General features: G+C 35.4%; 3 protein-coding genes across 3 annotated transcripts; 2 read left to right on the forward strand and 1 right to left on the reverse strand.

Annotated features, from left to right (window-relative positions):
* The first annotated feature begins 35,493 nt into the window (after positions 1-35,493).
* Positions 35,494-43,118, forward strand: LOC133329398 (enolase-phosphatase E1-like). Its single transcript, XM_061537871.1, has 5 exons — positions 35,494-35,532; positions 35,597-35,980; positions 37,892-39,780; positions 42,665-42,881; positions 42,951-43,118. Exons 1-5 carry the CDS (start codon positions 35,494-35,496, stop codon positions 43,116-43,118), a joined length of 2,697 nt encoding a protein of 898 aa, XP_061393855.1.
* Positions 43,119-46,919: 3,801 nt separating this feature from the next.
* On the reverse strand, positions 46,920-52,036 carry LOC133329399 (endoplasmin homolog). Its single transcript, XM_061537872.1, has 5 exons — positions 51,997-52,036; positions 51,740-51,841; positions 51,353-51,435; positions 48,018-49,300; positions 46,920-47,826 (listed from the first exon to the last, which is right to left on the reverse strand). The coding sequence occupies exons 1-5, from the start codon at positions 52,034-52,036 to the stop codon at positions 46,920-46,922; spliced, it is 2,415 nt and encodes an 804-aa protein (XP_061393856.1).
* Positions 52,037-57,180: 5,144 nt separating this feature from the next.
* On the forward strand, positions 57,181-62,281 carry LOC133329400 (uncharacterized protein DDB_G0271670). The gene is made up of 3 exons (XM_061537873.1): positions 57,181-57,253; positions 57,337-58,857; positions 62,259-62,281. Exons 1-3 carry the CDS (start codon positions 57,181-57,183, stop codon positions 62,279-62,281), a joined length of 1,617 nt encoding a protein of 538 aa, XP_061393857.1.
* Positions 62,282-72,089: the final 9,808 nt, after the last annotated feature.

The raw sequence follows: 72,089 nt of genomic DNA on the forward strand, positions 1-72,089 counted from the left end.
CTCAATGCGACGGACATGGCTAAATCGACAACGAATAGCCGTTAAGAATAAATGGGGTTTCTGATTAATATTTCATTATTAAATATTAACAATTTTGTTCTAGAAATTGTTAGCACTTTTTTCTGGCACTTTCTAGCATTTTTTTCAACAAAATCTAGCATTTTTCCTCAACAAAGTTTTGGCAACACTGGTGATGCTGCTGTTGTTGCTCGATGTTGTTGTTTTCTGTGTTCCATAGTCAAGTTTTATGGTCGATCGTTTACATGCACACGAGCCAATGCCCCTGGCCAACAACACAACAGAGAGTAAACAGCTCAACAAACGCAAGTTTGTTGTATGTGAATGTTTGTTGCTAGTAGTTGTTGTTGTTGTTTTTTGTTTTCAACCGATATTCTTTGCCATAATTTTGTTTTACAAAAAAACAATGAATTTTAAAGTCAAACAATACAAACAATAATTTATTGAAAAAAAATACGAAAATTGTTACTAACTTGACTAAAATGCCAATAATTGGTTAACTGATCTGTCTGGTTAACTGATCTGTCTGGTTAACTAAAATGTCTGACAAGAATGAAATCAAAAGATGCGATTTTTTATATTTTCAGATGGAGTACATAAAAATCATATACAGCATATATAAACCAGATATCTATGGGGACATTCTATAGAAATGAAAAGAAATAAATCGATATAGGTTTGATAATATTATTACAATGTACACACTTTAGGTGAAATGGGTTCATGTCTTCGAGAGCTTTCGTGCACAACAGACATACGGATATATTTTTTATACCCTTCATCACACTGTGGTAAAGGGTATTATGTCTTTGTGCATATGTTTGTAACAGGCAAAAATAATCGGGATAGACCCATGGTTCCTTTTGAGAATATGCATAGAATCACTTTCTGAGTCGATTTATGCATGTCCGTCCGTCCATGTATTTTTGTGAACAAAGTACAGGTCGCATTTATGATCCGATTTGGATGAAATTTGGCACATGTCACTTATTTGGCCCAAGGACAAACCGGTAGTACAAAATGAAAAAATCGCTGTTGCAAACATAAATTTACTGTGAAAAAATTCATTTCGGGGGGGGGGGGGGGGGGGGGGGGGGGGCGGGCCCCCAGGGCACAGCGTATTGAATTAGGTCTAGAATGATGTCTGTTAAGTTTCCTGAAAATCGGTTCAGATTTAGATATAGCTCCCATATATATTTTCGTCCGATTTAAGTTATATTGTGTACCAATGTCCCTATATATCTTTCGATTTGCACGAAATTTGGCACAGGGTAATGAATAGGGTCTAGAATGATGTCTGCCAATTTTCGTGAAAATCGGTTCAGATTTAGATATAGCTCCCATAGTTTCGTCCGATTTCATGTAGATGGTGCACCAAAGACCCTATATATATTTCGATTTGCACGAAATTGGGCATAACGTACTGAATTGAGCCTAGAATGATGTCTGCCAAGTTTCGTGAAAATCGGTTCAGATTTAGAAATAGCTCCCATATATATTTTCGTCCTATTTAAGGTAAATGGTATACCAAAGTCCCTTAATATCGTTCAGTTTGCACGAAATTTGCCACAGCGTAATGAATTAGGTCTAGAATGATGTCTGTTAAGTTTCGTGAAATCGGTTCAGATTTGGATATAGCTTCTATATCTGACCAAATGAAAAATTTTGTACCGGTTGCAGAATGAAATGTTTATGGATCCAATTTCATTTTACTGGTCCTTTAAAAATGCGAAGTCTGAATATACGCTAAGTGGTGAAGGGTATCGTGTAGTCGGCCCCGTCCAACTTTACTACTTCCCTTACTGATTGTTATTGTTCTTCTGTCCCTGAATGAAAACCCTGTGCCACATTGGTCATCAAAGATTTCAAAAAAGGGCGCATGTCAATTACTAAAATTATTGGCCACATCAAAGATGGGTGGGCTGTCTCAAAAAAGTGTATAATAATCAGAATGTTGCTTAAACGTTTTAATCGACTTCATGTATAGGAAGCGTGTAGTTTTTTTTTTGTTTTTTTATTATTATTTTTTTTTTTTTATTTTTTTTTTTTTTTTTTTTTTTTGTTTGAATGCTTGTCAATCAAACTGACATTATTTTATTCGAAAAAAATACTTGATTTCAATTAGCTATGGATGGTATTTGAATTGTTTTTGTTGGCATGACGCCAGCTGTGTTTGGAATAATTATTTATAAAAATCGAAAAAAAAACAAAATATGCGAAAGCAGAAACGGAAGGAATACATCCACGTCACGCAATTTTCATTGTATAAATAAATGGACCAGAGAAGAAAAGAAATACTACAATGGACTACTGTTGCTTTTTTGTGTGAATGAATTGAATCTCCCCCCCCCCCCTACCCCTTGCTCTCCAGCCAACTGCTGCATGGTCCCAATAAATCAAATACTATTTAAAAATGTTTGTTGGGCGTTAATAACTGCTTTACGGTATTTATGATGGATAGTCGGATGGATGTATGGTTAAATGGATGAATGAATGAATGCTTGGCTGTTTGGATGTCTGGGATCCACCTTTTATCTTTAAATCAGATGGTTACCTATCTGGCTGTGTGTGCCTGTCTCCCATGACTTGGCATAATTCTCACGTGTGAATATGCATAAATTAAAAACAAAATATTCACATAAACACAAAATGGTAGAAAAGAAAGACCATGTAAGAGAATGTCTTAAGCGAACTCACACACAGACAAATCATTTGGCATTTGCAGAGCAAGACAATAATAATAAACAAACACAATTTATGGTTACTTTCATCCATGACCTTGAGGTATAAACTCTTTTTTGTTGTTTTTGGATTTGGGTTTCAGACTGCATAACTTAACGGAATGTTATATATGTATGTGTGTGTGGTTGTGTGTGAATGTTATGAAAATGAAAGGAGGGTGATGTTGTACTCTCTGACGTATAATTAATACAAGGGTATTTCATACAAAAAGGCCAACAACAGAGGAATACAAATTGTTTTTTTATTTTTTATTTGATTGTGAAGAATTTCGAATAAAGAATTTAACAATTGGAATTTTTTATACTTTATTGGGATTGGGTGAAGGTCTTCAACGTTTCAATAGCAAAAATTGCAATTATTTAAAATTTGAATGATGTTCCGCAAAATCAAACTCGAAAAAAATTTAGGACAAATATTTTTTTTTTTTTTTGGTATTTTATGGCTTCCGTTTAATTGAACTTGAAAATAATTTTAGTTTCTTGTTTTTCGAAAAGAAAATATATTTTTCCATTTTCTGCAAGAAAAAATAATTAAAAAATTTCTAACGTTTTCCATAGAAACATTTTTTTATAAACAAAATGGGTTACTGTAGAAAAAATTATTTTCTAAATAAAAAATACCTTTCTTTGATATTTTTGTATGAGAAAAATTAGTTTAGTTTATTTTCTGTATGAATAATAATTGTAATAGATGTTTTTTTTTAGAAAACTAACGGGTTATCTCCTGTTTTAAATTTTATTAATATAAATTGTTTCTAGATAAAGAACTTGTTCCGATTATTTAAGTAAAATTCTTTACAGACGTTTTTTTTTTGTGTTATTTTTATACCTGGCTGGAGTGTATATTAAAATTGGCATTCCATTTGCAACGTCTCGAAATATTCAACGGAGGTCCCATAAAGCATATTTATTCCTGATCAGAAAAAAATATATGTCTAGTTATGCAAAATTTCAGAGCTCGTTTTTTTTTTGTGTTATTTTTATACCTGGCTGGAGTGTATATTATCTTAAAGGTCCCATAAAGCATATTTATTCCTGATCAGAAAAAAATATATGTCTAGTTATGCAAAATTTCAGAGCTCTATCTTAAATATTTCGATCTCTATCGGAATTTGAACTGGCGGACGGACAGACAGACGCCAGTTGAAATCCCGATAGAGATCGAAATATTTAAGATAGAGCTCTGAAATTTTGCACAGACATTGCCAATACTTATAGGATGTTTGGTATTGCAAATTCGATATATGAGTTCACGTTTGATGTAGCACCCACATAACAATACCCATCACGATATTTTTGAGATTTATTCATATGTTTTTTTATCGTTATTTGAAGTTCTCATTGTATAACACATCTCCGTACAAAAAATATTACTATTGACCCACATTTCAGGGTAGCCTCCATATTAAGATAGGGTAGCCTTACTTCAAGGGTACCTTACAATATTCGGTATTTTGGGGATTTTGGACACGTTTTTCAATCGAATTGACGGTAATTTGGTGTTTTTCCCTCATTGGGCGTCAAATCTCACTACCGAAAATCATCAATATCGGTCCCCGTTTTGGCATAGCCTCATATAACGGTAGCCCCACACTCGATATTTTCAGAATTTAAACCATATTTTTCTCGATTGATACCAATTTTTTATTAAAGAAATTTTGCAATGCAGATGAAAAGATGATAATCGCTTGGTGCCAAGTCCGGACTGTAGGGCAGTGGCATTAAAACTTCCCAACCTAGAACCCGAAGTTTGTGGCCTAGCGTTGTCCTGGTGGAACACGACACCTTTCCTGTTGGCCAATTCTGGCCGTGTCTGGTCAATTGCTATCTTCAAGTAGTTCAGTTGTTGACAGTAGAGATCAGAATTTAGCGTTTGGACATATAGAAGCAACTCTTAATAAATAATCCCCGTTCCAGTCCCGCCAAATGCATAGCAGAACCTTCCTGGCCGTTAGTCCTGGTTTGGCCACCGTTTGAGATGATTCACCGCTCTTTGACCACGATCGTTTTCGCACAGCTTTATCGTATGTGATCCATTTCTCATCTCCAGTCACCATCCGTTTAAGAAATGGGTCTATCTCATTCCATTTGGCCAAGGCTTCGCAGATGGAAATTCCATCCATAGGGTATTATGTCTATGTGCAAAAGTTTGTAACAGGCGTAAATAATCGAGATAGACCCATGGTTCCTTTTGAGAATATGCATAGAATCACTTTCTGATTCGATTTATTGTGTCCGTCCGTCCGTCTGTCCATGTTAAATTGTAAACAAAGTACAGGTCGCATTTATGATCCGATTTGGATCAAATTTCGCACAGATCACAGGTCCGATTGGGACAAAATTTTACACAGCGTACTAGATTAAGTCCAGTTTGATGTATGCGAAGTTTTGTGGAAATCGGTTCAGATTTAGATGTTAGTCCCATATATAGTTTTGTCCGACATTAGGTAAATTGTGCACCAAACTCGTAATTTTTGTCTGATTGAGTCAAAATTTTGCACAACCTACTGAATTATGTCCTGTTTGATATTTATGAAGTTTTGTTGAAATCGGTTTAGATTTAGATATAGCTCTCATATATATATATATATGATGTATACGGAGCTTTGTGAAAATCGGTTCAAATGTGGATATATCTCCCCTATACCGAATTTTTGGTAAATGGTCCACCAAACTCCCAAGTTTTGTCCGATTGATACAAAATGTTGCACAACGTATTGTGATAGGTCCATATTAATGTATACGACGTTATGTGAAAATTGGTTCACATTTAGATAGGGCTCCCATATATAGTTTCTTCCGATTTTTGGTAAATGGTGCACCGAGGACCCTACGTCTGTTCCATATACACGAGATAAAATTGTGAACAGCGCTCTGTGATGCAGCATACCAAACGGTATATGCCACGGTTGCTCAATTAGATGCAGATTTATATATAGCTCCACATACATTATTTTGCTCGATTTCATACAATTGGTACACAAAAGAATCCGATTGACATACAATTTTTCATAGATTTCAAAATGGTATGAGTTTTTTACTTGGTTCAAATACACTGTGCGACAAATTTTAATTTTTTTGATAATTACCGGGAAATTCCAACAGATTATGAATGAGGGGCTAAAAAAAGAAGACACGTATATTTTATACTTTTTTGTTTTTTAAAATTTTTGACGTTTAGGCTGATTTTTGAGTTTTAGTCTATTTTAAGATTTATAGTAAAACTTTACGGCGAACATTTCTGTAGAATATTCTGAGCAGCTTTAACCCCGTTTTGAATGAGTTTTCAATCACTCCTGGAAAAGGGGACCGAACAGACCCCTTTAATGAGTCGGTTGAGGGTTAAAGTTGCAGACCAAAATATTCCTCGATATTTTATCAGTAATATTGCCGAAGACACTATATACCTAAAATGCAAGGATTTCAAGAAATCATAATTCGAAAATGATCAAAATTCTTGAAAAGGGGAATATTGCCCCGCCTTTTTCGGTTACCTCCCGACGTAAACTTTCAAAACGCCGATACACGTGTCTTCTTTTTTTAGCCCCTCTTTCATGATCTGTTGGAATTTCGCCGTAATTATTTTTTGTGTTGCACAGTGATATCTATGACCACACATTTTATTTCGTCGCATTCCATTTCAATGGTCCTCTAAAAATTATATGTCTGTTCTATATACAGGATATTGTATATATTAGTATCTCTTGTATGTATCCAAAGTGGTGAAGGGTGTCACATAGTCGGTCCCGTCCGACTTTTGAACCTTCCTTACTGGATTTTTCTGTTAATTGGCGCTGTGGCACCCAAACATCGAACTTAAATGTAAATGGTTTAAAACTTTTTTATAGTCGGGTTTTAGCTCCGATTTTATCGACATTTTCGATAATGGATTTCTTTTTCCCCAACCTAATATATTTTCGTCAGATTTTATATAAACGCTACACAAAACTACCAATATTTGTCCGATTCAGACAATTTTTTTTTTTTTGAAATTTTCTACTTAAAAAATTGTAAAAAAATTAAAACATTTTTTATATTCTATAAAAACTATTCGAATATAGACATTTGATTTAAAAAATTAATATCCGTAATGAAAGAAAAACTTTATCTACTTCAATTGTCCAAGGATAAATTTCCCTCAATCAGGAAGTTATCTACCATTTCTTAATATTGTTTTTAATATCCCCATATGTCATAGGCAATATCACAATCTATGCTATCCCTATCTTAAACCTTGTATCTCTATTCCCATATTAAATAAACGATATTTCTACAAAAAAAGTTTATTATTAAAAAATACTCTCCATTATACTTCCCTATTATTATAATTATTTTCCATTTCCATACAATCAGCAACATAACCTCAACAGTGATTAAAAAATATATAAATCGACATTGCTACATACTTACACACATACATTGTCATACATGACGACAACAATTTTTACTATTTTGCATTTGCAACTGAATTGTGATATGATTTTAAGTGCAATACGACGACAACGACGAAATTTTTACAAGAAAACGCCTTTTTCAAAAGCCGGATGGCAAGAAAAAAACTTCGTCAACCACTCCTAACTTCACAGCTACTAACCAGCTTGATCGCTCGCATTACTAGGTCGTGACTTATATTTGTTGTATTCGTATTTTGTTGTACTTAGGCAATCAGTTAAAAGTTAAAATACCTGTACTCACTCACTCGTATTACGAATTAATATCACGTCGAAATATAATTTCAACGCTGATGGAGTAGTTAATCCAATCCAAATTAAACCAAATGACAACAACAACAGCAATAACTTCACCAACAAAAATGAAATAAATAAAACCATCTTGACATAACATTGTTGTTAGCAAGGGTATTAAATTGATTATTGAAAAGTCAACCAAAAAACCAGTAAGGAAAGCAGTAAAGTCGGACGGGGCCGACTATATGATACCCTTCACAACTTTGGGTATATTCAACAGATGAATCATAACAGACGTCGAATTTTTGAAGGACCATTAACATGAAAATGGATCCATAAACATGTCATTCTGTAACCTACACTAAAGTTTTAATTTGGTCAGATATAGGGTTGCTTCTTACAATGGGACAAAATTATATAAAGCAATGTAAAGGAAATGTATTATAGTAACTACAGTTCATTGTACCAATTGTGTGGAAATCAGACAAACTTTGGGTCTTTAGTGCACAATTTACACACACTCGGAAGAAAAAATATATAGGAGCTATATCTAAATCTGAACCGATTTTCACGAAACTTAACACACATAATTCTAGACCTTATTCATTACGCAATACCAAATTTCGTGCAAATCGAAATATATATAGGGACTTTGGTGCAACATTTACATTAAATCGGACAAAATTATATATGGGAGCTATATCTACATCTGGGCCGATTTTCAGTAAACTTAACACACATCATTCTAGACGTAATTCATTACGATATGCCAAATTTCGTGCAAATCGAAGGATATATAGGGACTTTGGCGCACCATTTACATAAAATCGGACGAAACTATATATGGGAGCTATATCTAAATCTGGACCGAATTTCGTGCAAATCGAAATATATATAGGGATTTTGGTGCACCATTTACATGAAATCGGACGAAACTATATATGGGAGCTATATCTAAATCTGGACCGATTTTCACGAAACTTGGCAGACATCATTCTAGACCTAAATGATTAGGCTGTACCAAATTTCGTGCAAATCGAAAGATATATAGCGACTTTGGTGCACCATTTACATGAAATCGGACGAAACTATATATGGGAGCTATATCTAAATCTGGACCGATTTTCACGAAACTTGGCAGACATCATTCTAGACCTAAATGATTAGGCTGTACCAAATTTCGTGCAAATCGAAAGATATATAGCGACTTTGGTGCACCATTTACATGAAATCGGACGAAACTATATATGGGAGCTATATCTAAATCTGGACCGAGGCTTAATTCAGTACGTTATGCCAAATTTCGTGCAAATCGAAAGATATATAGGGACTTTGGGGCACTATTTACATGAAATCGGACGAAACTATATATGGGAGCTATATCTAAATCTTGACCGATTTTCACGAAACTTGGCAGACATCATTCTAGACCTAATTCATTATGCTGTACCAAATTTCGTGCAAATCGAAAGATATATAGGGACCGTTTACATTAAATCGGTTAAATATATATATGGGAGCTATATCTAAATCTGAACCGACTTTTCCCAATTTCAATAGGGTTCGTCCTTGGGCCAAACAAATGAGCTGTGCCAAATTTCATCCAATTCGGATCATAAATGCGACCTGTACTTTGCTCACAAAAATACATGGACAGACAGACAGACAGACGGACGGACGGACATGCATAAATCGACTTAGAAAGTGATTCTATGTATATTCTCAAAAGGAACCATGGGTCTATCTCGATTATTTTTGCCTGTTACAAACATATGCACAAAGACATAATACCCTGTACCACAGTGTGGTGAAGGGTATAAAAAGGTTTTTATTTTTTTTTTTTTTTGGGTTTTTATGAAGACATTCTATTGGGTAATAATGAAAAACTTAAGTAACACAGGGCAATTTTTTATAGAATATAAAAGCAATGGCTATAAAATGGAAAAACAATAAAAAATATTCTAGATTACTTTTTCACAATTATTTTTTTTTTCAAATGTATTTCTAAAGAAAGTAATAATAATAATTTTTTTAAATAAAAAAATTCAATTTTTTTAATATTTATTTTTTTTTAAATATAAAAAAAATATTTTTTTTCCATAAGATTCCATATTTGAAGCAAATGTTTGTGTACATATTCTGTAATTTAATATTTTCTTTTTTATACTTTTTTCGAAGCCTATGGTTTTGAAAATTAATGACAGATCATTGTCTTCAAGTTCATATTTTTAAGGTTTGTGTTTTTATTTATTTCAATGTCAGTATCTTTTTCTTTTTCATTTTATTTATATATTTTTCTTATTTTTTCTATTTTTCAAGTTACCTCTATTTATGTGGTTTTATATTATTACAAATATTAATAATAATCTATAATATTTTCAATAAAACAGAATTGTTGTTATAGTGCTCTCTTAAACATGTGGCCACTTTTTGTTATTCTCTCTTGTAATCAATTCTATAAGAATTGGATCATGGACACGGTATCTGTATGAGTGTTTGTGTCAATGATTAAGTAATTGAAGGGTAGACTTTGGTATATATGGAAATAGTAACAATAACAAGAACCAAATCGTTTAGTTATATACTTTCGATATTAATTACTGTATGGACATATATGACAATTACAATAAAAACAAAAATCAAGCAGTGGACCATTGATATAAGTAATTTAAGAAGCTGTCATTAGAATATATCGGTACACCTTTTAGTTTAGGCACATATTTACTATATCACATATCTTCGGTTTTGTGAAGATCTTAATTCACGAACTGAAATAACTGACATATAATTTTCGGTTTCTTGAAGTATAAAGAGCTCCCTTGCATACATTTCCGTATATGTCTATAATGTTCAGGCTGTATTTTTCAATCGAATTTTGATTTCTCGCCGTATAAAATAACTTTATACGGTCTTTACAAAAGGTCTTTAAAGAAATTTATGGAATTATGACAATTTGAAATACGAGGCCTGATCAAAAATAATCGTTATTTTCAGAATTAGTGTCATACGTATTCTCAGTCTTTTTGACGGATAAAAAGTTTAGTCCTATCATGTTGTGGTCTTCGATTTTTTGCTAATCGAAAAAAATGATTAAAAATCAGTATTAAGTGTTGTGTATAAAATTAAAATAGATTGTTGATTGTGTCGATTGACGATTCTATTAATTCGATTAATGGAAACGCCCATCGACTGCAATGACGTGATGCAACATGAATTCTTGCCACAAGGTTGTTCGGTCAAATGAAATACTACCTTGAAGTTATCAAATCCCTTTTCTCCTTCCCAAAACTGAAGACACCTATTAAAGGAAAGCGCTTTAGTAGTATTTATCCGCAAGAAAAAATAAACTAAGATTGATCCGGCCAATTTTAAATATGCAGTCGATATCGTTTAAAACCCATATCTTTTATAATGACAGTATCCAAACGTACAGCAAAAAGTTATATTTTTGGGCTTCACCATGGTCGTCGTAACAAACGATTTTGACTGTTAATGTATTAGACGGCCTCGTTGCAGACCCCATTACGTATTGCCTTGTTCAAAGTAAAATATTAGTGTTGAAATGAAGGATATTAGTTTTTTTTTACTGGGATAAACCGGTTCGCGTTTTGGTATAACCCTATTTTAAAGGTTTTAGCACTAATTGCCAGAATTTTGGCACTACGGAAAGAAAATGAAAAAGTAAGGAAAATAGTAAAGTAGTAAAGTCAGACTGGGCCGACTTTATGATACCCTTCACCACTTTGGGTACATATGTATCCGAGAAGATGTCGCCTTTTTGAAGGAATTTTGACATGAAATTGAACGAACTTAAATATGTGATTTTTTCTTAATTTAATACACTATGCCAAAATTCGTGCAAATCGAATGATTTTCAGAGACTTTGGTGCACCATTTTCCTAAAATCGGACGAAACTATGTATGGAAGCTATATCTAAATCTGAACCGATTTTCACGAAACTTAGCACACATCATTCTAGCCTTTATTTAGTACGCTATACCAAAATTCATGCCAATCAAAAGAGTGGCAGGGACTTTGATGCACCATTTACCTAAAATCGGGCGAAACTATATATTTGCAGCTATATCTAAATCTGAACCGATTTTCTCGAAACTTAGCACACGTCATTCTAGACGTAATTCAATATGCTCTGACAAAATTCGTGCAAATCAAATGATTTTCAGGGACTTTGGTGCACCATTTACTAAAATCGGACGAAACTATATATGGGAGCTATATCTAAATCTGAACCGATTTTCACGAAACTTGGCACACATCATTCTAGACCTAATTCAGTAGGCTCTACCAAATTTTGTGCAAATCGAAAGATATATAGGGACTTTGGTACACCACTTGCCTTAAATCGGGCAAAACTATATGGGAGTTATATCTAAATCTGAACCGATTTTCACGAAATTTAGCGCACATCATTCTAGACCTAATTCAGTAGGCTATACCAAATTTCGTGCAAATCGAAAGATATATAGGGGTTTTGGTACCCCATTTACCTGAAATCGGACGAAAATATATATGGGAGCTATATCTAAATCTGAATCGATTTTCACGAAACTTAGCACACATCATTCTAGACCTTATTCAGAGGGATATATATAAAAACAAATTGAAGATCTTAAATGAATTTTCATCGTGAATTTTGAATTCCATATTTTTAATGGGTTAAAATATACTTCGTAGAATATCACCAATAATCTATATTTCCATGTTTTGACATAACCCACATGTAAAGATTCCACTTCCCATATTGGAAACAGTACCGTAAACGGAATCGCTATATGTGGGTTGTTACAAATCGTTCTAAAAATATCGGCAAAAAATGTTCAATTTAGGTTCATGCTTTGACATGTCCTTCATATACCGGTAACGCCCCATTTTCGGTATTTTAAAGTTCTTAATATAGTTCCATAGATTAGGTCCAAACCCACTTACGGTATTTTTAACATTTTAACCGCTTCCTAACATAACATACATATTTTCAGTAAATTATCAATATAGATGGATGTTTTTACATAACCTTAATATTCTGAAAGTTATAGCCAAATATTTCACTCGACGTTGTGTAATTTGGAGGGTACCAAACTTCCTCTCCTAAAATTTGCGATATTTATGCATGTGTAGATACAGCTCCCATATAAAGGACCCGCACGATTTTGGACATTTTTATGGTTCTAGGCTCATTTTCCACCGAAGTGGTTCTCTGGGGATTATTTTATATTGGGGATTATTATATATGTTATCGATATTGGTCTATGGTGCCGCACATAAAAGACACATACCATTGATTAGAGGAATATCTCTTGGTGGTGAATTCCTAATTGTACATAGTAAAATTCTATGTCGGTCTACGTATGTCCGTCTATTGAAATCACGGTAGAGATCGCAACAGATATTGCTTGGTGTAGCCTCCATATAATGGTACCCCCAATATTCGGTATTCGGGAGACTTTGGACACTTCTTTCAACCAAATTGACTGTAATTTGGTATTTTGGGATTTCATTGCATAGCACATTTCCTTACTAAAAATATTAATTTGAACGCAAGTATTAGGAAAGTCCCCATAAAAGTCTCCATATCAAGTAGTCATATATAACGGTAGCCCCAATATGCTGTATTTTGAGAATTATATATATATATATATATATTAGGTCGTAGGTCAATGTATAGTAATTCGTTTTATCAGGGGCAGAAAAATGATATTGTAGGTGTAGTGTTTCGAAATAGCCCCATATAAGGGTTTCGACCTATTTTTATATCATCCACCATAGTATGCAGGGTTTGTAACTCATCGAAATAATAATTTCCTACCCTAACAAATATATATATACATATATTCTTGTTCAGCGTACAATTCTATGACGATCTACGCATGTCCGTCGCGTTTAAGCATACCTCCCATATAAGGGTACCCCCCATTTTAATTATTTTGGTGTCATTGAGTGCGTTGTTCAACCAAACTCGCTGAGATTTGATACATTGTGTTCTTATTTGGTACCAAATTTCACCACTAAAAATTATATATAGGTCCACTTTTTTCTGGTAGGTCCATATAACAATACACGCCCATTTTTCACTCGAATTGACTGTAATTAAGTACTTTGAGTTCTTATTGGGTAGCACATCTCTCTACTAAAAAATTACAAATATAGGTCCATATAGCCCCCATATAAGGGTATCCCCCAGTTTTTGGTATTTTGGGGTTCCTGAGCCAGTTTTTAACCGTATTCTCTGTAATTTGATTTTTTGAAGCCATATATGGCAACAAATCTCCCTCTAAAAAAGTATAAACATTCGCCCCTTTTAAAGGGTAGTCCTTATATAACCCCCTTTTTATATTAAAATAGTTACCTGATTTGTTCCGCGTCTTGGGTTAGCTGTTGTAATCATTCTACCAGCGGAGGATATCGAGATAAAAAACTAGAACCTAACATTCAAGAATGAACTATATCGATTTTCTGTATTTTATACATTTAGCGTGAAGGAATGTATTGTGAGACATTTTAGTTTCGAAATTTCAATTAGGCATAGCACCTCATATAATGATAACTACAAATGTTCGGTAATTACTACACAATGTAATCAATATTGGTCCCACTCTACGTATAGCCTCCAGGGACGTACGCATACAATTTTTTTCCTCAATTGTTTATATTAAAATAGTTAGCTGATTTGTTTCGTATGTTGGGGTTGTCTCCATATAGGCGTATTCTACCTTAGTATGGAGGATATTCGTTACTCGAAATTGTCAGTTTTAAAGTATGGAATTCTAATACGATTTGGTCATCTGTTGTAATCATTCCGCCTTCTAAGAATATCGTTATAAAAACTCGAACCTGACGATAATGAAATATGTCGGCTAGAATTTAGGCATCTCCCTCATATAACGACACCTCCTAAGGAAAGTATTGAGGTACAAAATTAAAATATTGGGTTTGAAATTGAGCTATATCGTCCATTAAGTAGGCATAGCCCCTCATATAATGATAACCCCAAATATTCGCTAATTCCTACCCTGTGTAATCAATATTGGTCCCCTTTAGGCATAGCTTTATATAACTATGAACTCTAAATTGCAGTAGTTTAAGGAGTTTATACACAAGTTCAACTCTACCATGATATTTCAATATCGGTCCACGTTTTGGGGTTTACAGATTTTAGGAAAATCCCCAATAAAAATTGCTGACATTTGTATTTGGTGTACATAATGGTTTACATAAATATGTTTGTAGAATTGGCGGCATAGGTATTCTATATTGGTATGTTACCTATATTTTCATTTCAAGTACCTGACAGTATACCTATGGTAGGGGGTATCCAAAGTTCGACCCGGCCGAACTTAACGCTTTTCTCACTTGTTAGTATAGTTAATGTCCAAAACACGATAGAGTTTATAAAAAGTTTTCTTTTTTAATTTTGAAGAATTCATAACATAAGATAACTAATTTATTCTCGCCACTGTTCCACTGTATTGTGTGATTTTTTCTGCTACTTGACACTTACCTTTCAAAATAAATCTCTTCACCCACATTCAAAATGGGCTGGTACAGCCAATGCAGACTGGGGGTTATAATTAGCCACAGTATTGGGGGTGTTGTGATTGTTGGTCGCTCGATTTCAAATATTTAATTGTTGTATTTTGTTGTTGTTGTTATTTGTTATTGTTGTCTTAATCCAAATTGTGTGCGATTTTGTTTTTGATTACAAAAATAAAAACTGACGTTTGTTTGTAGAGTTGTTGTTACAGTTCGATATGTTACGATTATGGCAGCAAACAAAAAATAAAATAAAATAATTATAACAAAAAAACTGTTAAAACTTTTTTTCACATTCGATTTGAGTTCACAATCACGAAACACAAACAATTATATGAATGTAAGTTGGTATGTATGTACATATGTATGTTTGCATGTATTTGCAAAGAAGTAGACCATTCCATGTGCCAAAGTAAGTGAGTGAATGAATGACTGACTGACTATCTGTCTGTCTGACTAAATAAATGGATTACGCGAAAAATCGGCGCAAAATTCGCATAAATTTCATTGAAGTTTTTTTTGGGAGGGGAGGGAGTTTTTTTTTTGTGGTTACTAACAAGTCGCCTCTTGCGAATTACACCAAGGTATTTGAGGACCAACCAATAACAAAAAAACAATGCTCAATTGCGATAATTTTGATTATTGTTTATGTAGGTTTTTTTCGGTTTTTGTTATTATTTCACTGGAATTGAAAAACGTTCGAATTGGAATATTTTTTTTCGTTATTTTTCTGGCCAAATATAGGCGTCGGATTTTTCGTTTTTTTTCTTTCAAATTTTTAGTTGCTGTTTTATTTTTTTGTGGCTCTGGTTGGCTACCTTTTTCTTTTTGTTGCCACTGCTGTTGTTGGCCCACTCATTGGCCAGCTTTTAAAGCTAGTTTCAATATAGATATTTGTTGTTGTTTTAGCTGAGGTTTTTCTGTTGTTGTTGTTGTCTGCAGTTCTCTTTGTAAGCGATTGCGATTTAGAAGGGGATCTAAGTAATTGTAAGCCAAGTTATAATAACATTAAGCCAAGGTGATGAACGACGACAAACGAACGATGGTTGGAACGATTTGTTTTTTTTTCTTATTTTTCTTCTATTTCAATTGTGGTTGTTTTGAAAAAAAAAAATACAATATTGGAAAAAATTCACATTTTTTCATACACTTCGATATATTAAATATTTGTTGTTTTTGTTTACATTTAACAAGGCTTGGTTACACTCTCACAAATCTAATCCAAGAACGATTGAACGCGAAGAGAATCAACGACACACGGGCGGCGAACGATGGCGCGGGGGGTACACACTCTGAAAACGTTTATTTAACTGACTAAAATACGAAACCGTTTCGGAATAATTAATCTTTGTCAGTTTTTGTTTTTTTTTTTAATTTTTGAAAATTAATTTTCAATTTTTAAATTCAAAATTTTGAACGGTCCTTAAATATGTTTTCAGCTGTGTTTTTCAAAACAAAATAAAATCACTCACAGAATAATCTTAATTTTTTTTTTAATTATTTTTTTAATTCTTCCAATATTCCTGGGCTCGTCAAAAATATTTCTTTTCCTCACATTTCGTTGCCACTTTACAGCTGGAGTTTAGAGAACGGAGGAGTTGAAACGTATTTTTGCAAATGAGAATTCTTTTCGAACAGTCCCAATTAATTTCAATTTCAGTTTGCTTTGCAGAATGGGTTCTGTGGCTCAAGAGTTGTCTTTTTTTTCTTCCTCTGCATGCGTATCGCTCCAGTGTTTCAACTTAACTGAATTATCAACTTCAGACACAATTGGCTTAATGCTGGGCACAACAGTAAACAACAATGCTCTGTTGCCAGTGCTGCACTAAACAAGCCCACCAAACAAACCTGGTAACAGAACATAGAGACAAAAAACGAGCTCCAGAGAGAGCGAGAGTGATACCCAACCATATTTGCTCCCAACACGTTTGCTTGAAAGCGAAAATCAAAACAAAAACCTGTAAGACAACCAGCAAGCAACAAATCGATCGGTCACAAAACAAACCAAAACCCCCTTTAGACCGTTATCATTATTACCACCAAGACGACGACCACGAAGAAGAAGCAAAAAAAGAAAAAAATAACCTGGCTTAAACCACAACAGGCTAACATGTGCAAAACCACTCTCAGAGAAGATGCTTCACCCAACTCTCCTCTCATCAACTCAGCTGATTTGAACTTTTGTTTTGGCGAACTGTTTTTACAGCTCCAATGTTGACCCCCTCATTTCATACATGGCTCTCAAACCTGATGAGAGCTGTTCCAAACAAAATGTCTCCCTCTTTTATGTACGCTCTATTTAATTGCACACACACACACACACACGCATACGAGTACTTTAAATAGTCCACTTAAAATAATTACTGGTGGTCATAATGCGCGTGCCCACCGTTTGTCACTTGGTGCTTGGTGGAGACATGCCAGATCAACAAAAAATGGGGATTTGTGGGGATTTTTGGCTTAACATGACATAATATATTTTTGTGGTCTAATAAGAAAAATATTAATAAACGAGGGGCTAGGCTTATCTTGGCCCCTCTTTGATCTCAATTGTGGGTTCTGACTTCCCCGCGGTAGCTATTTTCATCACCCGTTGAAATAGTGAGCTGATATGTGCCACGAGTTCACCCATAAGAACTATACTAAAAATGGGTTGTAGCGTCGGGTTAGTTGGCCACACTCTGAAAACACCCCCTAATGTTGACGACCCACCCAAACGTATAAAGCACCACGATCTGCGAATCTTCATTTGCATTTGTACAGAACAGGCACAGTTATACGGATGTACTCAAGAAGTACAAAGCCGATATTAATGCCTTACAGGAAACGCGTATGAAAGAAATTGACGTAAGTAAATCAGATGATTACGCCCTGTATTATAGCTGTCATGCGGATGTATGGTTAACAGGAGAATAAAAGGCCTCGTCTCCAGATTCACTCCAGAAGATAAACGAATTGCTAACATCCGTATAAAAGCGACGTTCTTCAACATCAGTCTCGTTTGCGCCCATGCTCCGACCGAAGACAAAAATGAACAGACCAAAAATATATATTTTACGAGCGCCCTGGTCATGACATTAAAACTCTGCTAGGAGATTTTAATGCAAAAATCGGAAGAAAAATATTTTTGGTAGTTAGCTGCACCAGATTCAATCCTTTCAATATACACAAGACCTCCCGATCAAGCAACGAGAAATCAAATTGATCATGTTGTGATAGACGGAAGGCATTCATCCAGTGTATTAGACGTTCGAACGATACGAGGAGCGAATATCGACTCGGACCACTACCTTCTAGCAGCCAAGGTCCGCACTCGTCTTAAGGCAGCAAAGGTGCTATCTAACACAATCCAAAAACTCGACGTCGAAAAGCAGAGGCCTACTCCGCCCAACTTACCCACATGCTTGACGAAAGCACTTCCTGTCCCGATAATAGTATACCTAATACCACCACTTGGGTACCTAATACCACCAAGAAGAAACCCATGGTAGTGACCCATGGAGTGACGTAATGCTACTGATGTGAAAAACGCAGTGTATATGGCAGCCCTGCAGACACTAGCAACACGTAATGCGATGGAGAATTATCGTGAGAAAAGGAGAGAGAAGAAACGTATTTTCAGGAAAAAATAAGAAATAACAAGAAACAGGTGAGCGTGAGCAAATCGAGATGTACAGGAGTTATAATGAAGTCCGGAAATTTTACCAACGAGTATAACACCTAATCTTCCTGTAGAGATTAAGAAGGAAATCTGGTGACAGATATAGACAGCGTATTGATGATCTGGAAGGAGCATTTTGAAAAGCTTCTGGTATCAAATAGTGGCACTGACGAAGATACTCCAGAGCCAATAAGAGATGACAGTATAGAGTGTGTATTCACCAAGATGAGGTCAGAGTAATAAAGCAGCAGGAGCCGATGGGTTACCTGCCGAACTATCCAAGACTGGTGGTCAGGATCATGCACCAGCTGATTAGTACAATTTGGCTAGAGGAATGCATGTCCAATGATTGGAACCTCAGCATACTGTGCCCCGTGCACAAAAAAGGAAGCAAGACGATATGTGCCAACTATAGAGGAATTAGTCTCCTTTCCATCGCATATAAAGTTCTATCCAGCGTGCTGTGTGAACGATGAAGCCAATGGTCAGTGACATTACTGGACCAGACCTTAAGATCTGGCAAATCCACCATTGACCATATTTTCACTCTGCGCCAAATCCTGGAACGAAAGTTCTGTCACAAGCCAGCTAAGTAAGTAAGATCAGAAGCTGACATATTGTCGATCGGAGGGCTCACATCTAAAGATCGAACGGTGACCAAAGTTCACCGAAGGGTAGTATTTTATACACAGAAGTCTAGCGTCTTATGCATAGGCCTTCAATATATCGGATGCTGATTTTTTATAGACGGAAGGATGGACTTTAACAGACAGTAGCTGACCCACCATAGGTCAAAGGATGTTATAGATCGAAGGCGGAAGCTGGTCCTCCAAGAGTTCAAAGAATGACATTTTATAGATCTAAAGATGATAAAGGAGATCAAAGGGTGTATATTGTGTAGCCATCTGACCTTCTATATATTGGAAACTGATCTTATGCAGATCGAAGAACCCACTTATATAACTCGGAGGGTGAAATGTCTGGACTTCAATAGACATAATGGATGTACTTTAATATTAGGTTCTTCAAAGGCTGGACTTTTATGGCTAGAAGGATGGTCTATTATAGATCGAATTGTGACCCTTTACATATAGAATAAAGGCCTTTTAAAAATCGGACAATGACCATCTGTAGATCAAAAGGTGAACATTTACAGATCAAAGGCTGGGCTTTTATAGACAAAAAGATGGGCAGAAATGGACATAAGTCTGGCCTTTTGACCATCAATAGATGGGAAGCTGGGTCAATTGAAGGGTGGAATGTCTGCACTTCAATAGGCAGAATGGATGTACTTTAATATACAGAAGTCTTGCCATCTATAAATCGAAGGCTGACATTCTTATGAGTGGATTCTGGTCTATAGATCAGATCGATGGCTGGGTTTCTTTTGATCGAAGGTTGGTCTTCAATAGACCGAAGTCTGGTCTTCTATAGATTTAAGAGCTCCAAGGATGACCATTTATAGATTAAAGGATGGGCTTTTATACTTACTTACTTACTTAGCTGGCTTGTTACAGAACGGTTGTTCCATAAGCCGAGCTTAAAAAAGATTTCCAAGCGCTTCGGTCTTGTGCGCAAGTCCACCAATTTGGAAGCCCACGTTCCAAGATGTTGTTTTCTACTTGGTCTTTCCATCTAATTCGTGAGTTTGGTCTGGCGAGAGGTGGCCTTGTTTCTAAACTGCTTACTTAGACCATAGTAGCATCTGTTGGCCATCACAATCCTTCTCCGAATTTCAAAACTGATATTATTCGTTTTATTTATGGCGGTACCAAGGTATATAAATCTTTAACTACCTCGAAGCTGTAGTTCTCAAGTTCCACAGTTGGTCCGAGTCTACTGGACGTCTTGCGCGTTGATACCATCAGCTTGGTCTTCTCGCCGTTTACTGCCAGACCTACCTTGGCAGACTCCTTTTCAATTTGTTCAAAGGTGGCTGTTACCGCTCGCAATGTTCGACCTATTATATCGATGTCATCGGCGTAGGCCAGTAACTGATGTTGTTTGGTGTACAGAGTGCCATTTCTGTTCACCTTTGCGTCTCGTATGACCTTTTCCAGTAGGATGTTAAAAAGATCACACGACAAACTGTCACCTTGTCTGAATCCTCGTTCGGTATTGCAGGGCTCCGATAGGTCCTTTCCTACTTTAACGGCTGACCTTGTGCCACTTAAAGTTATCCTGCATAGCCGTATTAATTTTGCAGGAATGCCGAACGCAGACATGGCTTTAAACACCTCTGAACGGATAGGGCTGTCGAATGCGGCTTTATAGTCGACAAATAGGTGGTATGTGTCGATGTGTTTTTCGTGGGTCTTTTCCAGGATTTGGCGCAGAGTGAAAATCTGGTCAATGGTGAATTTGCAAGGTCTGAAGCCGCATTGGTATGGTCCGATGATGTCATTGACCATTGGCTTCAATCGTTCACACAGCACACTGGATAGCACTTTATATGCGATGGGAAGGAGACTTATTCCTCTATAGTTGGCACATATCGTCTTGTCTCCTTTTTTGTGCACGGGACACAGGATGCTGAGGTTCCAATCATTGGACATGCATTCATCTAGCCAAGTTGTGTTAATCAGCTGGTGCATGCTCCTGACCAGCATCTGGCCACCAGTCTTGAATAGTTCGGCTCCTGCTGCTTTGTTGTTCTTGAGCCGATTAATTGCTTTTATGACCTCATCTTGGCTAGGTGGTATACACTCTACACCATCATCTCTTATTGGTTCTGGGGTATCTTCTTCATCGCCACTATTTGATACTAGTAGCTTTTCGAAATGCTCCTTCCAGATCCTCAACACGCTGTCTGTATCTGTCACCAGGTTTCCTTCTTCATCTCTACAGGAGGATGTGCCTGCACCAAAGCCTTTGGTTTGGTGTTTTACTCGTTGGTAAAATTTCCGGACTTCATTCTGACTCCTGTACATCTCGATTTGCTCACGCTCACGTTTTTCTTGTTCTTTCTTCTTTTTTCTGAAAACACGTTTCTCCTCTCTCCTTTTCTCCCGATAATTCTCCATCACGTTACGTGTTGCTACTGTCTGTAGGGTTGCCCTTTACGCTGCGTTTTTAACGTCAGTAGCATTACGACACTCCTGATCGTACCATGGGTTTTTTGGTGGTGGTTTTTGGTACCCAATTGTTCTTTTTGCTGCAGTTTGTAGGGAGTGGGCAATTCTTTGCCATTGTGCTTCTATACTATTATCGGGACAAGAAGTGCTTTCTTCAAGCAGATGGGTAAGTTGAGCGGAGTAGGCCTCGGCTACCTGTTGTGTTTGCAGCTTTTCGACGTCGAGTTTCCGTGTTGTATTAGATCGCACCTTTGCTGCAACATTAAGACGGGTGCGTACCTTGGCTGCCACAAGGTAATGGTCCGAATCGATATTCGCTCCTCGGATCGATCGGACGTCTAAAACACTGGATGAATGCCTTCCTGGGCTTTTATAGGCAGAAGAATTAACGTTAATAGACAAAAGTCTGGCCTTCTGACCTTCTGTAGTTTAAATGGCCCAATTATCTAGATCGAAGGGTGGTCATTAGTTCACCGAAGGGTTGTATTTAGTAGACAAATAGTTGTATACATCGAAAGTTGACCATCGAAGGCTGATGTTTTATAGACAGAAGTATGGACTCTCACAGACAAAAGTTGGGCTACTATAGGTTGAACTACTATGGATCGTTTGCTATCTATAGGAGGTTGACCTTTAATAGATCAGAGACTGATAGATGGAATTCTGTGTATTCTATGGATTGAATATTGGTTGTGTATAGAAAAATGGATGGACTGTAGTAGATAGAACGGTGGTTATCTATCGAAGTGTGATCATATAACATCTTCTATAGATCGATCTTCTAAAAATCGAAAAAGATCTTTTGAAGATTGCTCCTCAATAAATCGAAGGCTGACCTTTTATACTTAGAAGTCTGAACCTTATTAGACAGACGGGTGGTCTTGTAAAGATAGAAGGCTGACTTTCTATATAAATATTGAATGATGGATTCCAATAGACCGAATTCTGATCTGTTATAGATCGAAGTCTGAAGCTTGGACTGTAATCGGCAGAAATGTGGCCTTCAATGGATCAAATGGTGTTCATCTATAGATCGAAGGCTGGGCTTCTATATCTGGATGTATGACTTTCTTTAAATCGAAGTGAGGCATTATATAGATGGCCTCCTATAAATCAAAGGCTGGCCTTCTATAGAGCGGAAGTTAGTCTGTAGCTTAGATCGAAGGTTGACATTTTATAGATCGAAGATTGGTTTTCGATACAGAAAGTCTGGTCTTTTGTAGATCGAAGAATGGGCTTCTATAACTGCAAGCATGTTCTTCTATAGATTGAGGGTTTTTTTATTTTTTTTTAAACCGGAGGCTGTTCCTTCAAGAGCTCGAAGGATGACCTTCTATACATCGAAACGTGACATTTTATGTCACGTACTTTTAGACTGGCCATCAAAGGCTCACCTGAGCGGATGCTGGTCTATAAATTGGAAAGAAGACAGTTCTTGTATAGATCAAAGGTTGGTCTTTAATAGACCGAAGGTTTTTTCTGTAGATCGATTGATGGACTTCTAAAGATCGAAGCGTGGTCCTCCAAAGGCTATAGACATTTTTTAGATCAAATGTTGGACTTTTATAGGCAGAAGAATGGGTCTAGCCTATTGACCATGAACAGGTGAGAAGCTGAACTTGTGTAGATCGATCGAAGGGCTCACCTCTAAAAATCGAAGGGTAGCCTTTAGTTCACCGAAGTTTTGAATTTTATAGAGATCTAAGTGTTGGCTTCAGCATATTGTAGGCTGGCATTCTGTAGATCGAAAGATATCTTTCAACAGATCGGAGACTGATCTTCACTAGTAGAAGCTTGTCATTCAATAGATCGATGGGTAACATAATATACGCAGAATAGGCCTTCGATAGAGCCAAGTTTGTCATTTTAAAGATCGAAGAATTGCCTTCTATATTTGAAGATTGTCTGTTAGAGATCAAAGAAGTCTAGACTTTTATAAATCGAAGGCTGGCCTTTTATAGATAGGAGGTTTGACTTTAATAAACAGAAGTCAGGCCTTCTATAGACCGAAGTGTGGACTTCAATAGAGTGGCTTTTTATATGTAGGAAAGGTGGCTTTCTATCTGTAGGAGGTTAGAATTCAATAGATCGATGTTGATCTTCCATAGATCGAAGGCTGGCACTCCAAAGACCGAAGGATTACCTTCTACATATTGAAGAACCGAAGACAGATGTCTGACCTTGAAAAGATCGAATGCTGGCCTTTCAGCCTTTATAGAAGGCTGACTTTTATATGCAGAAGGATGGTCTTTAAGATCAAAGGAGGTCTTCTATAGATCGAAAGCTATATTTCTATAGATATATACACATTTTTTGGTAAATAAATACAATAAGGACTCTTCATTTATTTGTCCATTTGTTTCCCATTACACCCAATTAAACATTTTTGCATCTTCTTGTAAATAATTCCGCCGATATCGCATCATAAATGTGTCCCATAAAATCAATTTCAATTGACATATCGTAATTTCGAATTTCTCTATAATTAATGGATAATTGTTTTTGTATTTTTTATTTTATTGGAAATTTATTAATTTCTAGATTACAACAGATTTGCATTGCCCGATTTCATTCTTGAGCTTGGTGATGTCAATTCAAAATACAACAACATGCAGCAAGATATAAGAATTTATATTCGCATATATCGTGCCAAATGGACATTAAATAATCAATATGTAAAATTTAAGAACGCTGCGGGTGGTATTTGATTTGTTTATATGTGTGTAGATATAACACCGATCTGAATGGTGTATAACAACCACATGCCTCCACAATAACAACAGCAACAATACCAGTCGCAGTGGCAACAGATTGTATCATGCAGGCACGCAGGCTTACCGGACAATGAAGCTATTGAACGAACGGGCATCACATAGGCAAGAAAAACTCATATTTTGTGCTACCAAAAAAATAATTATCACATCTGGGGGTCAATAATATAGCTTTATATATAGAGGCTGGGTCTATGGGGGAAGAGTGGATAGGAAGTTACAATTGTTTTTCTTTTTTCGTTAATGGTTTAAAGTTAATAATAATAATTAAAAAATAACTTCCTTATTATCCTTTCAATAAATGAGTTAAGATTTTCAGACCAATTCAGAAGTTGTAATAGGAAAGGGGTAGTTTATGGCCACTATAAAATTAATTAGTCACTAAAAATTAATTAGTCGTGCAAACTTAGATCAGTTCCGAAATTGAATACTACCCCCTAATAGCTGGAAAGGCGTTAGTAAGGAAGGCTGCCCTTCTATAGTTGACCTTGTGTAAATCTAAGGGTGTCTTTCTATTGATCGGAGACTGATTTCCTATCTGGAGGAGGTTGGCCTTTAATAGATCGAAAGTTGACATTATAAAAATCGAAGGATGACATTCTGTAGATCGATGGATGACCTTCTGTAGATGGAATAATGACCTTCGAATAATGAAATTCTAAATACAGTATTTTTCGGTTAATTGACCCTACGGTTAATTGATTTCCACGCTTAATTGAACCACATGATGGGGCAAAAAATATTTCATAGGAAAATACATGTAAATTTTCTCGGATAATTAAACCCTGTTAATTGATTTTCCCGCTTAATTGGTTCAAAATTCATGTCATCAAAAATAAATTTCCTTTTACTTTTCACCGGTTAATAAGTGGCCCTTAATCCGGATTAAGTGTCTCTTAATCCGGATTAAGGCTTAATCCGGATTAAATGTCCCTTAATCCTGGGTCAAGGACCGGATTAAGTGTCCGGATTAAGTGTCCTTTAATCCGGAATTTTAGCATTCTAGACCTTCCCCTTTGTCTACGCTTAATTCGGGGTCAATGACCTTTAATTCGGGTTAAATGATGGCCATTTTAGTACACATAAATATCTCAATCCTGTACTCCAATAGTAATCCTAATTCCTATTTTTAAGGATTCTATCTTTTTACGCTGAACTTAATGCAAATAGTACCAATCCGATTAATCCTAAATCCGGATTAAACCGGGGTCAAGGACCCTAAATCGGATTAATCCTTAATCCGGGGTGAAGGACCGTTAATCCGGATTAAATGGCCCTTAATCCGCATTAAGTCTTAATCCGTATTAAATGTCCCTTAATCCTGGGTGAAGGACCCTTAATCCGGATTAAGCCTTAATCCAGGGTCTATGACCCTTACTCCGGATTAAGTGTCCTTTAATCCGGAATTTTAGAATTCTAGCTCTTCTCCTTTGTCTACGCTTAATTCGGGGTCAACGACCTTTAATTCGGGTCAAATGATGGCCAATTTAGTACACATAAGTACCTCAATCCTGTACTCCAATAGTAATCCTAATCCTATTTTTAAGAATTCAATCTTTTTACGCTGAACTTAATTCAAATAGTACCAATCCGATTAATCCTTAATCCGGATTAAATGTCCCTTAATCCGGATTAAGCCGGGTTCAAGGACTCTTAAATCGGATTAAGCCTTAATCGTGGTTCCGGATTAAGCCTTAATCCTGGGTCAAGGACCCTTAATCCGGATTAAGGGTACTTGACCCAGGATTAATCCGGACTAAGAGACACTTAATACGGATTAAGAGACACTTAATCCGGATTAAGAGACACTTAATTCGGATTAATCCTTAATTTGGATTAAGCCTTAATCCTGGGTCAAGGGCCCTTAATTAGGGGTCAATCACCTTTAATTCGGGTTAACTGACGGCCTTTAATCCGGGGTCAATGACCCTAAATTTGGAGTAAGCTTTAATACGGGATTAAATGACCCTTAACCCGGATTAAGCCTTAATCAAGGACCCTCAATCCGGGTTCAAGGACCCTTAATCCGGAGTAGCCTTAATCATGGGTCAAGGACCCTTAATCCGGATTAAGCCTTAATACTGGGTCAAGGACCCTAAACCGGATTAAGGAACACTTAATCCGGATTAAGTGTTCCTTAATCCGGATTAATGGCCCTTAATCCGGATTAAGCGTTAAGGCTTAATCTGGATTAAGGGCCGGGATCAAGGTCGGGATTAAGCCGTGGTCAAGATCCCTTAAACCGGATTAAGCCTTAATCCAGGTTCAAGGACCCTAAACCGGATTAAGGGACACTTAAGTGTTCCTTAATCCGGATTAACGGACACTTAATCCGTATTAAATGTTCCTTAATCCGGATTAAGGGTAGACAAAGGGGAAGGCTAGAATTTTGAAATAAGGCTTAATCCGGATAATCCTTGACCCTGGATTAAGGGTCCTTCACCCAGGATTAAGGGTCCCGGATTAAAGGTCATCATTTAACCTGAATTAAAGGTCATTGACCCCGAATTAAGGGTAGACAAAGGTGAAGAGCTAGAATTTTGAAATTTTGGGAGTGGCTCACTGATGGAAAGTTAGAAGGATGTAGATGCTCCATTTTAGAAATTCGTACTTATGTGTATGAAAAGTACTAAATTTGGTACTATTTGCATTAAGTTCAGCGTAAAGAGATTGAATACTTAAAAATAGGAATTAGGATTACTATTGGAGTACAGGATTGAGGTACTTATGTGTACTAAAATGGCCATCATTTAACCCGAATTAAAGGTCATTGACCTTAACTTAATTCGGATTAATCCTCAATTTGGATTAAGCCTTAATCCTGGGTCAAGGACCCTTAATTAGGGGTCAATCACCTTTAATTCGGGTTAACTGACGGCCTTTAATCCGGGGTCAATGACCCTAAATTTGGAGTAAGCTTTAATACGGGATTAAATGACCCTTAACCCGGATTAAGCCTTAATCAAGGACCCTCAATCCGGGTTCAAGGACCCTTAATCCGGAGTAGCCTTAATCATGGGTCAAGGACCCTTAATCCGGATTAAGCCTTAATACTGGGTCAAGGACCCTAAACCGGATTAAGGAACACTTAATCCGGATTAAGTGTTCCTTAATCCGGATTAATGGCCCTTAATCCGGATTAAGCGTTAAGGCTTAATCTGGATTAAGGGCCGGGATCAAGGTCGGGATTAAGCCGTGGTCAAGATCCCTTAAACCGGATTAAGCCTTAATCCAGGTTCAAGGACCCTAAACCGGATTAAGGGACACTTAAGTGTTCCTTAATCCGGATTAACGGACACTTAATCCGTATTAAATGTTCCTTAATCCGGATTAAGGGTAGACAAAGGGGAAGGCTAGAATTTTGAAATAAGGCTTAATCCGGATAATCCTTGACCCTGGATTAAGGGTCCTTCACCCAGGATTAAGGGTCCCGGATTAAAGGTCATCATTAAGGGTAGACAAAGGTGAAGAGCTAGAATTTTGAAATTTTGGGAGTGGCTCACTGATGGAAAGTTAGAAGGATGTAGATGCTCCATTTTAGAAATTCGTACTTATGTGTATGAAAAGTACTAAATTTGGTACTATTTGCATTAAGTGCAGCGTAAAGAGATTGAATACTTAAAAATAGGAATTAGGATTACTATTGGAGTACAGGATTGAGGTACTTATGTGTACTAAAATGGCCATCATTTAACCCGAATTAAAGGTCATTGACCAAGAATTAAGCGTAGACAAAGGGGAAGAGCTAGAATTCTAAAATTCCGGATTAAAGGACACTTAATCCGGAGTAAGGGTCATAGACCCAGGATTAAGGCTAAAGTGACCTATAATTCGGGTTAAATGATGGCCATTTAGTACACATAAGTACCTCAATCCTGTACTCCAATAGTAATCCTAATTCCTATTTTTAAGTATTCAATTTCTTTATGCTGAACTTAATGCAAATAGTACCAAATTTAGTACTTTTCATATACAAAAGTACGAATTTCTAAAATGGGGCATCTACATCCTTCTAACTTTCCATCAGTGAACCACATCCAAAATTTCATAATCCCAGCTCTTCCCCTTTGTCTACCCTTAATTCGGGGTCAATGACCTTTAATTCGGGTTAAATTATGGCCTTTAATCCGGGGTCAATGACCCTAAATTTGGAGTACGCCTTAATACGGGATTAAGCGTTAAGGCTTAATCCGGATTAAGGGCCACTTAATCCGGATTAAGGAACACTTAATACGGATTAAGTGTCCCTTAATCCGGAATAAAGTTTCACTGATGGAAAGTTAGATGCTCTATTTTAGATTGAGATTGAATACTTAAAACTAGGAATTAGGATTACTATTAAATGTCCCTTAATCCGGATAAGGCCTTAATCCACGGTCAAGGACCCTCAATCCGAGGTCAAGGACCCCTAAACCGGATTAAGCCTTAATCCGGATTAAGTGTCCCTTAATCCTGGGTCAAGGACCCTTAATCCGGATTAAGCCTTAACTCGTGGTGAAGGACCCTTAATCCGGATTGAGTGGCCCTTAATCCGGATTAAGCCTTAATCCGGATTAAATGTCCCTTAATCCTGGGTCAAGGACCCTTAATCCGGATTAAACCTTAATCCTGGGTCTATGACCCTTTCTCCGGATTAAGTTCCTTTGATCCGGAATTTTAGAATTCTAGCTCTTCCCCTTTGTCTACGCTTAATTCGGGTTAAATGATGGCCATTTTAGTACACATAAGTACCTCAATCCTGTACTCCAATAGTAATCCTAATTCCTATTTTTAAGAATTCAATCTTGTTACGCTGAACTTAATGCAAATAGTACCAATCCGATTAATCCTTAATCCGGATTAAGTGTCCCTTAATTCGGATTAAGCCGGGGTCAAGGACCCTTAAATCGGATTAAGCCTTAATCCGGATTAAGCCTTAATCCTGGGTCAAGGAACCTTAAGCTTTAATCCTGGCTCAAGGACCCTTAATCCGGATTAACCCTTAATCCTGGGTCAAGAGCCCTTAATCCAGGGTCAAGGACCCTTAATCCGGATTAAGCCTTAATCCGGATTAAATGTCCCTTAATCCCGATTAAATTAAATGTAAATGTTAAATGACCCTTAATCCGAAATCGGATTAAGCATTACTCCGGATTAAGCCTTAATCCTGGGTCAAGGAACGTTAATCCGGATTAAGCCTTAATCCTGTGTCAAGGACCCTAAACCGGATTAAGGGACACTTAATCCGGATTAAGGGTACTTGACCCCGGCTTAAGCCGGATTAAGAGACACTTAATCCGAATTAAGAGACACTTAATCCGGATTAAGAGACCTTAATCCGTATTAACCCTTAATCCCGATTAAGCCTTAATCCTGATTCAAGGACCCTTAATCCAGGGTCAAGGGCCCTTAATCCGGATTAAGCCTTAATCCATATTAAATGTCCCTTATTCCGGATTAAATGTCCCTTAATCCGGATTAAGCCGGGGTCAAGTACCATTAATCCGGATTAATCGTTAAGGCTTAATCCGGATTAAGTGCCCCTTAATCCGGTTTAGGGTCCTTGACCCAGGATTAAGGCTTAATCCCGATTAAGCCCCACTTAATCCGGATTAAGTGACATTTAATCCGGTTTAAATGTCCTTTAATCCTGGGTCAAGGACCCTTCATCCGGATTAAGCCTTAATCCTGGGTCTATGACCCTTACTCCGGATTAAGTGTCCTTTAATCCGGAATTTTAAAATTCTAGCTCTTCCCCTTTGTCTACCCTTAATTCGGGGTCAATGACCTTTAATTCGGGTTAAATGATGGCTATTAAGTACATATAAGTACCTCAATCCTGTACTCCAATAGTAATCCTAATTCCTATTTTTAAGTATTCAATCTCTTTACGCTGAACTTAATGCAAATGGTACCAAATTTACTACTTTTTTTAAGTGGCCCTTAATCCGGATTAAGCCTTAACGCTTAATCGATTGATTAAGTGTCCTTGATCCTGGATTAAGGCTTAATCCGGGTTAAGGGGCATTTAATCCCGTATTAAGACTTACTCCAAATTTAGGGTCATTGACCCCGGATTAAAGGCCATCATTTAACCTGAATTAAAGGTCATTGACCCCGTGTTAATGGTAGACAAAAGGGAAGAACTAGAATTTTGAAATTTTGGGTGTGGTTCACTGATGGAAAGTTAGAAGGATGTAGATGCTCCATTTTAGAAATTCGTACTTATGTGTATGAAAAGTACTAAATTTGGTACTACAGTATTTTTCGGTTAATTGATTTCCACGCTTAATTGGGGCAAAAAATATTTCATAGGAAAAATACATGTAAATTTTCTCGGATAATTAAACCCTGTTAATTGATTTTCCCGCTTAATTGGTTCAAAATTCATGTCATCCAAAATAAATTTCCTTTTACGTTTTACCGGATAATTGCACAATAATAATTGAAAAATAATCTGCCATTTTTTTACATACATATTTGACATAATTTGTGAAAAAGACTAGGTGGCATCTTTACTAATTCAAAACATATGTTTATTGCTAAGGAAAAACTTCGAGAAAGCGTAATTTGTATTTGACATTGGATTTTTTTAAATCATTAGCAGTTCCAATTATACGCGATTACTGTAATTGAACAAACTATTCAATTAAGCGGGTTCGGATAATTGGTTCCTCGGTTAATTGAACGAAAATTTGTGCAAATTTTGATGTGCAATTAACCGAAAAATACTGTATAGAAATATTAGGTTGGGGAAAAGGAAATACATTATTTTTATATAAACTGTAGAACTTTATTTAACATGCTTCGAAATGTCCAACTTGGGTCAAATATGCATCGTTTTATTGACATTTTAAAAGTAACTTCATAATGCCTCTCTCATAGTAGTCCTGCTCTCTCTTTGCAAAAAAAACTCTAGTAGTCGATTTTCACAATCCTCCCTAGATGCCAATTTTTATCATTAAATAAATTTTGCAATGCAAGAAAAAGATGATAATCGCTTGGTGCCAAGTCTAGACTGTATGGCGGATGCACTAAAATTTCCCAACCAAGCTCCCAAAGTTTCTGACAAGTCACTAGATGTGTGTGTAGATGTGTGTGGCATAGCGAAGGACCGAAGACAGATGTCTGACCTTGAAAAGATCGAATGTTGGCCTTTTATATATCGGAGGTTGCTTCGAATTACGGACTCAATAGACCGAAGTCTTATCCTTTATAGTTCGAAGGTTGAACTTTTATATGCAGAAGGATGGACTTTAATAGGCAGAAGTGTGGCCTTCAATAGATCAAAGTCACCATACGTTTAAGAAATGGGTCTATCTCATTTCGTTTAACCAAGGCTTCGCAGATGGAAATTCCATCCATCCTTTTTTCTGTTAATTAGTTTGGCGCCCAAACATCGAGGTTCTTTTTTAATCCAATTTTGTGTAAATGGTTTAGAACAGTTTTATGGTCGTTTTTTAGATCCTGTGAGATCTAAAAAACATGCCGATCAACTTCGATAATTTTTCTGATTGTCATTTTCGACAACTGGCCTAATGGATTTCTTTTTCCCCAACCTAATATTTCCATCAATTGACCGAAGTCTGGTATTCTATACATCGAAGGCAGATCTATTATAGACAAAATATTGAACTTTAATTGACAGAAATCTGACTTTTAATAGATAGGATACTTCGATCCATAGAAGGTCATCGTTTACCTTCTATGGATCGAAGGATGGTCTTCTATAGACCGAAGTTAGGTCTTCTACATTTAATAGACAGAAGGGTGGTCTCTTATAACCAGACGACTGACCCTCATAAGAGGCTGGCCTTATATAACTCGAAGGCTGGGCTTTTGTAGACTTAAAGATTTCTTCCCAGCATCGGAGATTTACCATCATAGAAGGTTGAAGTGACCTTTTATAGGTCAGAGACTTATTTCATATTTGTATGAGGTTGGTGTTTATTACATCGAAAGCTGACAATACTGAAATTCTAAATATAGAAAGAGTTTCTTCAATTGACCGAAGTCTGGTATTCCATAAATCGAAGGCAGATATTTTATAGACAAAAGGATAAACTTTAATTGACAGAAATCTGGCTTTAAAAAGATAGGATACTGGTCTGGCATTCTAAAGATGACCTTTTGTAGATCGAAGGATGGACTTCAATAGACCGAAGTCTGGTCTTCTATATATTGAAGTCTGGTTTTTATAGGCTGGAGGGTGGACTTAAATAAACAGAAGGGTGGCCTTTTATAAGCAGAAAACCGACCTTCATAAGAGGCTGGCCTTATATAGCTCAAAGGCTGGCCTTTTGTAGATTGAAAGATGACTTCTATGGATCGGAGACTTACCATCATAGAAGGTTGAAGCGACGTTTTATAGGTCCGAGACTTATCTTATACTTGTACGAGGTTGGCGTTTAATATATCGAAAGCTGAAATTTTATACACAATAGGATGGGCCTCTACATATTGGAGTTTTGATAGTTTTTAGACAGAAGGATAGGATAGGATAATATATAAAATTGTAGCCTCTTATGGGCAACTGAATGGACTTTAACTGACAAAAGTCTAGCCTTTTGTAGATTGAAGGGGATTCCTCCAGATAGAAGAGTGACTCTCTATAGATTGAAGGTTGGACTGATAGAGGTGGCATTTTATAGACAGAATGATGCACTTAAAAAGGTAGACGTCTGATATTCGAGTTTCACATTATAAAGATCGAAGAATTACCATCCATATATTGGAGATTGACTTCTAAAGCTAGAAGGATAGTCTTCACTAGATCGAAGTCTCGCCTTCTATGGATAGAAGGCTGACCTTTTGTAAATAGAAGGATTGATTTCAATAGACAGAAATCTGCTCTTCTATACATGACTTTTATAGGTAAGAAGGGTGACCATCTATATGTAGGATATTAGCCTTCAACATATCGAAGTATGACTTTCAATAGATCGGAGACTGGCATCCTATCTATAGGGTGTTCGCCTTCAAGGCTGGCACTCTAAAGATCGAAGCATTACCTTCTATATATTGGAGGTTGGCTTCTATAGATCAAAGGATGAACTTTAATGAATCAAAGTCTTGTCTTCTATAGATCGAAGGCTGGTATTCTAAAGATCGAAAGATGGCCTTCTGTAGGCTTCTATAGATCGTATGATGGACTTTAGTTGGAGTTTAAATCTGGCTTTATTTGGACGCTGGACCTTTATAGATAGTAGACTGTCCTTCTATAGATACGAGGCTGACCTTTTATAGATAAAAATGCATTTTAATAGACAGAAGATTCTTAAGATCGGAGGCTGGCGTTCTGTTCGGTGATTATCTATCTGTAGTAGTTTGACCTTCAATAGATCGAATATTGGTATTATAAAGCCAGAATGATTAACTTGGCTTTCAATAGATCTAAGGGCGACTTCTACGGATGGCCTTCCAATATATGTAATCTCCAGATCGAAGGCTGATCTTCACTTTTTTGTCATAACTTCTGAAATTGCAATAGATATGGTAATGTTTCCGATAGAGCACGTAGAAAAACATATGATGTTTAATTTTAAAATGAGATATATCGGATCGCATTTTCATACATAACTTTATAGAACCATTTTCAGAAAATTAAAAATGTTAAAGCGGATTGGTCCGGATTTTTTGAAAAGGGAAATCCTTTATGAATGAAATTGTCAGTATAGACCCACGTTTTAACATACTACGCGCATAAGGATTCCGATTTATTTTAGGTTTTATAATGGTCCTCTGTACATAATCCAAGTGGGTTCTTGGTGGGTAAAAAAATTCATAACAGATAATTATCAGTGCATGTCCAAGTTTTTCCCAATTTTTAGATCCGCTGCCAAAGCTCGTCTAAGTTTAAATGGGCCTTATTGTAGGCCTCAAAAAATATTAAAAAAATTCACGCCTTGTAGGCATTTAAAAAATATTTTTATATACAGTAGGCCTGCATTTTTTTAACCCAAGTCTTACGGTAGGCTTTACAAAAATATTTCTAAAAAATCTACGCCTTATTGTAGGCCTAAAAAATATTTTTTGAATTCTTAAAAATATTTTTAAGAAATCAACTCGTTATTATAACCCTCGTTATTATAATCCAGACGCGTCGGTCTTGTGCGCTGTTTTCTACTTGGTCTTTCCATCTGATTCGTGGCCTTCCCCTCCTACGGGAATCATCAGTAGGCTCGCTTTTATATGCCTTTTAAGCTGGGGCATTCCATTCATTCGCACAAAATGGCCTAGCCATCGTTGTCGCTACAGCTCAATACGCATGACTATGTCGATGTCCGAATATAAATTGTAAAGCTCGTGTTTCATTCGACGCCGATATTCACCGTCGGCGCAGATCGACCCGTAGATCTTTCGGAGAATTTTTCTTTCAAACACCCCAAGAGTTGCCTCATCTGCATGCGCAAGTACCCATGCTTCAGATTCATATAACAGCACGGGTAGTATCAGCGTCTTGTATAGTATGAGTTTGGTCTGGCGGGAGGTGGCCTAGTTTCTAAACTTCTTACTTAACCCATAGTAGCATCGGTTGGCCATCACAATCCTCCGAATTTCAAAACTGATGTCATTCGTTTTATTTATGGTGGTACCAAGGTATATAAAATCTTTAACTACCTCTAAGACGTAGTCCTCAAGTTCCACAGTTGGTCCGAGAAAAAAAATTGACTCATCCATTTAATAATTGATGTGTTGCCAAGCTGCTAATGGCAGCCCAGTACACCATGTCATGTGATTGCAATGTAAACATAAGGAATAAGAAGAAGAACAATTTAAACAGCTGTTTTGAAGCGGTCATCTACGTTGCTTGTATACATCTGTTTGTTTTGTTTCTTCTTTATCAGCTACGTTTTATATCTATTTCGTATAATTCCGCAACAAAATATACCGATAAACCCAAACATTGTGTGTTCCTTTGTAAAGTGAACCTAAGATTTAGAATGACCTTTTCAGATGAACATACGCTTTAAAATTCCTCCAAAATCCTGTAGCGTATCAATTTGGAAATCATGTTTCTAAAATGCGAAACCACATTGAATGTCTATCAAGTAAGTTTGGAAATATAACATCCTTATGGAATGTAAATTCAAACAAAACATTAATTCCTTTCAGCATGGTGATAAACTTGTCCTCTGTCGTTTGAATGCCGTGTCCTCAGCAGCTGGTGACACACCGACCAAAAGTACGGATGCAACGAACACCTGTAGAATGTTAACAGCCGACCAATGGCATTGTTTCGACAAAGAATTAAAATCATGGTTGGATAAAAAATCGGAATGGGCTGATGTTGATGTGGACAATGAGCTATATAAATTTGCTGTAAAACCAAATGTAGAAGTGAAAATTAAACGATCCACATTATCGATAAAGTATTTTCATAAATGCTTAAAGAAATCACATTTGGATGGTGGTGATGATGACGATAGTGGCGGAAAGGATAGCAGTTTACCGGTTTTAGATTGTTGCTTGGAATATAAAAGCAGGGAGAAGAGGGAGGTAAGTGTAAGCAATTGTTATGTTAGCGGGCTCAGGGGGGAGTCTCGGAGGAAATGACCGAGTGCATATGATCGCTGAGCTGACGAGGCGAGAATTGCGCCTTAAATAACCATCTCAAAGGTTTGGGTCACTACCTTACAAAGTGACCCCCTAACGCTTGGGTGTCATGCGACCTCGTGCCTAAAAAAAAATTCTTTCAAAATCCACGCCTAGTTCACTAAAGAGGAGCTCCAAAAAAATGTTTTAAAAATCCACGCCTATTTCAGTAAAGAGGAGCTTCAAAAAATGTTTTCAAAATCCACGCCTATTTCACTAAAGAGGAGCTCCAAAAAACCCTTTAATAATCCACGCCTATTTCACTTAAGAGGAGCTCCAAAAAATGCTTTAAAATCCACACATATTTCACTAAAGAGGAGCTCCAAATATTTTTTTTTTAAATCCACGACTAGTTCACTTAAGAGGAGCTCCAAAACATGCTTTAAAATCCACACATATTTCACTAAAGAGAGTTCCAAAAAATGTTTTAAAAATCCACGCCTAGTTCACTAAAGAGGAGCTCCAAAAAATGTTTTAAAAATCCACGCCTATTTCAGTAAAGAGGAGCTCCAAAAAATGTTTTCAAAATCCACGCCTATTTCACTAAAGAGGACCTCCAAAAATGTTTTCAAAATCCAGGCCTATTTCACTAAAGAGAAACTCCAAAAAATGTTTTAAAAATCCACGCCTATTTCACTAAAGAGGAGCTCCAAAAACACTTTAATAATCCACGCCTAGTTCACTAAAGAGGAGCTCCAAAAAATGTTTTAAAAATCCACGCCTATTTCACTAAAGAGGAGCTCCAAAAAATGTTTTCAAAATCCACGTCTATTTCACTAAAGAGGAGCTCCAAAAAATGTTTTAAAAATCCACGCCTATTTCACTAAAGAGGAGCTCCAAAAAATGTTTTCAAAATCCACGTCTATTTCACTAAAGAGGAGCTCCAAAAAATGTTTTAAAAATCCACGCCTATTTCACTAAAGAGGAGCTCCAAAAAATGTTTTCAAAATCCACGTCTATTTCACTAAAGAGGAGCTCCAAAAAATGTTTTAAAAATCCACGCCTATTTCACTAAAGAGGAGCTCCAAAAACCCTTTAATAATCCACGCCTAGTTCACTTAAGAGGAGCTCCAAAAAATGATTTAAAATCCACACATATTTCACTAAAGAGGAGCTCCAAAAAATGTTTTAAAAATCCACGCCTATTTCACTAAAGAGGAGCTCCAAAAAATGTTTTAAAAATCCACGCCTATTTCACTAAAGAGGAGCTCCAAAAAATGTTTTTAAAATCCACGCCTATTTCACTAAAGAGGAGCTCCAAAAATGTTTTAAAAATCCACCCCTATTTCCAAAAATGCTTTAAAAACCAACGCCTATTTCTCTACAGAGGAGCTCCAAAAATGCTTTAAAACCCAAAAATCTATTTAAAATCCACGCTTATTTTACTGAAGCAGAGCTCCCAAAATCTATTTAAATATCCACGCCTATTTAACTAAAGAGGAGCTCCAAAAAACTCTTTAAAAATTCACGCCTATTTTACTGAAGCGGAGCTCCAAAAATCTATTTAAAAATCCACGCCTATTTTACTGAAGCGGAGCTCCAAAAATCTATTTAAAAATCCACGCCTATTTCAATAAAGTGGAGCTCCAACAAACCCTTTTAATAATCCAAGCCTATTTCACCAAAGAGGAGTTCCAAAAAATTGAAATTGAAAAAATCCACTCTTATTTCACTGAACATGAACTCCAAAAATGTCTTTAAAAACCCACGAGGGACATGGATACTACCCTCATGGTGAAGGATATATAACAAGTCCGATTTGATCGATCTTAGCGAAGTTTTTACTTATTTATATTTATATATTTTTTATTTCAGCTTCCCCCCACACCCTCAATACCCGCAGATGAATATGATCCTTATGATTACGATCCGTATGCATCGGTAAATAAGGAAAAATCCATAAGTCCCCTGTCATACGAACCGTATACACCAACAAAAAAAGTTCCTGGTAAAATCACCAATGTTGATAAAATCAAAACACCGGGATTAGACTTTTTAGGATTTGATAGCAATGAAGATACCTACTCACCGAATATTGAAAGACATTTAGCTGCCAGCAAGATAACAATTCCGGTTTATAAGCCTGCACCCATTGAAGACAAACCTTCACCCGATGGCTATAATGAAGTTATACTCGAATCCGATGAAGATGTTTTGCCAACAAAAACTCATAGATCGATTCGCGTCAGAGACAAACATGGTATACATAAGGCCAACAGCGAATATATACCACATAGCCAGGAAATGTCTGAAAATGTACCTGCTTATAAACCTACACCAATCGAAAAGGAGGAACCAGAAGGTGAACTTGATGAGCAAAAGAAAATAAAGACTAAAACTAAAAAGAAAGCCAAGCTTGAAAAGGATGTTGCGAGCAGCAAAGAGGAAAAATCCGAAACGGATGAGAAAGCAAAGCCCAGAAAAAGTAATGAAGATGATGCAAATGCGGAAAAACGAACATCCAAGGATATCAAGAAATTATATCAAGAATCCAGCGAAGATGATCTGGATAAGGCATCCCAGGATAAAAATGGCAAACAATCAACAAAATCTAAGGCGAATGACCAGAGCAAGGAAACACCTTGTACTTCAAGTGAATATGATTTTGAAAATGTTGTAATGAAACACAAAAGAGAAAGAGACAAATCAATTCCCAGAGATGAGAAGGACAAAAAAGTACAACAAGTGCCTCAACCGAGAAATTCTCGGAAAAAATCAGAAACAAAGGACTGTCTGGCAAAAGAACGCAGAACTTCCGAGGATACCAAAGCAAGCAGCAGTTTATTAGCATCCATCGAAGAAGAGTCTGAGAAAAATGCCTCAAAACAAAAAGACAGGAAAAATATGGATAAGGAAAAAAAACGAAAAGATAAACAATCATCAAATGAGACTGAAACAATCGAGGAACCTCAAAACTTCATAAGTGAAGATGAATTTGAGGCCAGCTCATCTAAACAAAAATTAAAGAAGCACGAGAAAAATACATCTTTGGAAGAGAGTAAAGATGAATCAGGAGACAGGAAGAAGGACAAACGAAAGGAAAAGCATAAATCAAATGATAAAAATAAAACAAACGAAGAAGCGGAAAATAAAGAAGACCACAAAGATAGGAAATTATCAACAGAAACTTCACCACAGTTAAGACGTTCCGGTCGCTCACCATCAAAACCAAAACGATTCATTGAAGAAGTCGGGCAGCGATATGAACGTAAAACGATTCCAAAAACCTCGCCCAAAAATAAAGAACTTTTCGGTACGGACGATGATGATGACGAACAGGATAACAACAATAATGCCAGTTGCAAAATCCCATCAGCATTTGAAACTCCCAAACCGGATAAGAAAATGAAATCGATTTTATTGCAATCCTCCTCCTCATCATCGTCGGCGAAAAAGAAACGCAAACGTGATGATTGTGAACAAGAAAAAGCCGGTATGACTAAATGGTTGGGTAAAAAGAAACTTGAACCTAATGAATCTCCTAAATCGTCTTTGAAATCATCCAAAAAAATTAAATCAACTGCAAAAGACGAGAAGAGTAAACGCGCCAAATCACCCTCACCCAAACCAATGGAAATTGTTATGCCCACGGAAAAAGAGTTGGAAATGATGCGCAGCAAAGCTAAACAACAATCGGAAGATAATGAAAAATTTAAAGCTGCCCTGGAGAGAGTTAATGTGGTGCCGAAACAAGTTGAGCAACTGTAAGTATCCCCTTCGCAAAATGTGCTAATAAAAGAGTAAAGTGATTGACTGACCGATTTAACGATTCATCAACGGCCAAACGAAACGGCTGAAGCTAGAATCTTGAAATTTTGGGTGAGGTTCACTCTTGGTCCAATGGTGACAGATAAGGCTGTGATGCCATTTGTATTTGGCGAACCGGTAGAGCTAGAACTCATAAATTTAAAATGAGGGTCACTGATGGATTGTAGAATAGATATAGCAAATGGTTTTTTGGACATTCGAACTATAAGTATGCGAAAAGTACTAAAATGTACTGAATGGATAGAGCCAAAAACTTGAAATTTTAGAATGCGAGTGAGGGTTGAAATGTAAGTTCCATTTAAGGTCATGAGGTGTACCTCCCTTTCCGAGATCAAATTCACGTCTCGCCCCACGAATTTGTGGAGATACGAAACAGTACATTTGAAATGCTTCTCATCAGCTACTTCTCGGGCCTTCCCAACCTTTGAGCCGCTGTCCGTTGCTGGGGTCTGAAAAGATTCCCCATCGTCGGACATCGCCTCCGTTGCAGATTGCCTCTGAAGTTTGTCGGCGGGTGCCGACACAGGGCCTATTGAAGTCAGACTGGAAGTCGGTCGGTCAACAGGGTCTGCGCTTCCTTCGTTACTACTACAGCAATCCCCGTGGTGTTCATCATCAGTTAGGGTAAGATTCAATAGCAGTTCCTCCGGAATCGTATCCCCACATTGCTCTTCAGGTACCAGTCTGTTCAACTGGTCGAAGAGTTCCTTACTTTGCTCCTCTGGCCTATCGCGGATAGCGCGTAGAGTCCCGTGTAGGTCGTCCCGTCCCAGAACTGCAGTCCTGTCAGCCAAAGACTGATTATCATCAGTCCGGTTCGTCAACGTTTTGGTTTTTAATTGATGCACTTGTAACAGATACAGCTGCATGTGCCAAGGCATCCACACCTAGAACAGCCGGATCACAATCGCTTGATCTCGACGACACGTGGCTTGTGACCTCACCATCGATTGCCGCCGGTACTGGGTTATTAACTCCCTGCACCGTAACTTTATTCTTTTTACTTCTTTTACCCATTGCAGTTGATTTATTTAAGGGCAGTTGATTTATAAAGGGATCCGAAGAGCCCCAAGGTTTCCACGAAGTGCAGAGAAAAGTTGATCTCGGAGACCTAGGTCAGTTTCACTCTGCACATCATGGAGACCCCCTTCCCATGCGCCACCCGGGAAGACGCCCCTAGTAGGAGATTGGCAACTCCCCTAGGATATGAACGTTTTGGAATTTTTTTACTTATGTGTACGAAAAGTACTTAATCGTACTATAATCGGTACAGTTTGGATTTGGGTGAACCGACTGAGTGGAAACAATGCAATTTGGAGTCAGGATCACTGTAGAGGTGTGGGATTGGGGTCTGGATTCAGTTTAAGAAATTAATACTTATGGGTATTAAATGGGAAACTTTGTTATTTTAGATGAACCAATAGAGCTAGAATCATGAAATTTGGAGTCAGGATCACTGTTGAGGTGTGAGATTGAGATATGTAGAAAGTTTTAGAAATTTGTTCTAATGTGTACAAAATTTGGTTCAATTTGAATTGTGAGTGAACCGAAAGAGTTGGAATCCTGAAACTTGGATTTGTGATCACAGTGCAGGTGTAGGATTGGGGAATGTAGGAAGTTTTTGAAATTTGTACTAAGTGTACTTAATTTGGTACAATTTAAATTGTATGTGAAGCGATAGAGTTAGAATCCTGAAATTTTGATTTAGGATCAGTGTGGAGGTGTAGGATTGGGGTATGTGGGAAGGTTTGGAAATTTGATTCTACTTTGTACTACATTTAGTACGATTTGATTTGTGTGGGAACCGATAGAGTTGGAATCCTGAAATTTTGATTTAGGAACACTGTGGAGGTGTAGGATTGGGTTATGTAGGAAGATTTGGAAATTGGTACTACTATGTACTAAATTTAGTACGATTTGATTTGTGGGTGAACCGATAGAGATGGAATCCTGAAACTTGGATTAAGGTTCACTGTGAGGTGAAGATTTGGATTAAGTGGGAAGTTTTGGAAATTCGTACTACTGTGTACTTAATTAGGTTTAATTTGAATTGTGGGTGAACAAATAGAGTTGGAATTTTGAAATTTTTATTTATTTATTTAGGAAAACTGTGGATATGTAGGAATGGGGTATGTGGGAAGGTTTGGAAATTCTTTTTTTGTGTACTAAATTTGGTTCAATTTGAATTGTGGGTGAACCGATAGAGTTGGAAACCTGAAACTTGGATTTTGGTTGACTGTAGGGTGAAGGTTTGGTTTAAGTAGGAAGTTTTGGAAATTCGTACTACTGTGAACTATATTTGGTACAATTTGAATTGTGGGTGAAATAATAGAGTTGAAATCCTGAAATTTGAATTTGGAATCATTGTGTAGGATCGGGGTATGCAGGAAGTTTTGTTGGATGGTTGGGGAAGGTACTTATGGAAATAATGTGTGCTAAATGGAACTAAATTTGATAAAATCTGGATTTGGGTGAACCTTTAAAGCTCGAATCGTGAAATTTGGTACTAAATGGTACTCAAATTCAATTTATGGTCGATATTAATGTGTAAATTGTTTAGTTTTTCTGACATATGCCGGTTTCTTTGAAAATAAAATAATATGTTAATACATGTTTAAATATTACCCACATTCGCTAACGAAGTAGCAGGCATATGCTAGTTTCAAATAAAACTCGAAGATTTACTTAAACCAGTGATGTCTTATTACACACTCCGAAAAGACGAACACAGCTTAGTTAATTTCCATGAAAATTTTTATGAAGAAAAAAAACTATGCAATCGAATTTGTTAATAATCTCACATTATTTGTATATTTCCAGTTCCCTTAAGGATATGTCCTTTACAGATCTAATGGAAACATTTTCTCTTTATCAAACCGATTTGGATCAAATCTATGAAAAATGTCGTAAAAAAGATTATATCAAAAGTTATGATGGCGTTAATCATTGCCTTGTGATTGGCCTAATTGATCATAAAATACAATTTAAAATGATGGAGAAATTATCGGAAAAATATAATAGCAATAATAGTACATCGGTAAGACAATTAATATCTACATATATATTTTTAAACATATTAAATAATAAAATGAAATATGTTTTCTAGCAAGCCACATTGTATGCCAATGCTCTCTTACCAGAATGGATATTGCGGGTATTTATGAAACGCTACAATTTAAATCGTTCAGATGCCATACAACAAATTGTCGATCAAGAAGCCTATAAATCATATACCGATGCAGAAAATGAATGTTCATTTTTAGATGATCTATGATATAATAATTTATATACATTTTATATATATGCATATATGCAAAATCCTATATATGTTTATAAAAAAGTTGTATTTTCGTTCATTTAGTTATTTTGCTACATTTCTTTTTCTTTTTTTCTATAAACAAAGCTGTGCTTTCATTCACCATTTAAATACATTTTTAAATTACGTACGTAGGTTAAATTTTTGTGCAGTACCATTACATTACTTCTTTTCAAAATAAAATTTTGTATTTTTCTAGTATTTTTTTAAAAGTCCTTTGTTACAAAAAAAACACACAAATTAATGTGTAAATATATTAAAAATGTCAAGTCTAAATAGAAGTTAAAAAAATAAATTTTAATATGTATAAAAAATAAATTAAATAGTTTTTATTTTTTGTAGTGTATACAACAATGTTGTTAGCGTAATATAAGTTTGTCTGTCGCCAAGAGTTTGTAACACCACGAAATATTGGTGCTAGACTCACCTGAAAAATCAGAAACTGAATTAACTCCTCGTGACCATTTTCGTGCGATACTTTTTCACTACAGGTCACTACTGTGTTGTTGTTGTGATAAGGCTGGGTTTTTGGAAATTCGAACTAGAAGGGTACGAAAAGTACTAAAATGTACCAAATATGGTACCCTTTGTATTAAGTGAACGAAAATAGCCAAAATTCTTATATTTGGAATGTGGATCACTGATAGAAAGTTGGATAGATGTGCAAAAGGGTTTTTGAAAATTCGACATAAAAGTGTACGAAAAGTACTAAACTTTACTAAATAAGTAAGTATAGTATACAGGATGGGAAGTGGTGTTGATGTATGGTAATGGTTTATGAAATTAATACATATTTATATAAAAAGTACAAAATGGTACTAATTTTAGTACTATTTGCGTTTAAATTGGTTGATTGAATTTCGGATAGTTTTAATGCATTTAATGCATGATGGTGTTTATGCTCTACAGGCTTAATTTATTATGCTACTTGGACGTCGAAAGCCTCAAGAACATGCAGTCGAGATAATTTTTCGATGAAATTCGGAAACGTGTTCAAGTAGTTCAGGGATCCGAAACACGCCGTTGGTATGAGAACATGTATAATACGGAATGCCAAATGAGTGTTGTTCAAAACGTTGGGTTATAACAGCAACATACCATCCCACATGCTCGAATTTTACCACAAAGGCTACGGGACAACATAAATTTTTGTATTGGAGTTGCAGACCGTTTACAGAGATTTCATGATTACTTTTGTGGTCTTTCTCCAGGTTGTTCATGCAAATAACATGCATCACATCGAAATATTTACCGGAGACACCATAAGGTATATACATTCAAGATTAGAATGAATTTCTATGGTGAATTTAAAATCTGATATATAGATATACGTTTGTTATAGCCCCATATTACCGAATTGACTCCCACTTGGTATTCTGGGTACTTATTGTGATCATGTTTAGGGAAAGCTCCATATAAAGGTACCTCCCAATTTTCGATATTTTGGTGACTTGGATCAGGCCTTTCTACCAATTTTACGTTTGGATTATCATGGAGTAGAATATCTCCCTATCAAAATTTATTAATATTGGAACAAGATTCACTGTTGCCACCTTGTATTGTTCGGCACTTTGCGCACGATTAGTTACAGTTTATTTTTTCTGGAAGCCAGAAAATCAGAATTAGGACTACTATTGTAGTACAGGATAGCTTTAAAAAATCGTACTTATGTGCACGAAAAGTACTAAATGGTACTAAATTTGGTGCAAGTTGGATTTAGATGAAAAGATAGAGCTGATGTCTTTAAATTGGGAATTAAAATGACTGTTGGAGTGTAGGATTGAGGTAGTTTAGGAAATTCGTACTTATTGATACGAAAAGTAATAAATGATACTAAATTTAGTACAATTAGGATTTTGGGAGAACGGAAAGAGCTGAAAATCGGAAATTTAGAATAAAGATTGAGGTATAGAGACATCTTTGGAAATTCGTATTTATGTGTACGAAAAGTACTAAACTGCACTAAATTTGGTACAATTTGTTTTTTAATGAACAGACGGAGCTGGGATTCTTAAATTTTGACTTACGATTACTATTTGAAATCAGTAGTAGTATCAGTAGTGGTTGCTAATGAAATGCTTCTGTTGCCAGCCAACTCATTTTAAAGTTCGTCATGGTGGTTATCTTCATCATCTTCATTGTCATTGCCGGCATTGGAGGCATTTTCATCGGCAGCTTCTTCAGTTTCTTCGACATCATCTTCGTCTTCGTCGATTTCAATTTGTTCATCCAGTGTTCATAACGATTACTATTTGAAATCAGGATTGAGGTACATTTAGAAATTCGTACTTTTTAGTACGAAAAGTACTAAATTTGGTTAAATTGGACTTTGGTGGGATTAAGATTACTGTTAGAGTCCAAGATTGATGTAGTTTTAGAAATTTTGACTTATGAGTGTGAAAAGTACTAAATGGTACTAAATTTGGAACAAATTTAAATTACTTTTGAAGTGTAGTATTGAGCAATGGAGACAACTTTGTGTATGTGTACTTATGTGTTCGAAAAGTGATAAATGTGGAACCTAAAATATATAATATATAAAATATATAATTGGAATTCTAATCTATTTTTAATCTGTGTAACGGAAATAAGAAGGAAGTTGCGGAAAATAGTGTTTATGTGTGAAGAGTACTAAATAATAATAAACTTGATTTTAGATGTAGGAATAAAGGTGGAATTCAGAACTATAGTACAACAAATTATACAGTATTCACGATTTCCTTTCCGCATACGAAGTAGCGGGCTAATTGCCCGCTAGTACGCGTATATTTAGCAATGAAGTGAACATCTGTTGAGAGGTACCAAAATAGGTCGCCATATAGACCTCGATGGATTTAAAGTAGGTTTAGTAAAATATTACGATTATCAGATTTTTAAAATGTTGAAGGAGTGGACATATTCAAGCATGATCTATGTAAAGAAAATATAGCCATGTACAGAGTCTAGATGACATGGATATTTCGTTCGCTCCGTGATATATCACTTTTCACAATGTAGAAGACCCTTTACGGGGAAGGAACTAGGAGTGGACCGATAAGTCCCATCTTCCAACTTTAAATAGGCATGTGCATTATATTATAAAATTAATTTTCAGAAAAAATTTTACCATTTTATGTAGGAGGTACAAGATGGAATGGACGGACCAATATTTCCCACCTACGCTCTTGATTTATGTTTGGATATATTAGAAAAAACTTTACTTTATAAATACTATTTTTTTTTAATTTTCCAGATGTAGGTATTTCTACCCTAACAAGGGGATATACTTTTTTCTTGGGGGAGCTTCAAACGATTCTTCCAAAAACTTTCAGTTATTGATAAAACAAAACAAAAAGAAAAACACATAACGGGGTATTCATTTTTAAAAATATATATTTATCATAGAAAATATTTTCGTTTTTTTTTGTTTTCATTTCTCGTTTAGTTTAAATTTGAATGTTTGCAACCAGCCGAGTAATTCTTTAGAACAAAAATTAAAGAATTGCTCGGAGTATTTTGAAATAAATTAAAAAATATATACAAAAAAAAAAATACAAATATACAAGATATGTGTGTAAGTAACTTAAAGCAAAAAACAATGAATGTTTAGTAAATGGATTGTGGGAAGGAGTAAAAAAAATCCTTACATCCCACGGTGATAATGCTACATGTTCCTATAATGTGTCTTCTGAGCTTCTTTTCCTAAAACGAAACTATAAATTCAGTCTAAAAACTAGTAGTAGTAGTTAATGAAATGCTTTTTTTGCCAGCCAAATCTTTTTAAAGTTCGTCGTGGTGGTTATCTTCATCATCTTCATTGTCATTGCCGGCATTGGAGGCATTTTCATCGGCAGCTTCTTCAGTTTCTTCGACCTCATCATCGTCTTCGTCCATTTCAATTTGTTCATCCAGTGAAACGCCCAATGTCTGGCGCATCATTCTCTCAATGGAATCGGCAAAGTCGGCAGTTTCTTGCAACATAAAGCCGGAACGTAATGTCGCTGTACGGAACATCATAACAGCCATATCCTTGGCGGTCTCATCGGCTTCATCGCTCTCCACACGACGCAACAACTCACGAATCAATGGATGTCTGGGATTGATTTCCAATGTTTTCTTTTGGTTCAAATAGTAGGTACGTTGAGGATCATCGGCCTTTTGATGGGCATTGGACATGGCCAAACGTTCCATATTACCGGTCCAGCCGAACATACCAGCAACCAAAGCACATGGTGAATTGCTTAGACGTTCCGAAACTTCAGCCTTCAAGATTTGTCCCTTGAGGGCAACTTCATTCAACCATTTCACCAATGGGGCGAAAGTGCTCTTCAATTCTTCAAATTTGGATTTGCTCTTTTCCGATTCGTTTAGTTTGAAACCTTCCTTGGCAACGTTTTGGAATTTCTTGCCATCGAATTCGGGCAAAGCAGAAATGCAATATTCATCAACAGCTTCGACCAAATACAAGACTTCGTAACCCTTGGCCAAGAGACGTTCAACGAAGGGAGATTTTTCAACTTCAGCACGATTGGCACCGGCAATGAAGTAGATATTTTGTTGTTTGGGCTTCATGCGTTCAACATACTCGGCCAGCGAGGTAACACCTTGACCATTGGACGACTGGAAGCGCAAAAGTTTAGCAAGACGTGAACGATTGCTGGGATCTTCCATGATGCCAAGTTTAATGCTGAAAAATAGGTAGAGAGAATAATAATAATTAGTATTTTTAGTATTTCAAAAATTTTCAAGGAGTCAGTAGAGCGTAAAATTTTTAAAGAATGTTTCTTCTAGGAGTCAATAGAATGTAGTGTTTTCAATGAATATTTTTCAAGGGCCTTAAATATAATTATGTATATCTTTAAAAAAATGTATACATACTTGGTTGAATATTCCTTCCAGAATTTCTCGTATTCCTCCTTGCTGATCTTCTTGATCATATCCAATACTTTGCGTACTAATTTCTTCTTAATGACCTTAATCAATTTATGTTGTTGCAAAGTTTCACGAGACACATTCAATGGCAAATCATCGGAGTCAACAATACCGCGAATGAAATTCAAATAGTTGGGCATCATATCGTTGAATTCATCGGTGATAAAGACACGACGGACAAACAGCTTGATGTTATCCGATTTGGTACCATAACGATTGAATGATTCGGAGGGTTGTATCTTAGGAATGTACAACAAACTCTTGAATGTAACTTCACCTTCGGCAATAAAGTGAGTGTGGGTCAAAGGTTCACTGGTATCCTTGGTCAAACTCTTGTAGAATTCATTGTATTCCTCCTCGGTAACATCACTAGGTTTACGTGTCCAGATGGGTTTGCTGTCATTGATCAAAGTCCAGTCATGGACGGTCTTGGAAACTTTCTTGGTTTTGGGTTTATCGCTATCTTCTTCATTGGTATCCTCCTCGATTTGAACATCATCTTCTGAGGTAGTTTCATCCTTTTCCTTTTCTTCTTCGTCTTCCTTGACGGGTTTCTCCTCTTCAACGGGAACTTCTTCTTCAACAGTCTTGCTGGTCCACAAACGGATGGGGAAGTTAATGAATTGTGAGTATTTGCGAATCAAATTTTGCAAAGTATCTTGTTCCAAGAAATCTTGAGCTTCATCCTTCAAGTACAATGAAATGACTGAACCACGTTTCAGAGTATCACCACGAGGATCTTCTGTAATGCTGAAGCTATTGGCATCCGATTCCCAAATGTATTGTTTATCATTGTTGTGTTTGGTGGTGACAACAACACGATCAGCAACCAAGAAAGCCGAATAGAAACCAACACCAAATTGACCAATCATATCGTTCATATCCTGGCCATCTGCCTTTGTGGGATCTTGCATTTTAGCCAAGAAATCAGCAGTACCCGATTTGGCAATTGTACCCAAATTATTGATCAAATCCTGATGAGTCATACCAATACCGGTATCCATAATGTGCAAGATTTTATTTTCCTTATCGGCCTTAATGTGTATGCTGAGCTCTGGATTTGTTTCCAATTCTTCCTTGTTGGTGAGGGCCAAAAGACGAATCTTATCGATGGCATCAGAGGCATTGGAAATCAATTCACGCAAGAAAATCTCTTTGTTACGATACAAGGAATTGATGATCAGTTTCATCATGCGATTAACTTCGGTCTGGAAGTTAAACTTCTCAGCCTATAAAAGAAAAAGAAAGGAGAGTGGTTATTAAAAGGTTTCACACAAAACGACGTTGGTGGTAAATGTTTTGTTGGTCTATAAACACGGTGGTATTTATTACATGTGGGGAACAATTACATAGTCTGTCATGAAGAGAAATATGAAAGCTAGAAAATTGATGTGTTAAAGGAAATGGCGAAAGCATTTCTATGTAATTTGTAATTTGATGGCGCTAAAGAGTTGTAACATAGCCACAATGGTATTTTATTACATTCACAAAAGAGGAAATGCAAGGTGATAGAGTCAGCGGTCAACCAACTATACTTAAGACACTCATACATTTAATACAAAAAAGGGCCTAAAGAGCGTATATTAGCTATTAAATTATATATTGTCAAGATTCCGCACAGCGTAGATATTTCTAATTAATATTTTTCCAGGTTGACTAGTTATGACTATTTTTAAGCGCCAATAGAACTTAGATATTCTAATGTATAATTTTAGGACTAGTATGTAGTAGATTTTTTAATGAATTTTATTTCCAGGACCAGTAGAGTGTATATTTTTAAAACAATACTTTTTAAGGACCAATAGATCGCTGATTTTTTTTTTTTGAAGAATATTTTTCTATAATCAGTAGAGCGTTGATTTCTTAATGAATATTTTTTTCAAGGCCAAGTAAAGCATATATTTTTAAAATTTGTTTAAAGAATTTTTTAAAGAATGTTTTTAAGAGCCGGTAGAGCGTAAATTGTTAAAAGAATGTTTTTCAGGGACAGTTGGTCGTAGATTTTTAAAAGAATTTCTTTCTTTGTTAAAATAATATTTTTTCACGGACCAGTTGATCGTAGATTTTTAAAAGAATATTTTTTTCAGTAAACGACCAGTAGAGCTGGGTCCGCCTTTAATTTCCCATCCCTAATTATAAACCCCGGATAACTCAGTTCCCGGAAGCAAAACTGAGACTTCTTTAACCCTATTGTTAGGTTTGCTCTTTTTAGGCACTCGGCCACATCATTTAAATTTACGTCTTTTAAATGATGTGGCCGAGTGCCTAAAAAGAGCAAGGTCATTGAAATCGCTGAATATTACTAGCAAGTCGTCTAGGTAGATAAAAACATTCTCCGTAAAGCGAGAGGGTATGACTTTATACATTAGCCTACACAAGCGTTGTGCCACATTACATAGTCCAAACGGCATAAAGGGCTGCCTGGGACTGTGAATGCATTGTAGGCTCGGCTCTCAATATCATGTTCGATCTGTCAAAAGGCATATTTTAGATCGACGCTGCTTATATAGTATGTCTCATCTATTCTGCTTAGGCCCTCAATATTTTGGAGCGGACACACATCCTTAACTGTTTCAGTAGAGCGCAAATTTTTAAAAGAATATTTTTTCAAAGACCAGTTGTGCTTAGATTTTTGAAAAAATATTTATTCAAGGGCCTGAAGGCGAATATTTTTTATAAAATATTTTTTTGAAAGAAAATTTTTCCAAGGGCGAGTAGAGCGTAGATTTTGAAAATATAATTTTTTCAAGGGCCAGTAGAGTTTATAGGAAAGTTTCCAATAGGGAAGAAAGAACTTGACCTTTAATAACGTTCGTATGATTAAGACGATATGAGAAGAGAGTTGGTATATTGAAATATTTTCTAGAAATTAGAATTCATTATACTCTATGTTTAACACATCATTATAAGTATTATCGATATTAGCATTGATAGAATCGTATGTTCGATATCAAAAACAAAATGTCGATGTATTAATGACCAGAATGACTTCTCTCAAAATATGAACATTATTTTGTTCAATTACATTTTACATTTGGTAGGGGTGTAGGGCTGTGGTCTTTGAAACAAATATCTATCATATTACAACAAAGCGAATTATTTTTTGCTTTCTCCAAATATTGACCAGCATGACCGCTCTACAATAAAAGATCATGACCATAATAATTGACAGCATGACCTAATTTTGTATGCTTTCAAACAGGTATTCCCTTTCATTTCGTAAAAAAGTGAAAGATGACAAATTGGGGGCGTATAATGTTTTTTTTGATAATCATTCATACCTTTTCGCGGATTTCCTTCAACTGGGCAACATTAAGACCATCCAATTTAATGGCTTCTTCCTCACGTTGAACGGCATCGGTATCTGAAAAAATAGAATAATATAATTTTATTACAAAATAACTTCAGGAAAAAAAAATCAATTGTTAGATTTTATCTCATTGACAAATAGATTACAAGTTAGTAGGTATGTGGGTACGTTTGCGATTATTCTGACGTGGTAATTATTGACCATTCAACACAACACCAGCCAACAACCAACGACTACGAAAGCAATGTCAGTAAAAGTTAAATGATTTGTGATAATAATTTTGTTGTTGTTGTTGGTTGTTGAAGTTAATACAGAAGACAATATAAAAAACATAGGGGAGGAGGAGAGTACTACGTACCGGTTCTAGAACCTTCTTTGAATGATCCCAAATTCAAGTCAACAGTTTCAGTGGCAATTTCTTCTTTAGCATCATCGGCCTTTGTTTGGGCAAAACCTAAAAAAACACAATATGTTAATTTTTTGTTTTTAAAAAAATCATTATAAAGTTCACAAAACCAATAAAGAAAAAACAAATACACAAAACACAATTGCCAAATTTTCTAAAGAGAAGACCGGCATAATTTCTTTTTTTCGGCATTTTCACACAAAACTTACCCGCAATCAATAACAATCCAACGAAAAGTAGATACTTCATTATTGCTATTATTCTTGTAACTATTTGTTAACTATTATTAATAATCACAGTGAAAAATCGTTTATATTGGCCACGTCTGCTTGAAAAATGCAGGTTGGTTTTTCCACCCTTTATTTCCAAAAGCAAAAGAAATTCTGCACTACACCCGACCTAACTGTTTACTCTCCAATGTTCAAACAACTAATGAGGCAGAGATGCCATTCAACTTGACTTGTCAGCTCTCTTTGTTGTCGGCAAATGCTGTATGGGCAGGGTTGTTTTAAAATGGCAGCAACTGAGCAACCAAATAAAATAACTACAAAATTAAGAAAAGTAACTTCAAAATATATAAAAATAATTTATATTTGCCAATATTTTTAATTTCATTTAATATTTATTTATAACTAATATTTTTTTGAAATAAATTCGACTAAAATATATTTGTTGTCATATACCATCCGGAGCAACGCTGTGTTTTGTTTGCATGCACACACGCAAACGATTCTGATTGGTCCAACTCAGACAACACTCTCTCCAATGCCAGTGCTCATTAGATATTAGCAAGGTAGATATCAAGGTAGATATACAAGGTAGCCGCATCGGCGAATTTCTACAACAAACATCGGTTGTTGTATTTTGATATGTCAAAAATATTTTGCAAAAACAAACAGATTGACAAGATTTTTTTACAAAAATTCTTGTAGAAAATGTTAATAAAAGTAGTGCCAAAAAAGCTTTTCGAAATTCGGAGATTTTCATTTATAATTTTGTTTTTTAATTTTTTGGTTCAACATTACAACAACATTTTTGACATTTATTTGTCCAACAGCTGGGCCGATGCGGCTACCTTATTAAATATACCTTGGTAGATATATAAGGTAGCCGCATCGGCGAATTGGGAACATGATATGTCAAAACGGCAAACAAAGCGAATTTAAATTAATTCGCTTTGACATATCAATTTTGAAGCAAATTGTTTTCTACCAATCAGAACACCGAATTTTGAAGTATCAAAAAATATTATTTTACTTATAATTTTTGTTTTGAAATTCTTTTCATTTGATCAAATTATAATTTTATAAATGAAAATCATCATAAAAATTAAAATCCGTATTTGTAAATGCAATAAAATGGCGGTGGAGTGATTTAAATATGTGGTTCACGCTGAAAATGTGTTTATAACGCCACGAAATGTTAGCCCTATACCCACCCTTTCGTATACCGGATTGGTCATATCTCTATTTGCTGAATCAATCGTTCTGATATTTCGCTTTTAGGTTCGGTTTTGGCCAATGGCAGCACCCATAGTTTTTGGTAATGAAAGGTTTGGTTGCTCTTTGGGTCACAATTATGTCTTAATAATGGACAGTAAACATGATATGTTAGATTTTGTGTGAATAATAACCAAAACATAATTGTATGACCTATATATTTACTCGGGGAAGACAAAGTTCGAATAAATGGCATCATATGAAAGAATACATTTTCCTCTAAAATCATATCTAAAATGAGGATGTATTTGGTCCGATATGGTATATATAAAATGTTTGCTTATTCCAAATACTCTAATCTTGTTGTGGCTGTTAGAGAATCAAACATCAGATAATTGTCGCGGGACTTTTACACAATTGGGGTTAAGCTCCATAAAAAATTTAAGACCAGTGGACCGGCCGAATATACCACATTGCTCACAAGTTGTTAAATATTTCATAAAATTGATTTCAAAACAATTTTATTAAATTTTTGTTTGAAATTTGCATTTTGTATTTTCCTACGGCGAATCCAAAATTATAGTTGACATATAATGTTACCATCAGCTGCCTTGATACGGTTACCTTATTAATATACCATGGATATTAGGGTGTTCGAGAAATTTATGAAAATCCGGTTCATTCTATTTGTTATTTTACTGTAAACAGTGCTACATAAAACTTTGTGTCGTGTAGAGAAAAATTGAGTAAACTTAAGAAAAAATATTTTTTGTTAACCTGTGATGTATTATTTTTCTTGTTTGGATTTGTTTCGGCTTAAGGTTAAATAAAATTCAGTATTTTGTTTTCTGCTTTTTTATTTTTATTTTCCAATATATCGACTGTCTTCGACAGTCATCTTCGGGGAAATAGTTATGAGAGAAGATACATGTTTGTTACACCGTCTATGCTAAACGGTTTAGCATAGACGGTGTAACAAACCTGTAGCTTCTCTCATAACTATTTCCGTCAACAATTTTATTTAAAAAATATGATGACTTATTCGGTAAATAAAATTAAATCTATAGAAAGACCTATAAAACTCCTTGTACATTATAATTTTTACCGGGTTAACCTACTTTATGAGGATTTATTTGACGTATATGCAAAGGAATTGACAATTGAAACCCACTGGGTTAACGAAATCCGGTTAAATGTAAACGTACTATAATTGTTTAAAAAATATGTGGATCACAGTGAAAATGATCCACCTGTCACAAAACACTTTAATACAGTAAAAATATAAAACAAAATAGGAGTAATTAGTTAGATTATGTTCTTGTAATAATAAATAGAAAAATACACCATAATAATTCTACATAATTATTTTAGATCGAGTTACTGGTTCTTTTTATTTCATTTTCACGATGGGTCGTCATACTACGGTCGAGCTTCTAAATTTAATTATTGACCACTATAAGAAGGGAAAAGCCAAAGAGAAATTGCTGCTATCGTTAATAAATCTCGGACAACAGTTGCAAACATCATTAAATTGTTTAAAAATGAAGGGCGTGTTATAAATAAGCCAAAAGTTAGCCCAAAAAAACTCTTCAGCGAACGTCAGGAAAGGTGGATTGTGAACCAAATTAAGATTAATCCAAGATTAAGTGCATCGAAGCTACGCGATATGGTTGAGAAACATTTCAATATGAGCTGTAATGCCGAGACAGTGCGGAGAGTCCTCAAAATAATGGTCTAAATGAGAGAATCGCACGTAAGAAGCCGTTTGTAAATTCAAAGAACCCAAAAAAAAATAGTAAGGAAAGTTCAAAAGTCGGGCGGGGCCGACTATATGATACCCTTCACCACTATGTGTACATGCAAGACATGTTAATATCTACAATATCCTGTAGATATAGAAATTTCGCATACATCAGTCGGGACCTAATTCAGTACTCTGTGCAAAATTTTTTATTTTTAATTTTTGTAGCATACTTTTAGGAGAAGTGATTAATATTTGGGTGTATAACAGTACGTTTACATTTAACCGGATTTCGTTAACCCAGTGGGTTTCAATTGTCAATTCCATTGTATATATGTCAAATAAATCCTCATAAAGTAGGTTAACCCTGTAAAAAGTTCTAATGTAAATGTCGTTTAAGGAGTGTTGTATTTGAAATTATCTCGATTTAGCACAGAATTTCGAGCAAATCGAGATATTGAGGGGATTTAATTGTGTACTGTAAATAGAGGCAAATAGAGCTCGATTTAGCAATTAAATCGAGATAATGCACACCTTTGATTATTAAGAACCAAGAATACTACATTTTGTTTGGATATGTAGCTAATCTCATTACGAATTTAAAATACAATAACATCGCATTTTTATACAACAGGAAATTAAGGATTTAGGGCTGTTACGTCATGTATTTCCTAAACCGGCACAAGTTTTAGTCATTTACCATACAAAAATAAATGACAACGCACGAAAACATCATTCTATATTATACAATCTTGCTTTTGTGCCAAAAAGTACTAAAAGTTGCAACTGTTCTCATTAAATGAGCCGCTCGGTGCAAATAGGTTAACTCACATTTTTAACCAGTAAGGAAAGTAGTAAGGTCGGCTGGGCCGATTATATGATACCCTTCACCACTTTGGGTATAATCTACATATGTATTCTAAAAGGGCATATACATTAGAACTTTTTACAGGGTTAATCTACTTTATGAGGATTTATTTGACATATATGCAAAGGAATTGACAATTGAAACCCACCGGGTTAACGAAATCCAATTAAATGTGAACGTACTATAACAGATATCGCCATTTCGAATTAACATTGACATGAACTTGAAGGAACTTAAATATGCGATCTTTATCTATAAATTAACCATACCATTCTGCATCCTAAACTCCTTGTACATTAGAACTTTTTACCGAGTTAACCTACTTTATGAGGATTTGTTTGACATATATGCAAAGGAAATGACAATTGAAACCCACTGGGTTAACGAAATCCGGTTAAATGTAAACGTACTACTATTCTTTATTTTGTAAAAAGATTTATAGGCCGGCAGCAAGCCTTTTCACTCTCTCTTGTATGTTTTCGCATATATTTTATATTATTACTGTTTGCAAAGATGCATATCACATTCCAAGTGTTAGAATAAGACGTATATAGTTCTAACTAGGCTAATCATTCTCAGTACATTTAAATATGTTATCGAAAAGAAGAAGAGTCTCAATAAAATTTTACTTTACTTTACTTTGTAAAAAGATTTAAAGCAAACTTTACGCACGCTAATTGGTATACTTCACTGTTCACAGTGTAAATAACCTTTATTTAATTTCAGGATTTCGTAAATCCACATCATATAAAGTGCGTATGTAAATGTACTATTAAATTTGTATTTTAAATCATGGTAAATTTAGCCTGATTAAGAAAATAAACTCAGAGTCGTCCTTTAATTTAAATGATCACATCACATCACAAACCAAATTTGGTTTGGAAATTTAGCTTCTTCCATCAAATACGAAATATATACACTATACAATTTGTTGTGTTAATTTGATTTTTTTCATTTCATTTTACCGTGATATTTTCGTTTTCATAGAGATACGTCATACGTATACACAAATTTAAAGTCAAATTTTATCAAATTTCCATTGCAACACAAATATCCATCCTTTAACATATGATGCGTACCACACTTAATAAAATGATAACGCCGTTAGTTGGCGTTTCATCAATAACGGCGTTTAGTGTACTGACGCCGTTTACACAAAGTGCCACGGCTTCATACTTAACAAATTTAGTACATTTTTGACAAGCCGCACTTGTTGATCTAGTTCCCGCATTTGTTTTCTCCGTATTATTTGAAAATTTCATGTTTTTTCTTGCACATAATTCATTTTAAATACATAATTAATGAAAACCTATTAAAAATTAGTTTAAATTATTAATTTTTCAATATGGAAAATACTCCAAAACTGCAACGGAAGTCATCGCTGTCGCTGAGTACGCGCATAAACAACAAGCGGCACAGTGGTAATTAAAAATAAAACATAATCCCCAACCAACTATTTAGGGGTGTTTTGTTCAAAGGATTTAATTGTTTTGTTTTGCAGCCTCACCGCAGCCCATTAAGCGGACAGCTGCTTCAAATAGTGCCTTAAATAGTCATGATTCCAACAACATAAGAGGTGAAGTAACACGATCTCCATCAATTATTTCGATTTCTTCAGATGGTGGCATTGAATGTTGTACTCCGCCTCCAAAAAGGATGGGAATGTGTGTGGATGACTGTGGTGATTATTCACCGAAACTATTTGACAGCAGTTTTTCACCATCGTGTCTCTTGTCACAGACACTGGCTATCGACAGTCCAGAAGTTGGTTGGAAATGGAGTCGCTATTCTGCGGGCTCCAAAGAGGAGTTATCCTCACGGACACCTGACTCGGCATATGCAGCAGATAGCAGCTTTACTTCGGCTGGTTCCAGTAGCACAGAAATTTCCAATGCGCGCAACCGTGAGCGTTTAGCCTACGATGCAATGCGGGAACAACAAATGCGAAAGGTTGAAAAGACACGGGCAGATCAAAAATTGAAGCAGCGGTGTGCAAAATTGCAGGAACAACTTAAAAGCGCTGGAACGCAAAAATCAACATCTAGTCTTAGTAGCAGTGGTCTAGAGAAAAGTGAGACTGTGACATCGTCTTCCTCGTCAACGGTAACGGCGGCGATGTCTGTAGATGTTGAAATGAGCAGCACTCAGGCTACATCATCGACACTAAAAATGGAATCTCCAATGGATATTAGCTTCGGGACTGGAGAATCCATTGATGATTTCTTCAATGATTCTGATGAGGATTGTTTCTTGTTGGCAGCAACACAAGAAATCGAATCAAAAATGAATGGCGATAATGTTAAAACAAATAACAATAATACTGTTACACCCAAAGCGAGCACTAACCCAGTGGCGAAGATGAATGAGAAGCCTGCATCTTCAGTAAAAAATTATGAAAAACCATCGTCAACGAAGAACACTGATAAGCCATCATCATTCCCATCATCGAGGATCTCCGATAAGCCATCATCATCCTCATCTTCGAAGGCAACTGATAAGCCATCATCAACGTCATATTCGAAGGCAACTGATAAGCCATCATCTTCGAAGCCAACTGATAAACCATCAACATCATCATCATCTTCAACTAGTACTGCCACCACTTCTACCACCACCTCGGATTTAGATGATACTTTCTTTACGTCTTGTGGTTCTGTTTCCAAAGAAAAACGTTCATCCTTCTATATGAAATTTCTTGAAGATGATTGTCCCGATGATTGGTTTGTATCCTTGGACGAAATCATTGAAAAAGCAACACAAAGTAAAAAACCACGAACATCATTCCAACGTTATAAATCATTGCCTATGAATAACAACACAGAAATTGAAAATCAAAGTACAATACCAAAAGTTATTGCCTATAGTGATCCAGTATTAAATGGTGATACAGTAAAGAAAGATGCGTTTGTAGAAACTCCAAGCAAAACATCAACGTCGGCATTAGCATCATCATCGTCAACAGCGCGATCAAAAATAAAACGACACTCAAGCAGTCATGCTCTTAGCCCATCTAATACAAATTGTAAGTATAGAGATAATTTTTAGTGCCATCATTAAAGTTTTGGAAATATTTAGTAGGGCTATATTTAGTAATAAATTTCAATTTATATACATTACCATGGAACAAGTTTTCTTTCCGAGATAACTTAATTTTATGTACGCATACATATTTTCTAATGTTGTTACATATTTCCCTAATGATACATAAACAAGTGTTGCTATATGGAAAAAATCTATTCAAAATTATTGTTTAGAATCCACATCCATGATGATAAGGATTATTGCACAAATAACACGCACACACATTTTTCCTTGTTCTCCCTGCTTTAGTGTAAACAGATGTTGGTGAACAAATAAGTTGAATATTTGTTTACACCGGAAAACATGTGGGAAAATCCACATTGCACCAATGTGTACAAATAATAAAGCCGGACCACTTATACGACTTTCTAAATACTTGTTATATTCAAATAATATAACTCTCATAAAAAGACATCATAGGAAATAAATACCATTTACTACTCTTTTTTATACCCTTCACTGGTATTATGTCTTTGTGCATATGTTTGTAACAGGCAAATGGAAACGAGATAGACACATGGTTCCTTTTGAGAATATGCATAGAATCACTTTCTGAGTCCATTTAAGCATGTCCGTCCGTCCACCCGTCTGTCCGTCTGTAGATGTTAAATTGTAAACAAAGTACAGGTCGCATTTATGATCCGATTTGGATGAACTTTGGCACAAGTCACTTAATTGGTGAAAATCGGTTCAGATTTAGATATAGCTGCCATATATATTCTCGTCCGATTTAAGGTAAATGGTGTACCAAAGTCCCTATATATCTTTCGATTTGCACGAAATTTTGCATAGTGTACTGAATTGAGTCTAGAATAACGTGTGACGTGTGTGTGTTTGGATAAAATCCGTTCAGATTTATATATAGCTCCCATATATATTTTCGTTCAAATTAATGTAAATGGTCTAAAAAGTTCCCTAGCGTACTTAATTGAGTCTATAATGATGTGTGCCAAGTTTCTTGAAAATCAGTTCAGATTTAGATATAGCTCCCATATATAGTTCGGTCCGATTTTATGTAAATGGTGAACCAAAGTCCTTATATGCTACTCGATTTGCACGACATTTGGCATAGAGCACTAAATTAGGTTCAGAATGACGTGTGCTAAGTTTCGTGAAAATCGGTTCAGATGTTGATATAGCTCCCATACATAGTTTTGTCCGATTTTATGTAAATGGTGAACCAAAGTCCTTATATGCCTCTCGATTTGCACGAAATTTGGCATAGAGTACTAAATTAGGTTCAGAATTACATATGTTAAGTTTCGTGATAATCGGTTCAGATGTAGATATAGCTCCCATATATAGTTTTGTCCGATTTTATGTAAATGGTGAACCAAAGTCCTTATATGCCTCTCGATTTGCACGAAATTTGGCATAGAGTACTAAATTAGGTTCAGAATGATGAGTGCTAAGTTTCGTGAAAATCGGTTCAGATGTAGATATAGCTCCCATATATAGTTTTGTCCGATTTTATGTAAATGGTGTACCAAAGTCCCTATATATCTTTCGATTTGCACGAAATTTGGCATAGGGTACTGAATTAGGTCCAGAATGATGTGCGCTAAGTTTCGTAAAAATCTGTTCAGAAATTTGGTATAGCGCACTGAATTGAGTCTAGAATTAAATATGTTAAGTTTCGTGAAAATTGGTTCAGATTTAGATATTGCTCCCACATATATTTTTCTCCGATTTTATGTAAATAGTGCACCAAAGTCCCTATATATTATAATTTTCACGAAATTCGGCATAGCGTACTCAATTAAGTCTAAAATGATGTGTGCTGAATTTCGTAAAAATCGGTTCAGATTTAGATATGGCACCCATATATAGTTCGTCCGATTTTATTTAAATGGTGCACCAATGTTCCTATATATCTATTGATTTGCACGAAATTTCGCATAGTGTACTGAATTAGGTCCGGAATGATGAGTGCTAAGTTTCGTGAAAATCGGGTCAGATTTAGATATAGCTCCCATATATAGTTTTGTCCGATTTTATGTTAATGGTGCACCAAAGTCCCTATATATCTCTCGATTTTCACGAAATTTGGCATAGGGTACTGAATTAAACCTAGAATGATGTGTGTTAAGTTTCGGGTCAGATTTTGGTATAAATTAAGGTAAATGGGGCACCAAAGACCGCATATACCTCTTGATTTACACGACATTTGGCATAGGATACTGAATTAAGCCCAGAATGATGTGTGTTAAGTTTCGAGATTTAGATGTAGCTCCCATATATAGTTTTGTCCGATTTTATGTAAATGGTGCACCAAAGTCCCTATCTCGATTCGCACGAAATTTGGCATAGAGTACTGAATTAAACCTAGAATCATGTGTGTTAAGTTTCGAGAAAATGGGGTCAGAATTTGATATAGCTCACATATATATTTTCGTCCGATTTAAGGTAAATGGGGCACCAAAGTCCCCATATATCTTTCTATTAGCACGACATTTATCATAGGGTACTGAATTAGGTCCAGAATGATGTGTGCTAAGTTTCGTGAAAATCGGATATAGATATAGCTCCCATATATATTTTCGTCCGATTGTGGGTAAATGGTGCATCAAAGTCCCTATATATCTTTCGATTTGCACGAAATTTGGTAGCGCACTGAATTGAGTCTAGAATTACATATGTAAAGTTTTGTGAAAATCGGTTCAGATTTAGATGTAGCTCCCATATATATGTTCGTGCGATTTTATGTAAATAACGCACCAAAGTCCCTATATAGCCTAATGAATTAGGTCTGGAATGGTGTGTGCTAAGTTTCGTGAAAATCGGTTCAGATTTAGATATAGCTCCCATATATAGTTTTGTCCGACTTTATGTAAATGGTGTACCAAAGTTCCTATATATCTTTCGATTTGCACGATTTCCATATAGCTTATATAATTTTGTCCCTGGTCCTTCAAAAATTCGACGTCTGTTAGGTTTCATCTGTTGGATATACCCAAAGTGGTGAAGGGTATCATATAGTCGGCCCCGTCCGACTTTACTGCTTTCCTTACTGGGTTTTTTCATATAAACAATCTATAAACATTCAGATCAGTTCTTGATGAGTCTTTAAATGTGCTTTTACATTATTATCATTTTTATTGGTTCGAGAGCGACTTGATTGTTGCAAACATGGACTTATAAATTAGCTTAACTCCCTAATTACAACCAAATACCATTGTCCATTGTCGCAAAGCTGTTCATAGTCGATATTTACGTATTAATCACATCAATCTCTGCAGTTCCACAATTGACTAATAGTCCCACAAAATAAGTAAACGTATTACTTTTTTAATACAATTTTTCCAATATTAATTTCTCTTCCTCACTTTTATTCTTTTACAGATCGTAGACGACAACATCAATAGATGAAGTAAGTAAAACCACTTAATATTTTATGGCATCTAAAGACGGCCATTGCTCTAATGAAGTATAAATATGAAGTTCTCCGCCTGATTATTTTGCAACGATGAGATATACGTTATTTTTTTCTAATGAATTCAATACTTATGCCATGTTACACTGTTATGAATAGATTTAGTCATTATTATTATTGTTTTTTTTTTGTTAGTAGTTTGTAAGTGCAGTATTTTTTGTAACATATTTATGCATTCTATTTCACTTTATTCCTTAATTTTTAATTGTGACTCGCTTATTGTTTTTTTATCCAAACACACACCACCACAACCACAATATTCGAAATGAAAAAGAAAAAATATACATTTAAAAATGAGCTGGAAAAGAAATTGATCGTAAATGGTTGAAGAAATATTTTCTTTTGGTGAAATGAGAAAAAACATCATTGATTTGAGAATTTGGAAATCAAAGCTTCTATGCCAGGGTATTCTATCATATGCGGTAATATCTTCAATGAAGCGTTTTAATTTTAAAATTTTAAACATGTTAAAATCTTGGACCAAAGCTTCGTATTACGGTGATAGTGATATTGAAACTTTCAAAAATTGTTCATACATTTGGCCACAGTCATTTGAGGGATTTAACAAATCTACGAGCAAGTGTCAGAAACTCTTTTTTCCCGAAGACATAACGTTTCGGTTTTGTGTGTTCATCACGTACATCGGCTAGAATCTTTCTTCAGATGAGAGAAGAGTAGATTTTGATTCGCTAATAAAAATTCGAATAGTGGCTCAGTATCAGTTTTTTTATCATAATTTCACAGGACTGTCGATTCCGAATAGTTTTACTGCTGACCCTACCCAAAACCTAACATTGTTTTCTTAAATACCACGACATTTAGACTAATTTCAGATTCTATATGATTGAGAGGCTTGATGTGTTGCTGTATAGCAACATCCTCGGAACCATTTTCCATCATTGAGCTATCCGTGTAAACAACAGATTTAAGAAACAAGGAATGTCGGACCAATACTTCGGATCTTTATAAATATTTTTTATATAGTCCCAATGTCCATTTTTATACCATACACAACATTTTTTGAAGTTATTAGGATTATCAAATGTATAGCCCCAAGAGTTTGTGACATCACGAAATCGTGGAACCAAACCTACTTTTAGAATATCGATCGTCATGTTAGATTCATATTAGATAGATTGGATTAGATGAACTGATCTTGCTACTCGTATATGTGTCCGACCGTCTGCCCACTAAAACTTGCAATCGAAGTACAGACATATGTTATGGATCGATTGTCACGAAATTTTGTCGTTAGGTTCTACACAAAAACTACGCCCATAATTTTGAATAATGATCGGTTAATATTAAATAGATGAAATCGACCCAAAACTTTATATGTATTTGTTTTTTTTTTTTTTTTTTTTTTTGACGCATGGAAGTGATAATTATTATATAAACGTCGCAGGTGAATAGGAATGCCAGTTTTGATGATGATAGGACAACATTTAGCAACTCAAATGGACCTAAACTTTTGTGTGAAAATTTATCAGATTTTCATATTTGGAGTATATGTTTTTGCCGGGAACCCGTAAACCGATAAGTTGATCTGACATCACTTTTTCGTAATATTTCCCCATCGGAAAGTGCAAATATCACGAATTTGACTGGTCATGATGGGATGAAATCGACCAAAAGCTTTATAGGTATTTGTTTTTTGTAGACGCATGGAGGTCACAATAATTATATTAACATCGCAGGTGAATAGGAATGTCGGTTTGTATGATGATAGGTCAACATTTAGCAACTCAAATAGACCTAGACTTTTGTGTGAAAATGTATCAGTTTTTCATATTTGGAGCATATGTTCTCTCTGGGAAGAAATAACCCGATAAGTTGATCTGACATCACATCACCGGAAAGTGCAAATTTAGCTGGCCATGTTTGTAATTTAGCTTTGCAGAAATTTAAATTTAGTGGTTGTTATAGGCTATATGGTTAGCTCATCCGATTATGCTGGCTTTTACCCTCTAAAGTTGGAAAATGCGTCGATGTGTTTCTCAGACTCAAAATATACTGGTTAGGTTAATAGTTGACTATGTCTAAAAGTATTTCTATATGGGTAACAACTTGAACAGGGTTAGGTTAACGAATGTCCAGTCACCACTTATTTAGCAGCTGCTTTGTATTTATCCTAAGTACCTGAAAAGGAGGTGAAAGTATTAACTTTTTATACCCTACTAAACAAGGAGGATATACTTTGAAACACTTCTTGATTCGATTTATGTATATCCATCCGTCCTTCTGGTAAGGTTATTAATTATCGAAATGTATTTCTATATGGGTAATAATTTGAACAATTTTAGGTTAGGTAACGGATGTCCAGTCACCAGTTATTTAGCAGCTGCATTTACTCGGAGACCCCTGATCCATTGTATTTATCCTAAATACCTTAAAAGGAGCAGATTGAAATGAGGAAGATGAGGCAATAAGTTAAGAAATTACATAGATGATTTAAATGAGGAAGAGGAGGGAAATAAGTAAGGAAATTAGATATTATAGTACAACCATGACAGATTTTTGGCAAAGCTACGTATTTTTATGGGATCTATTACAGGGAATAAGGTTCGGGTATAAATCTCATATCTATCAAACAAATTATGCTTACATAGTAGGAGACTTAATACTCCTTAATACTTAATACATTATAGGTCGATTTAAATTTTCTAGATTAAATTTCACCGTCGATTTTCTAAATTATTAAAGAAGTTGGCCGCATTTTCAAATCGATTTGACTGTAACATACAGTATAAACTTGCGTATCCTATATCCTATAATCCGGATTGATTGACCTATTTGACTCTGTTACTTTTTATTTTAATAAAAAAATTGCAAATTTAATTGAAAATGGTACCTATAATATTCAAAGTTCATATTTTTGAAATGAATAATTTTCATTTTTAATAAAAACATAAAAATAATTAAATTATCACCAATAAACAAATTAATAAAACTCGATAATCCGGAAATCTCGGTAATCCGGATTGGGGTCTGCAATCAATTATCCGGATTAGCGAGTTTTTACTGTACATGCTGAAAATTTCTAATGTCGTTTTATGTATAAGGGACATTTCTGGTTTTCAATGGATATAAAATGCTCCTGCGAAAAGTAAACTATATTATTTTATTCCGATTTCCAAATTTTTTAATGTTTAAAAAACATTTCCGGTTTCATTGGATATATAATCTTCCTGCGAAAAGTAGTCTATATTATCGTCTTTCTTTTCCTACCACAATGACTTGTGTTTGTCCTTTGGAGAGGCTTATTTCAATATTGTGTTCCTCTTAATCTACCATTTTCATTTTTTGTTACATTATTTAATACTTGTTTTTAAGTATTAAAATATATATTATTTTCTTTTTGCAAGTACATATACAATAAAAAATCCAGTTACCCTTCTAAAATAAAAATTACGATGTATTTTTTATGTATTTTAATTGAATTTACATGAAATAAATTAAGGATGCTTACTGAATACACTTAAATATAAATAAAATTAATTGTGATGTTTATCTCAGAAATCTATAAATAAAACAATAAAATACTCCCCATATTATTTTTAAGTATAAAACATTAAAAAAATGTATACAAACAAAACTAAAACCTTAAAATATGTTCCTCCATAAAAAAATCTTAATAAAATAAGCAAACAAACAAATAATTGTTATTTTTTTATTGAATAACAATTTTTAGTATATTTAAATGTGATACAAGTAAAATAAAAAAATATATTACATTTCATATTAGACTTTAAGAATCTCCAAAAAACATAAAACTACTGGAAATTATAAAAAACATATGTTTAAAAATAAAAATAGTATATTAAACAATAAAAATAAATATTAATAAAAATAAAATAACATAACAAATAAAAAATGTTAGTTTTAGTTGAAAATATATAAACATATACCAACCTACTCATTATTTAGTTTTAAACATATTTTTTGTATTATAATACTACATTGGGGAACCTTCTATCTGTTTGATATTGGTAACGTTTTCAAATTGATTTGACTGTATCTTCCGTGCCAAAATTTTCTAATGTCGGTTTACGTATAAGGGCTTCCCTTTGGACATAAAATTTTCATGCGAAAGATATTAACATTTTTTTTATTCTGCCGTAGTACGTCTAACTACATACTTTTCCTACCACCATTACTGTATTTTGTCACAGTTTTATTTCGATGTTGTGTTCTTCTTTATCAACTAATTTTAAAATTAATTTCAGCATTTTATACTTGTTTTTAAGTATTAAAATAAAAATAAAAATGGAATAAATTTAAATTCCCAGTTAAGCTTCTTCTAAAACAAAATAGTGTTTAGTTTTTTTTGCATTTTGATTGGAATTATATTAAATAAAATTATGGATACTAACTGTATATACTTAAAAACACATATATAGTTGTGTTGTTTACATACAAAATTTAAAGATATACATTTTTCCAAATACCCTTCTTCTATAGTTTTGAGTTTTTTTTTTAATTGGGTTGAGATTTAATAAATTAAGAATACTTACCGAATATGTTTAAAATAATATATAAATGTGATGTTGCATCCAAAATAAAGTATAAAACATTACAAAATGTATAAAAAATAAATAAATAAAACATTACAATTTGTTCCTCCATGAAAAAATCTTAATAAAAGAGGCAAACAAATAATTGTTATTTTTTTAAATAACAAGTAAAATAAAAAAAAATATTACATTTCATGATATATTTTAAGAATCTCCGCAAACGCAAAACTATTAGAAATAATAAAAATAAACAAAAAAAATGTTATAATGACATATTAAACAATATTAATAAAATAAAAGTAACATAAAAAATAAAAAAATGTTATTTTTAGGTCTGTTCTCTTAGAAAGTATACAAACATATTCTAACTTACTCCTTGTTTAGTTTTAAAAATGATTTTTGTATTATAATACTAATGTCTTCATCGTGTGTTTTAAACTGTTAACAAATATACAAGTATGAGGGAACAATGGAAAGCATGCTCTGTTCTTAATTAACCCTTGGGATACCAACACTATTTTTTTAGCTATACCCACCTTTTTATATCCTTCATCACACTGTGGTACAGGGTATTATGTATTTGTGCATATGTTTGTAACAGGCAAAATGAAACGAGATAGGCACATGGTACCTTTTGAGAACATGCATAGAATCCCTTTTTAAGTCGATTTATGCATGTCCGTCCGTCCGCCTGTCTGTCCATGTTAAATTGTAAACAAAGTACAGGTCGCATTTTTGATTCGAATTGGATGAAATTTGGCACAGCTCACTTACGAACCCTATTGAAATTGGAAAAAATCGGTTCAAATTTCGATATAGCTCCCATATATATTTCGATTTGCACGAATTTTGGCATAGCATACTAAATTAAAACTAGAGTGATGTGTGTTAAGTTTCGTGAAAATCGGTTCAGATTTAGATATAGCTCCCATATATATTTTCGTCCGATTTAAGGTAATTGGTGAACCAAAGTCCCTATATATTAAAGTCTAGAGTGATGTGTGTTAAGTTTCGTGAAAATCGGTTAAGATTTAGATATAGCTCCCTTATATATTTTCGTCCGATTTTATGTAATTAGTGCACCAAAGTCCCTATATATCCTTGGATTTCACCGAAATTTATCTCAGCGTACTAAATTAATTCTAGAAAGATGTGTTAAATTTCGTAAAAATCGGTTCAGATTTCGATATAGCTCCCATATATACTTTCGTCCGATTTTATATAATTAGTGCACCAATTAGTGACACAGCCTACTGAATTAAGCCTAGAATGATGTGTGCTAAGTTTCGGGAAAATTGGTTCAGATTTCGATATAGCACACACATATACATATATATTCGTCCGATTTTACATAAATGGTGCACTAAACTCCTAATGTTTGTCCGATACGCAGATATCGCAGACGACTCTTAATCTGCCCGAATAAAATAAAATTTAGCATATGTTGTAGAAAGGCATGAGTATGTTCCTTCGAGGGAACATTCACCCCTATTCTGTATGTCGTCGTCGACGCGAAACGACGTCGAAGAGAGTCGTCTTTTGCAAATTGGTATTCCCTATGTCGTTGTCGACATTTATCGATAACTATTGAAACATTTTTGGTATTCCGTAACAATGTGTGACGACGACGATGTCGAAGATTTCTTCGTCATAGTTTTTGTTGACGACTGAAGCGTTTGAACATTTTTTTTTGAAATTAAAAAAAAAACATGACCGGACAAGAAAAGGATACATCATTCTAGAATCTATTCAATACTTAATGCAAAATAATGTGTAAATAAAGAAAAATATATGGGATCTATATATAAATCTAAACCGATTTTGACCAATGTCAATAGGACTCGTCTATGTGGAAATAAAATTTCATCCCAATTGGATGGATTTTTTCCATGTAACTTGTTTAAAATAATACATGAATGGAGGGACATACATAAATCGACTGAAAAATAATTCTATGTACATACTATATACTAAAAAGTAACTATGGGTATATCTCGTTTCTTTTTGGTCGTTGCAAACACATTTACCAAGTCATAATGCCCTGTGCCACAGTGCGGTGAAGGATACAAACACATTTTTGCCCAAAAATATGCAACAAAATTTTTGTTTTTATTGATATTATCGATAAATACACCTTTTTCACATGTTATTCAAAACATATCAAATGTAATTCGAGAATTCCATTTGTAATTCACAACATATAGTTTGCAATTCGAGAATTCCATTTGCAATTTACAACATTTCAGCTGTAATTCCAGAATTTCACTTGTAATTCCTAGAATACCTTTCAAAATTCATAGAATTCCAATTGAAATTCATAAACTTCCATTTGAAATTCCAAGTATTTGCGTTTGAAATTCATAAAATTCCAATTGAAATTAATAAAATTCCATTTGAAATTTAAATAATTCCATTTGAAATTCTTAACATTTGATTTGAAATACATAACATTCGATTCCGTGTATAGATGATATAGCTCATGGTTCATTCGACGTCGATATTCACCGTCGACGCAGATCGGCCCATAGATCTTCCGGAGAATTTTTCTCTCAAACACTCCAACAGCTGCCTCATCTGCTTGCGCAAGTACCCATGCTTCAGATTCAGAGATGTGACCTTAGACCATAGTAGCATCTATTGGGAATACTATAATTCTCCGAATCTCGAAACTGATGCCACATGCTTTGTTTATGCCGGTACCGATGTAGATGAGATCTCTGACTACCCCAAAATATAGTTTTCAAGTTCCACTCGATCCACTTGATACAATCAGCTTGGTCTTGTCTCCATTTATTGCCAGACACAAAGGTGGCTGTTACCGTACGCACTGTTCGACTCATTATGTCAATGTCATCGAAGTAGGCCAGTAAAGTATGCTGTTTGGTCTACATATTGCCATTCTGTTCACCTTTGAATCTCGTATGACCTTTTCCAGCAGGATGTTAAAAAGGTCTCACGATAGGCTGTCAGGGCGACTGCCGAACGTAGACATGTCATTAAACACCTCTGAGGTGAATGCGGCTTATACTCGACGAATAGGTGGAATGTGTCGATGAGTTCTTCGTAGGGCTTTTCCAGTATTGTAGAAAATCTGGTCTGTGGTGGATTTGCCAGGCCTGAAGCCGCATTAATAATATTCAATAAGGAAATTGACCATTGGTCCACCGGTCTTGAATAGTTCGGCTGGTAGTCCGTCAGCACCTTCTACTTTACTATTCTTCAGCCGATTGATTGCTATTCTGACCTCATCTTGACTAGGTGGTATATACTCTATAGCGCCATCTCTTATTGGTTCTGGGATATCTTCTCCACCGCCCATATTTGATACCAAAGTACGCTATCTGTATACGTCAACAGGTTCCTTCATCATCTCTATAGGAGGATGTGCCTAAACCAAAGCCTTCGGTTTGGTGTTTTAATCGTTTGTAAAATTTCCGTACTTCTGTTTATCTCAACTCACACATCTTGCCTTTTCCCCGATAAATATCTCGCATTACATGTTGCAGGGTTACCCTATACGCTGCGTTTTTAACCTCAGTAGCATTACGACACTCCTCAACGTACCATGGTTATTTTGGTGGTGGTCTTCGGTTAAACCCCTTAATATATTTTAGTATTTCACCTATAACCGACCTCTTGATATTGGCTTAAAAGTCAACAGCTCTTTCTTTTACAATGGTAACTTTTCGAATCATGTTTTCTCTCAGTGAACAAAAAATAGACTTGACATATATCACATGGATTGCAACCCGTCATTTCATTGGGTTCAGACCACCCACCTCCGTTTTATCATATCCATTAACAGACAACCCGAATACATAACTTCTGATCGCCGTACTTTCCTTAACCATCGGAAAGCTAATTGGTAAGAGTTCAGAGATTTGATCAATCGTTGCTTCAGAGAACTGCCTAATGTTGGTGATCGGTGAATAAAGAAATTTCCGGATCGTATGCCTAAATTGAGAACCAACTTCCTAACAGAGACAGCAGGATGAGCTTTGTCGTACTAACCCTACTAACTCCAGAATCAGAGAAATGACACTGGAAGTTAATAGGTTAGTCGGCAAGTACAAACGGAAACGTGACTAGAACATCTGAAGTGCTGTAACATCAGTACCAAATTGTGGGCAACGGCTAAGTCGCTCTCGAACTTAGGATGGAAGAATGATAGGATGTAAATTTATTTTTCATTTTGGGCATGGTGGTCCGCTACTGAATCATTCCACACTTATAATGGAAGGACTCAACCAGAACAGGCCGTGTGATTGGACAGTTAGGCTGACTTCCAAAATATAAATTGCTTCACATTCGAACAATTGCACATCGATTTCATGTAGAAATTACGCACATTGACAGTTAATCGCAACATCAGCTGCGCTAAGTGGATTAGCTATTTATTGTGCCATGCCAAAGCTATTTGTGATAAGGTCATGAGCAGGAGCAAGGTTCTTAATTCGTTTGTTTACATAGCATAAAGCGATAGACCGGTCTATGGGAAAACTAAGCGGTCCATATAAAATATTCAATCCTGTAACAGTCCTTATGTCTCCAAGTCTCCTCCTCATGACTGCAATAGACCAAAAATATAGGGAGACGAATATCCTTTCGGTGAGTCGATAAAACAAGATGTTGTCGATGCAATATCTGCTTGGATGTTACAGAAGTAGCCAGTACAACCTGTTACCGCAACAACAATATAGGCGCCATTCTTGACCATAAACGGAAAAATTTCATAGCAATTCACGTTATGAATTAAATCTAGAATGACATGTGCCATGTTTTGTTCAAATTTTTTCATATGTATTTATAGCTCCATATATTGTCCGATTTTATTTAAATGACGTACGAAAGGCAATATGTCTGTCAAATTGATTTAGAGAGTCTACATATCGTAAATCACGTCCAACTTTCCTTAGAGTTTTTTCAAAGCCCAGTTATTCTCCTCGAATAGCCCTCACAACTGAATTTCCCCAACTTAGGTTGTTTTCCATTTCAACACAATATCGCGCGCACAAACATGTAATTGCGATTTGTCACCATCTTCTTATCGATGAATATAAGTTTAATGAATTCCATTGTTATAATTATTAGTTTGACGCTGTCACAATTCAATGGGAAAAACTGATTTATTATCACCTGGCAAATATCATTATCTCCATTTGCTGTCACTCATTATCTTTGTCAATTGATATGGATGATGAAACCGATGGGGATGGGGTTGGTGAT

This window comes from Musca vetustissima, unplaced genomic scaffold (assembly GCF_032173495.1).
Source record: "Musca vetustissima isolate MV318-11 ecotype Yass unplaced genomic scaffold, APGP_CSIRO_Mvet_v1 utg17689, whole genome shotgun sequence".
Classification (NCBI taxonomy): Eukaryota; Metazoa; Arthropoda; class Insecta; order Diptera; family Muscidae; genus Musca; species Musca vetustissima.

What these genes read in the sequence shown, in the direction of transcription:
- LOC133329398 (XM_061537871.1), top strand. Translation starts at nt 35,494, where the DNA reads ATGTTTCTAAAATGCGAAACCACATTGAATGTCTATCAA. An exon ending in CCACATTGAATGTCTATCAA is followed by an intron (nt 35,533 to 35,596) that starts GTAAGTTTGGAA and finishes AATTCCTTTCAG; the next exon opens with CATGGTGATAAACTTGTCCT. An exon ending in CCGAAACAAGTTGAGCAACT is followed by an intron (nt 39,781 to 42,664) that starts GTAAGTATCCCC and finishes GTATATTTCCAG; the next exon opens with TTCCCTTAAGGATATGTCCT.
- LOC133329399 (XM_061537872.1), bottom strand. Translation starts at nt 52,036, where the DNA reads ATGAAGTATCTACTTTTCGTTGGATTGTTATTGATTGCGG. An exon ending in TGAAGGAAATCCGCGAAAAG is followed by an intron (nt 49,301 to 51,352) that starts GTATGAATGATT and finishes TTTCTTTTATAG; the next exon opens with GCTGAGAAGTTTAACTTCCA. An exon ending in TGGAAGGAATATTCAACCAA is followed by an intron (nt 47,827 to 48,017) that starts GTATGTATACAT and finishes CCTATTTTTCAG; the next exon opens with CATTAAACTTGGCATCATGG.
- LOC133329400 (XM_061537873.1), top strand. Translation starts at nt 57,181, where the DNA reads ATGGAAAATACTCCAAAACTGCAACGGAAGTCATCGCTGTCGCTGAGT. An exon ending in CATAAACAACAAGCGGCACA is followed by an intron (nt 57,254 to 57,336) that starts GTGGTAATTAAA and finishes TTTGTTTTGCAG; the next exon opens with CCTCACCGCAGCCCATTAAG. An exon ending in TAGCCCATCTAATACAAATT is followed by an intron (nt 58,858 to 62,258) that starts GTAAGTATAGAG and finishes ATTCTTTTACAG; the next exon opens with ATCGTAGACGACAACATCAA.